This window comes from Dysidea avara, chromosome 15 (genome assembly GCF_963678975.1).
Source record: "Dysidea avara chromosome 15, odDysAvar1.4, whole genome shotgun sequence".
Lineage (NCBI taxonomy): Eukaryota > Metazoa > Porifera > Demospongiae > Dictyoceratida > Dysideidae > Dysidea > Dysidea avara.
The window spans coordinates 8,289,861-8,340,918 of NC_089286.1; the positions used below are offsets into that span (position 1 = coordinate 8,289,861).

At 39.3% G+C, this 51,058-nt stretch overlaps 2 protein-coding genes across 4 annotated transcripts; both read left to right on the forward strand.

Moving 5' to 3' along the window:
- Positions 1 to 1,962: 1,962 nt before the first annotated feature.
- Positions 1,963 to 6,772, forward strand: LOC136245792 (uncharacterized). Its single transcript, XM_066037269.1, has one exon. It carries the CDS (start codon positions 3,026 to 3,028, stop codon positions 6,080 to 6,082), a length of 3,057 nt encoding a protein of 1,018 aa, XP_065893341.1. The 5' UTR covers positions 1,963 to 3,025; the 3' UTR covers positions 6,083 to 6,772.
- Positions 6,773 to 7,967: 1,195 nt separating this feature from the next.
- Positions 7,968 to 22,632, forward strand: LOC136245468 (uncharacterized). Of its 3 annotated transcripts, none has more exons than XM_066037007.1 (6): positions 7,968 to 8,662; positions 13,821 to 13,974; positions 14,036 to 14,268; positions 14,427 to 14,504; positions 14,556 to 14,603; positions 19,043 to 22,632. In XM_066037007.1, exons 3-6 carry the CDS (start codon positions 14,103 to 14,105, stop codon positions 19,549 to 19,551), a joined length of 801 nt encoding a protein of 266 aa, XP_065893079.1. In that variant the 5' UTR covers positions 7,968 to 8,662; positions 13,821 to 13,974; positions 14,036 to 14,102; the 3' UTR covers positions 19,552 to 22,632. The 3 variants fall into 3 exon arrangements, with proteins under 3 accessions (XP_065893079.1, XP_065893080.1, XP_065893078.1); XM_066037008.1 differs by lacking the exon at positions 7,968 to 8,662 and adding an exon at positions 8,693 to 9,089; XM_066037006.1 differs by lacking the exon at positions 7,968 to 8,662 and adding an exon at positions 12,685 to 13,007.
- Positions 22,633 to 51,058: the final 28,426 nt, after the last annotated feature.

Below are 51,058 nucleotides of genomic sequence, written 5' to 3' on the forward strand. Positions count from 1 at the left end.
CTAGACTTTGTACACATGGACAATCACCTGTTTATTGCAGCCTATTGCAGATCACTGATCAAATATGCTACTTCAGAGTTCCACTAGTTATGAAAATTCCATCAATTGCAACATATGCATTAAATACTGTATTTACTCGATTTGCGCCCCAGGGGTACTATTATTTTTTTCCCAAAAATACGGATAAAGCCTTTCGAATAGTGCCGCACTGCGGTATTATTCGAGGGTATGCTGCTATTATTTTAAACCTACGTTATTCTACATTATAATTTTATAAAACAATCACAACACATTGCTACTTACTTCTATACAAGACCTTTCTTTCACTCAAGTCCTTGTAGCACAACCATGTCATTCCTTGTACTACGTGGTCAATTTACTAACTAATATCAGGAATTTCAAATATGGGACAGCCTTTTAAGTTTTGCTTGGACAATTCCTTCCTTACATTGAGATGGAGATTAGCACTAAAGGTATGAGAGCACTAGTAAGGAGTAATTACGAAAGTATAGTGTGGTACTATTCGAGGGTGTGCTGCAATTGAAATTTTCAGAAACAAACAAAGATCTTCAAATAGTACCACAGTGCGGTACTATTCTAGGGTGCAGCACAAATCGAGTAAATACAGTATTTAGTATATAGGATAGTGAAAACTCTTGAAGCACCAGATCTCCCTTTGATAACCTAGCTATATCATTATTCCACATACTCTACTGTGAGGAATTCTCAGAATTGAGCAGAATAACATCCAGCATTGTCACTAGGAGCTATACTAGTTAGTAATCTTCTGCCAATAATCAGGACAATTATTCACTCCATCTATCAGTTGTTCCACCACATTACACATTAGATTATAATATTACTAGAGATATTTTCCTGACTTTCCATGACTGTATGGATTATTCTGGTAAATATTTTTGCAGGACTTCCACACTGTGTACCAATAAACCCATAGTCTTTAGTCAAATTTATACTAGTCACATTAGTAACAACAACAGTTAATACTGTTACTAAATACCAACTAATAGTAAGCAAAAAGTTGTGTGTTATATTCTACTAGAATATATGTGACCGGGTTTGTGAAAAGGGGTCTTCCACACACATCCAATTTACGAACTTTGGCAAATCAACATCAATGAATAAAATTTGAGATTTGTATCTTTCTTGAACACAAATTAAAGGTATGGTATTTCAAGTTCATAGAACGGATGTGTGTGGAAAACCCTTTTTCGCAAATCTGGTCACATATTAGTCAGCATACAGCCACTACAAGAACAAAAAATGAACAAAGTTAAACAAAAACTTGAGTTCTGGGAAGTTACAGGACATGGATTGGATATGAACAAAGGCCTAGACCCTAAACTTTTATTTTTGAATTATTATGTATGTACATCCATAATTATTTATACAACCAAGTACTAAGAATAATACGAAATAATACGAAATGCGATTAAAATTACATCATAAATAATAATAATGAAACGAAATAAATAATTAATGTTTGGCAAAACTATAAAGCCCTACAAATTTGCACTAACCGGGGTTCAACTCGCCGGTGAACAAAGGCAGAAATGCATAATAATTACGCCTGTCCGTGCTGATGACTTGAACGAACATGTAATTCTATATAATGCCAAGCACCACACCCGTGATTAGCGACTACGAGCAACTGTCCCAAGGGGGTGGCACTCCAATAGTAGCTGTACTCCGAGCTGCGACCGTGGTCAAGGTGCTGGTCAAGAATCAACCTGAATAAAATGGCTCAGTCAAGAGTCATGCTGCTGTAGTACGGCGGTCAACGGTCAAGCAAAATCACACAACAAAAACCCACAATCGATATAAAAGAAGTGAAATATACGACAATTTTCGGGAAAAAGCGAAAACAGCGATAAGCGCTCTCTCAAAGTGCTCTCTCAAAGTGCTCTCTCTCCCGACCATCCCATTGACGTTATTTGTGGTTCCTTACCGGCCAAACTGCTCCCTGATAAGCTTAAGGATGGTTTCAGTCGTTGTATTTCGTTTACTGCCGGGAATGGGTCGTTTATGATCCCTTGTGAGTTTGAGCGTCGCGCTGGTCGCTCTTCATCCAAGAACTGGAAGAGAACAATTCGTTACGCAGGGAAACCCATTGGTGACTTTCTTCAGTGTGTTGTGAATCAGAATGGCAAAAAGGAAGTTAGTTTTGTCACCTCCAGCCCGCCATTGTTACGCTCGACAGTCGCTGACACAGCAAGTCTTACTTTGTCGGTATCTACGTGTTCTTCAGCTGGTCGTGGCCCAATTGTCACTTCAGCAATTCCTGATAAAGTCGTGTCCACTTCAACAAGTTCTGTTAAAGTTGTGTCCTCTCCAGCAAGTCCTGATAAATGTGTTCCTATTCCAGCAAGTCTTAAAAGTGTGTCTTTTCCAGCAAGTTCTGATAACCCTGTTACTTTTCCAGCAAGTCTTAAAGCTGTGTCCTCTTCAGCAAGTCCTGTTAATGTTATCACTATTCCAGTAAGTCCTGTTAAAGTTGTGTCCTCTCCAACAAATCCTGATAAAGTTGTTCCTTCCCCAGCAAGTCCTGATGAAGTCTTGTCCTCTTCAGCAAGCCCTGATAAAGTTGTTATTCCAGTAAATGTTGTGTCCTCTATGGCAAGTCCTGATAAAGGTGTTACTATTCCAGCAAGTCCTGATAAAGCAGTGTCCTCTCCAGCAAGTCCTGATAAAGTTGTTCTTTCTCCAGCAAGTTCTGATGTAGTTTTGTCCTCTTCAGCAAGCCCTGATAAAGTTGTTACTATTCCAGCAAGTCCTGATAAAGTTATGCCCTCTCCAGCAAGTTCAGACAGTCGTGATTTGTCTCACACTATGATGCAGTCATCTTTGCAGTCATCTTTGCAGTCCTCACCAATGATGGGGGAAATCCCAGCCAGTGCTTCCTCGGCTGATCACTTTTCTTCACTTCTATCTTGTCCTATTTGTAATAAATCCTGTTCCTCCTGTTCTCTTTTATGGCAACACATCAACTCGGTTCACATATCTAGGTATGTTTTTTCCATCTGCGACTTTCTTTGCTTGCTGTAACCGTCTTATTTGCACTGTTCCCTCCTGCCGTTGGGCTACTCATGAACGTTTTCGTAAGACAGGCTGCAGACGTTTACTTAAGCCTGGTCAGCGCTGTAATGCTCCATTAGTTTCTGCTTCTGATCTTCCTTTCTTAATTTGTGATCAGTCTGAAAGTCAGTCTCCCACTTCTCCTTCACCACTTTCCTTAGCTTTCTCCACCAGTATTCCTTCTGATCCTTTAGAGTTAGCCCTTCTGTCAGCTTCTGCATGTTCTTTTGTTGGCCCTCTTCATCTTGAGTCTGAGGCTCTTTCTGTAGTGATGAATTATGTTATGACCTGTCCTGTCTCAACTGTTGTTCACATTCCCCGTGGTGTTCGTTCTTTGCTAGCTAGAGTCTTGTCTACCGAGTTTCGAAATGCAATTTCTTCAGTCTGGGGCTTTATGCGTCTTTTTCTGTTTGCTAAACTGGCACTACGTATGCCTCCACTTCGTCAGCACCGCCGTCGTTTTATTTTAGCTTCTGTTTTGCTAGACCGCCTTCATCTTTGGTCTCAGCCCGATGGTTTGTATAATCTTTGGAAAGCTCTACAAGATGATTTACATGTCTCTCGCTCCAGTCACTGTATTCAGTCTTCAAAACACAATATTTCTCCAGCTTTGTTCTGGGCTCGGGAAGGTAGGTACAGTAATGCTGTACAGTCTCTTACTTCTACTGGTGTGGCTGATAAGAATGATGATTTGGCATTTCAAGAGTTGCTTCAGCGACATCCTGTCTCTGATCCACCTTCTTGTTCGGCCCCCAAGACTGCTTCTTTAGTTGTAGATGAATCTGCTGTATTAATATGTTTGAAGGGTTTTCCTCGTGGTACCAGTCCTGGTGCCTCTGGTTTACGGGCACAACACCTTCTTGATGCAGTCAGTGGCCACACTGCACCTTCTGCTGAACTTTGCCTTACCACCCTCACTCATCTGATGAACTTTTTGCTTTCTGGAAAAGCTTCCCCATTGCTTGCCCCTTGGTTGTGTGGTGCCCCTTTAACAGCTCTTCTGAAAAAGAACGGGGGTGTCCGCCCTATTGCAGTTGGTGAAATTCTTTGTCGCCTTGCCAGTCGTCTGTGCTGTCAGTTTGCTCGTCCCTTTCTCTCTGACTTTTTCCTACCTTATGGTCAAGTGGGTGTTGGTATCCCAGGTGGTCTTGAGGCAGCTATCCATGCTGTCCGTCATTCTCTTTCCCAATTTGGCAATGATGAATCTCTAGCTCTACTCAAAGTAGACATGAAGAATGCATTTAATGAATGTAATCGCTCAGCTTTTCTTGATGGTGTGTGTAAAGAGTTTCCAGAGATTTCCCCCTGGGTGTATTGGTGCTACAGTCAACCTGCTGAGCTGAGGTTTGGCCACAGGCGTATTCTTGCTTCCACAGGTGTCCAACAGGGAGATCCTCTTGGTCCCTTACTTTTTTCTTTGGTGTTGGTGCAATTTCTTCGTTCCATCTCTTTTAGTGAAACATATCTTCTTAACCTGTGGTATTTAGATGATGGCACATTTATAGGTACTAGATCTTGTCTTCGCACATTACTTTCACATTTTACTGAGTTGGGTCCCAGTTTTGGTCTTTACATCAATCTATCCAAGTGTGAACTATACTGGCCTTCTGGTGACAGTTCTTTTCCTAACTTTCATCCTGCCATCAAGCGTATCAACCCCAAGAACAGTGGTTTGGAGCTTCTTGGATCTCCTATTTGGGGACCTCCACAGTTTTTCGATGCCTTTTTATCTGTTCAATTTGATACAATAGTTGCAATTCAGGATAAATTGGTTGACCTCGAGGACCCTCAAGTAGAATTGCATCTGCTTAGGAGCTGTCTTAGCGTTTGCAAGGTCACTTACCTTTTACATTGTGTGCCATCTTCCTCTTTGGGTTCCTTTCCCTCACATTTTGACCTTAGGTTGAGAGAATGCCTTAGTAGAATCTTGTGTTGTGGAATTTCTGATAGTAGTTGGACACAAGCCACCTTGCCATTTAGGTTAGGAGGCTTGGGCCTACGTGAATCTGAGCGTTCTGCTGCTCCTGCATTTGTGGGGTCCTGTAATTCTTCCCGTATTTTAGTGTCGCGTTTAGTGGAAACTTTTGATGTTTTTATGCCATTTCCCGGGGAGGATTGTTCCCTCGCTTTCTTCGAAGGTATGTCTGTTTCTGTGTTGCAAAACTCCTCTCAAACTGACCTTCAAGCCATTTTAGATGATTCACTTTTTAAACAGCTTGTAAGCAGTTCCACCATTCGTGATCAAGTACGTCTGCGTGCTTTATCACATTCTTCTGGCACCAGCAGTGGTTGGCTTAAAGCACTTCCACAGCCTGCTTTGGGTCTAGCTATTTCTCCTCACGATTTTACTATAGCTTTACGTTTGTGGCTTGGCATTCCTTTGTTCCCTTCTTTACCACTCTGTACTTGTCTATCTGTCATTGACCAGTTTGGTGATCATCTGCTGGGGTGCTCTCATGGTCCCTTGAGGATCCAGTGTCATAATGCTTTAGTGTCTGTTGTACACCATGCCTTGCTCCAAGATCACCCTGGTGTTCTTAGGGAGCAAGGCATTCCATCTGACCGATCTCGTCCTGGCGACATATACCACCCTGACTTTCATCTTGGTCGACCTGCCTATTATGATCTCTCTGTCAGGAGTACCACTCAGTCTGCTGTCATATCTTCTGCTTCTTCTCAGGCTGGGGTGGCCGCTGCTGTTGGTGAGATAGCTAAGGACAACCAATACCAGGACATTGTAAATGATAATGGAGGAGATTTTATCCCTCTTGTATGTGAGACCTTTGGTGTTTGGTCACCATATGCCCTATCAATTTTAGGATCCATAGCTGACAGAACAACTGTTAGAAACGGTTTACCTAGAAAGTTTGCTAGGCGCCAACTTCTCCAGCAACTGTCTGTGACTTTGTGGAGGTACAATGCAAAAATGATACTCCGCCAGTATTCACTTACTGCTGAGGACGAATTTCCTGACTTTGACATTGGTTAAGTTAAGTACGTATAGGTAGTAATAAGTATATAGTTAGGTAATAAGTAGTAGTATGTTGTAGTTTTCAGTATGTACGTGCTTTTAATATTACATTATATGAGCCTTATCCAAAACAGCGATATAAATAGCTAGTTTGAGTATAGTGGCGTATGCAACTAGTAGCTATTATGGCAGATTCTGCTAACAATGAAGTGCTCGAGAAGGCCGTAATGGCCGATTTCGTGAAAGTGGCTGTAGCTCGCGATCGAGACGAGGGCCATGAAGTAACCAAGATATGGCGATTCAGAAAGAGCTGTCTTACAGAGTACACGCTTGCAGAAGTCGAAGATGACATAGTGGGATATTTTCCAGAAATAAGTTCCAAGAAGTTGGGAATATCGTTAAAGTACCGTACGGAGGGAAACTTTGGAGGGGGGGAAATTTGGCGAATCAAGCAAAATATCACTGTTGGCGAAATAAAATTTGGCGAATTGTTAGCAAAGCGCACGCCGTATTGAATTAATTTGATCACTGAAGCGAGAACTGGAGTGCCACGCCTCTCAGCGATTCGGCGCCTGGAGTCAGCTACCAAATAAAAGGTAATACTATATAAACAGTAGATCTACACCCTCTGGAATAGTGAATATCGTACTTAACATGGTAGGACTCGCTATACTTGTCATGCCCGTTTCAAGTTGAAGTTTGAGGATACCACGTGTACAGTAACTAGCTACCTAGTGAGCAGGGCCGCCCAGAGAAATTAAGGGGCCCAGGGCAAAGAGTTAAAGTGGGGCCCTTGACCCAAGTTGTAAGGTGAAGACCAAAAAAACAAAAAAAAAAGGTCACAACCTGCTGGCAATGACAATAACTACCCATCACCAACCATATCTCCTTATCTATAAGCTTGCTACACTGCTCCTCTGAAGAATACTGTGACTGCTCTATTAGAGTATTTAGATCTGACTGCTCTATTAGATCATATCGATCTTTTAAACAGGTATTCAGGGGGGCCCTTTCAGGCTGGGGCCCGGGGCAAAATGCCCCAGTCCCCCCCTGTGGGCGGCCCTGCTAGTGAGGTAATCGAGGCAGGCTTGGCTCTAGCTAAGGCTGCAGCACATGTTGCTGTCAGACCTTCAGTGCTGGTCACTGTAAAGTGTTAATAATAAATACTTTAGGTTTAAGGAAGAAAGTCCATCCCTCCTGGAGGAAGACTGAGTGTGGCCCCGACTAGACATTGGGTGACCTGCAGTTCGAATCCTGGGGTTGGAGGGATTTTTTTCCTTACTTTGGCCCCTTTTCTGTTACACCTTTTCTGTTGCACCTTTTCAGTCAGTCAGTAAGTTAAGTCATTAGGTCTAAGTCCCTGAAATTAGGTTAGGTAATCCTAAGGCTGCAGCACATGTTGCTGTCAGACCTTCAGTGCTGGTCACTGTAAAGTGTTAATAATAAAATAATAAAAAAAATAATAGCGTCCAAGCCTGCCTCGATTACCTCACTAGCAGGGCCGCCCACAGGGGGGGGGGGGGGGGGGGGGTTGGGGCATTTTGCCCCGGGCCCCAGCCTGAAAGGGGCCCCCTGAATACCTGCCTAAAAGATCGATATGATCTAATAGAGCAGTCAGATCTAAATACTCTAATAGAGCAGTCACAGTATTTTTCAGAGGAGCAGTGTAGCAAGCTTATAGATAAGGAGATATGGTTGGTGATGGGTAGTTATTGTCATTGCCAGCAGGTTGTGACCTTTTTTTTTGTTTTTTTGGTCTTCACCTTACAACTTGGGTCAAGGGCCCCACTTTAACTCTTTGCCCTGGGCCCCTTAATTTCTCTGGGCGGCCTTGCTCACTAGGTAGCTAGTTACTGTACACGTGGTATCCTCAAACTTCAACTCGAAACGGGCATGACAAGTATAGCGAGTCCTACCATGTTAAGTACGATATTACTGCCACCTTTAAATCTAGATCTATCTATAGCAACACTAAAGAGACAGTTAAACAACATCTTCTGGGCCATATTCACTTCAAACTTTGATGACAATAATTACTGTACTTATCATGTTGTATGTCCTTGTCATAGGTGTAGTTCCACCCCAATTACCCCTTTGTTAATTAATTAGTTTACTTGTAATTTTTAGTTGCTCCCTTGTAATCTTAACTTATAATTGGGTGCTGATAGCTCTTATCAGCACACCAGCTGCTGTATTTTATAGTCTAGTTTAGTTTTATACCAACCCCCCAGTTTGTATCCATGTCTTTCAGCAGCAAAATCACAATAATAATAATAATAATATTCACTATTCCAGAGGGTGTAGATCTACTGTTTATATAGTATTACCTTTTATTTGGTAGCGTAATGTCTGGCCCACTATCCCTTGATTGAGTAGAAAATTAATTAGTTCGAGGCTCGGTTTGCTATTTTCTTCGCCACCAAAATATTTGGATGGGGAAAATTTGGCGAATTCATGGTCAGTCGCCAAATTCGCCAAATTTTAATGGCGCCAAAGTTTCCCTCTATACGGATATGACTCATTAGTAAAGAAGAAGTTATTTATTGAGAGCGATGGAGATTTGCGAGTAAGTTTAGTTCCTGGCACAGATCACTGCATGTATGTATAATTATGTACAGTTCCATACTGATTTATTTTATAACCATCTCCCCAAAATACCAACAGACAACTCCGAATGAAAAAGGACATGGAAAACGTGATGGAGGCTCTGTCTGCAACTGATATTGACATTGAACCTAGTGATATAAAAGATTTGTATCGTCTCGGTAAGTATGACCAAAAGAGTGAGCGTCCCAGACCCCTTCTGGTGAAGTTCCTTCGTTCAAACACAGCAATTGACATCCTAAGTTCTAAGTCTAAGCTTGAAGCTCCAATCTACATAAAACCTGATCTAACTCCCCAGGAGCGTCAAAAGGAACACTTATTATTGAAGGAAAGGAGATCCCTAATTGACAATGGTACCGAACGGAGATACATCAAAATAAGAAATGATTCCTTATACCTCAACAACAAGCTTCATTGCAAAGTGAGTACAGATGGTAACAAATTAGAGTATGTAACTGTATCAGCACAGCCACTTAATAATACCTCTGCCACAAGCATGGAGTCATCCTGACTCCCTGTTTCCACTATAACTAACTCAAATCCTGACTCAAATTCACAGGTATTTAATAACTCTACTAATAACCCAAACTCAAATAATGTATTAAGTGATTTGAAACTGTCTATTGTAAATTTCTGTAGTGTTACTAACAAACGAACCCAACTTGAAGTTTTTCTGGTTACCTATGCAATTGACATCATTATAGGGACAGAATCACATTTGAATGAATCTATTCTAAACTCTGAGGTTTTCCAAAATAATTATCAAACATACAGAAAAGACAGAAACACTTCTGGTGGTGGTGTGTTTATTTCCATAAAGAGCTCTATACCATGTACACAAATTAATGACAATTCAACTATTGAAATAGTGTGGGCTCACGTTCATCTTGACAAGAACAATGACTTTATCGTTGGCTCCTTTTACTGTCCTCCTCACTCAAGTGATACAATACTTGACAACTTGCAGTCTTCCATAGACACGATTAAGCAAAAGTATCCCCACACCCAAATCATTCTTGGAGGTGACTTTAACTGTCCAGGTATTGACTGGGAAAACAGTACACTAATAAATTCCTATGTATCATGTCACTTTCGTGGAAAACTTATTGACTTATCACACAACTACCAACTGTCTCAGTTAGTCACCTTCCCTACAAGAGCTCAAAATGTTTTAGACTTATGCTTTACTACTAATCCTAATTCTGTGATATCATGTGAACCACTTCCAGGCTTGAGTGACCACGACGCTGTTTTAGAGTCCATCAAGATTCCTAAACGTGTAATCAAACAACATCCCAGAACTGTTTACCTTTACAAGCTAGCTGACTGGGAAAAAATAAGAGAGGAATTATCAGACTTGTCACATGATTACTTTGAAATAAATCAAGCATCACCCCAAAGCTTAGATGAAAATTGGTCCTTCTTCTTACAAAATTTACAAGAAATAATAAACACTCATACTCCTACCAAGAAATTAAGTACAAGAATTCACCTTCCCTGGCTGTCTTCTGCTTTAAAACGACTCATACGTAAAAAGCAAAGAGTTTATAGAAGAGCAAAGCGTTATTGTCGAGATAGTGACTGGAATGAATATAAATCATTACAAAAAGAGATAGATCATAAACTAAAGTACCAACACAAATCCTACCTGACAAACCTAACTTCATCACCAGACAGTAACAAAAAGTCTTTATGGCACTACATCAAGTCACGAAAACAAGAAAACAATGGTATTAGTACAGTCTGTCTTTACATCCGAAGATAATAGTAACATTCCTGACAAAGGTCCATCCTTATTTCCATCTTTACCTACATTTGAGATTACCGAACAAGGAGTCTACAACTTGTTAAGTACCTGTGACACATCCAAATCCCCAGGACCTGACTCCTTGCATCCGTATGTACTGAAGGCCACAGCTGCCGAATTATCTCCCATTCTAACTCATATTTTCAAACAATCACTAGAATCTGGTGAAGTCCCATTACAATGGAAGCATGCCTATGTCACCCCAATATTTAAAAAAGGTTCCAAAACTCACCCAGGCAACTACCGTCCTATCTCACTCACCTCAGTAGTTTGTAAAACAATGGAGCATATCATCGTGAGTCAAATTATGAAGCATTTGGAGGACCACAATATTCTTTCAGACAACCAGTTTGGATTTAGATCAAAACATTCCTGTGAGACTCAACTACTCATTACTGTTAATGACATTGCAAAAGATATTGACAGGAACCTGCAAGTTGATGCTGCTATATTAGACTTTTCTAAAGCGTTCGACAGAGTAGCTCATTCTAGACTTCTCTACAAATTAAATTACTATGGTATAAGAGGAACTGTCTTACAGTGGCTAGAGTCCTTCCTTCATGGTCGTACCCAACAGGTTGTAGTAGAAGGCTCTAGATCTTCTACATGTCAAGTTACATCTGGTGTTCCACAAGGTTCCGTACTTGGTCCTGTGTTGTTCCTAATTTACATTAACGATATTGTAACAAACATCAAGAGAGAAATTAGATTATTTGCTGACGACATTCTACTCTTTAAAACTATAGCTACGCCCAACGATCACAGAATACTGCAAAATGACTTAGATTCCTTAACACAATGGGCTAGCAACTGGCTGATGGAATTTAACATTCCCAAATGCAATATTTTACAATTTACAACCCACCACAGTAAAAGCACTTTTACATATAAAATGTCTAATATTCCATTGAATATTGTATCAGAGCACACCTATCTTGGTATCCGCCTCCATCATACACTATCATGGGAACCTCATGTTAACTATATTTGTGGAAAGGCAAACCGTCTTCTTGGATTTCTGAAAAGGAATTTATATAATGCCCCAATACAAATCAAAGAACACTTATACAAACAATTATTGTTACCTTCTATTGAATACTGCTCAGCCATCTGGGATCCTTATCACCAAACAACAGTTAGCAAATTAGAAATGATCCAACACCGAGCTGCAAGATTTGTTCTTAATAAACCATGGCACAGATCCAATCAACAACACAGTATTACAGATATGCTTAATTACCTTCAATGGCCAAGTTTAAAAAGTAGGAGAAGGAATGCTAGACTTATATTATTATTCAAGATTGTAAGAAACTTACTGGTGCTACCAAACCATTGTTTACCCCAGCCAACCCCTGTATCATATACTCGTGCCAATAATCCCCTCAAATTTGCACAGCTGCAATCCAGAATTGATTTATATAAGTATTCTTTTCTGCCGAGAACAATTATTGATTGGAATAACTTGAAAATTGACAACATTAACACAATTAACCTTGACACTTTTAAGAACATTATAGATAAGCTAAACAATTTGTGATTTGTAATGCACATTAGCGTGTTGCCCCTGGTGGGCTTTGCTAATTAATAATAATAAAAAAATAATAAATAAATCTAGCTAAACTGCTCTCTCGGTAGCTAGCTACTGGAATTTCTTGCTCCGCTGTAGCCTTATAGCTAGCTCTTGATATAAAAAGCTAAGAAGATTACTTAGTCGGTATTATGAAGAATACAGTACAATTCGAAGGCTTGATTCTGCAACTGCCAGCAGTGTTCACTCATAGTAAACCATGCACTGACAGATTAGGTAGCAATATAGATACTACTATGGTCTTTGCATACTAGCTACATTTGCTATCACAAATCCTCTAATTGCAGGTGTATAGCTACCACAGTAACTAGCTGCTCGTGAGTAGTATCAGCATTCATTGCTTTGTGGAAAGTTCAGCAAATTTATGTAGTGTCAGCAGAGAATTTGAAGGTTGATAGATTTGTAGCTGCATGCACTCTCATAAGATCTTTAAGAAGTGGCACTGACCATGCATGCATCTGCATGAGTAACAAATCAAATAGCTATGTACATCATGATCATGATTCTTATAAATTTAGTATCTGTATTCACTATGGATAGTCAGTTAGTATCACACTCTAGTGCAAATTAACTCAGAGGCGTGGCTAAGGGGGGGCATTTGCCCCCCCCCCCCATCACTAAATGATTTTTTTTAAAACCTCGTCACAAGTTTACCAGTATTAAACTGACACGCAAATGACTGTAAATTATGTACACTACTACGCGGTATCACTAGGGGTTGCTAGTGAATGCCCACACATAACATTCAACTCGCTCGTGAATCCATCGAACGAAAATATTAGAGACATACTTCTATGTTTAGCCTAGATTACTCGCGTGATAGAACATTTTTGAATCTAAAAAGAGTGACCCGCTTCTCCGCGGCAGGAGTCACAACTCACATGTGACAAAGGAGACCCAAGCTTGAGGAGACCAGATGACGCTACGAACCTACTGCCTACGAGGTGATAAAGTGTTAGCTAAATAGATGTACCAAGTTTATTTTATCGAGTTTTTTTTCCCGGGCTGAATGTACTGCCCTTGCCTACCACCCCCAGCACCTAGGAGCAAGTGTGCTGGACAACTGAAAGGGGGACAACTAGAAGTCCCTAGGGCCAGTAATATGGCCCATTACCGGGGAAGCATTGTTGGAAGGATGGATCGTGTTCCCGGATGCACATTGTAGCAGAACGAAGCAATGAAAATTTTATCGAGTCGATCACACTGGACCTTTGTACGTACGGCAGTGCAGTCTGTTTTTACTTTGTCAGCCAGTCAGGTGGATCAGTCAAGCTTACAGGTTCTGCTAGCAAGACAGGTGGGATTTTGTGCGATACATGGCATTTGAATTTCGCCGAGTGAAGTGAGTGAATACGTCATCCTGTCAGCAGTGTGCTAGGACTGCAGCACAGGCTGTGGCTAACGTAAAGTAACTTGTATTTGCACGAAAGTATTAGCTCTACCGGACTGTGGATGAATTTGTTGGAGTACAGTTGTGGCACGTGCGATGATGCTCGACGAATATAGCTACCTCGATTGGAAGCAGTCAGTACTGAAATAGTTATGTAGCTAGTTATTTAAGCTGTAATAATACAACACCGTATGTTGGCTAGCCCACCATTGGGTCATTAGCCTTTTTTTGCAATCATGCATGATTTTGAGTGTTTCGTGGGGGCATGCCAGCCCCTCCATCACCCTCTGGCTAGCTACGCCCCTGAATTAACTGCTCTATATATATATAGTGTGTGTTTGTTCTATCACACTGTATAGTCCAATAGGAAGCTTTGATATCATTCCTTGAAGAAAAAGATCATGTACAGATGCTTTCATGTTGAAGAAAAGCTCAAGCCACTTTGTGCTGCAGATAAGCCTGTGAAAAAGACCACTAGGTCTAAGAAGAGTCGGACGATTCCAGAAGATGATATACAAGAGGTGCATACTAAAGCTATATCATACTGCAACTTGTTTGATGTTTTTACCTATATTTATATAGTACAATGAAGAACAGATTGTTATAAAGCTGAGAGAAACATTGGAAAGAGCAGAAAAATGAAACTGGAATGGATGCTGATGACCAACCACTTTTTATAGACCAACAAGAATTTGTTATCAAGTGTCGTTGGTGTAAAAAACTTTTTCATGGAAGTCGACAACTAAGACATGTTAACCAACATGTAAGAAAGAGCATCTCACATCAGAAACATTGCAGTCGATTTCACAAGCAAGGTGGAGCTCAACACAGTCTGCATGACTTTTTAAATCATTAATTTAGGCTATATAGTGCATAGCTAGCTATCATAATTACAATTTGAATTGTCATCGTAATTATATTAATGAGTATACATTATATAGCTAGTTAGCTACATCTATAAACCTTTCTTTAGAGCTTGGTAGTGGCTGCATGACTGACGATGATGCACATATGAACAAAGAAAAATGCAGCAAACTCAAAGATTCCCCTGGTGTGTAATAATAATATCTTCATTATTGCATAAACTTTCTCTCATATATAGTGGCCTTGATAGATCTAGAAGATCCTTCCAGCAGTGATCAAACTTTTGGTGCGTTATTATTTACAAACATGCAGTTGTATGTGCAGTCATTAATAGCTATATATGCTTATTTGTTGTGCCGGTGGAAACTAGTGTACTGTGTACACTTAGCTGAATCTCTTAACTGAATGTCATGGAATCATCTGATTAATTATGTACAAGAAAATGCTGCATTTGAACTTAAATAAAACATGTATTGTACCAAATTTTACCAATGTTGCTGGTATGAAAGTTCAAGGCTGCATATTAAACAATAATATATCTACTAGCTATAGCATCTATACCTACTGAAACAATTAAACTATCCCCTTTAGTCCCTCCTTAGATTAGTGAACAGTATAATGAAATTCCCTTTAGTGTTTATAATACCCTTTGTAACTCAGTAAGCCATCCTTTGCTCCCTAAACTGGTATGCTCATGACTACTCCATTGAGCTCTAAGAATGTGTGATGGCATAGAATAAAAATGGGAGCTTATGTACACCCTGGCCAATTACTGTTTTTTTAGTACATTTAAATATTTGGCTTTAAATGAAGCAGTTCACCAATTTTGAGCATCACTGTCCCAGTTTTACCCTTAAAATACCCCAATGAGCATAAGCTATTTTGCATAGAATAAAATTGGAAGCATGACCAATGCATCATATGAAAGTACAATAATAAAAGAAAATCAATTACAACTGTTGTTTCTTGTAACATAATCAACCCATCGTTCTTCAGGGATAAAATTTCGGCACATCTGAGTTAAATGCGTCAGTTTGGTAGCAGTTATTTCACGCGTTTTCTTCAGTTGGTCATATGTATCACTTTCTAAGGGGAAAACATTAATATCTGCTGTATACCCCGAGTTCAGTGTTAAAGGTGACTTCTTAGATCTCCCGCCATAACACCCTTCACGTACTAACATAGTGGCATTTCCAGTGTTTGGAGATGTAACTATCACAAAGTCATGAAGTTCACGAATACCAGGTAACTTGCTGTATTTAGCACTAATTTTTTCTCGCCAATTGTAAATCAAGTCACCTTTCACTAGTTTAGCTGTAATATGATTAGGTTGGGACATTACATTTACAAGCTCACTGGTGTTGAATACATCAGAAGAGTTAAATGCCTTTGATGTAATTGAAAACACTCGATCTACATCAAACTTTGTATGGCCAGCCACAAGAAACGAGAAGCGCAAATAATCCAAGTATTTTTGCTGTATTGTTTCCATTCCCCATCCCATAAAATAGGCATTTTTATTTGTGCTCCCTGTATTGTCTAGAAATATATGTACCCGTTTAATCCATGATGGGAAAGCAGCATTGCTCCTGATGTAGTCCATTAAAAGCGATATAGTATGATCTGTATTTTTTGGACCAATTGTTTCGTCAAAAAAATGTATAGCATCGAGTGGTCCTCTCGATGATCCACAACCCCAAAAATATCGTGTGACAGTTTTTGTAAATAATATGTACTGCCAGGCTGTGGAGACAACCCCCAGTATGGAACAAGCTTCTGCATTTGAAAATCCACGCTAAGAACTGCTGTAAAATTATGTCGAAGATTTTCCAGTGTTTCATTTTCTTCATTGCTTTTATTCTGTTTGTTTTCTAGTGTACAAATTTCTTTCCATTCCATTTGGCATCGACTTTTTACCTCATTGTAATAATCATGTGATTGTTGCGCTTGCTGTCGATGTACTTTCACTTGTTCATTTATCTGAGCCATTTCATCCTCAATAGACTTTTGTTGATCTTCGTCAGCAGAACCTGTCTGACGAATACGATTTAAAATAGTTTGCTTGGATCGTAATAACTCTTTTTGCTTGGCACAAGTATCACAGTAATCCAGTTTATGGGGATATATGGCATGTTTTGGTTTTTCCTTTTTTAGCCAGGCACTTGCTGAATAATTTGACATGGTAGACTTGTGTTGCTCCTGTTGTGCTCGGTTAAATTCACCAACCAATGATTGCTTCACTCTTTCTTCATAGTTACTCACGCCAACCTTAGGAGTTTGCTAAATTTAGGTAAGAAATAATGGGTGGATGAGGAGCTTTCAGCACTTCGTCCATTTGGTTGAGAGTTTAAATCAACGAAGTTCAGAAATTCTTGTTTTGTATCGACGTTGGCAGCATGTGAAACACTTCCTGCTGAACCATGACGTTCATGTGGGTACCGAACCATTACAGTACTTGAATTATCAAGCTGTTTCCACCATGCCATGAAAGATATGTCACAACCCTCTGGCATTACAACACATTCTGACCTAAATTTTTTGAGATAACTTCTGATTTGGTAAATGACCGAAGCGGTTCACTGAACTGCTTCTTTTTGATTTTTCTCTGTCTAGCTAACCGTTGAAAGGAAATGCCCAAACCGTGATGAACACACCGACAGCAAAACAAATAGTTACCTGTGGCATCAAATATGTTATTCCTTATCCAATCATTTTGTTTCACCAGATCTCTGTAGTGTTCTTTATCTTGCTTTTTAGCGTGGGGATTTATCAGTTTCCTTCGTTTCAGTTCACTTCCCTGCCTTTTCATCTCTCGAAATGTAGTAGCATATTTCTCCAGTACTGGAGCACAGCTTTTACAAACGTTTTTATTCCATGTACTCTGTTCAACGTGGCATGCCATAGCCTGGCTGCTTGACGTACTGGGTTCATTATCACCGAGTGCCTTTTGCAAATCGCGTGACAATCTGTATGGATTTCTACAGTTTCCTATAACATATCGGTGCTTCTTATTGGATTTTCTACCTATCCTTGTGGAAGATGAACTGTCGGGCGTTTCACTGATAGAAGTACTAAAATCATCACTACACAAAGCATCTTCATCGTCATCTTCATCACACAAATCTTCGCTAGAACTAAAACAATCGTCTTGCTCTTCTTCTTGCAACATATCTTCTTCCTCAACACTGGCACTTCGTCTTATATGCTTTTGACAGATATCGTAATCCTCATCTTTATCAGACAATCTTCGCTAGAACTAGTGCAGTCATTTTCCTGTTCTTTTTGTAGCACAACACTTTGATGTACACGCTTTCTACCTCGCTTTCTACAAACGTCCACCATTTTACTTTAGTGTTTCCAAATAATGCCAACTTTGGGCTCGAACTAGATTAGGGTGCGCTTAATAATGGTCTAAAGTTTTGTTTTATTACCATGCTTCGTTTATGAGATATAGCGTAAGTATCCATGCTTGTTTTTCGCTACTTTTAAACGCTTTTTTCTGGATAATGTATGGTGTGCGTAAGCTCCCATTTTTATTCTATGTCATCACATGTAATGTACCATTATAATTATAGCTATAGCAACTATTATTTTTAAAATGCAATTTTTGATCCCTGCAGGCTATACTGAGTGGACAATAGTGAATACCTCAACTAATTCCTTCATTGTTTTCCCATTTATAAAATTATACTAATGATCATCCCTTTGCACTGTAAGGATATAATACCCCCTGGCAATAATATTAGCAGAACAAACATGCCATTCTTGTTCCTTCTTAGGTTAATAGTGTGAAAATACCCCAAGCACCATTTCCTTAATTGTTCCCTTTTGTTGGTTTGTGAATAATAATGTAATTACACTCATGATAATCCCCTTGCACTGTATAAAGCTATGATACCCTCCCTGGAAATTAATATTAGCAGAACAAACATGCCATTATTTATTCCTTCTTAGGTTGGTGGACAATAGTATAAAATACCCCTAGCACCAATTTCTTCATTGTTCCCTTTTGTAGGTCAGCCAGTAATAAAATTACACTCATGATCACCCCTTTGTACTGTAAGGATGTAATACCCCCTGGCAATTAGTATTGGCAGAATAAACATTCCATTCTTTATTCCTTCTTAGGTTGGTGGACAAAAGCATAAAATACCCCAAGCACCATCTCCTTTATTGTGTTCCCTTTCTAATACAATTACGCTCATGATCATCCCTTTGCACTGTAAGGATATAATAATACCCCTGGCAATTAATATTAGCAGAACAAACAAGTTACATTCCTCCCTGTATGTATTCTTAGGTTAGTGGACAATAGAATAAAATACCCCAACCAACCAATTTCTTTATTGCTTGCCCTTTCTGTACAAATATTAGGTTAGTGAATAATAAATTACACTCATTGATAATCTTGAGCTGTAAGGATTTAATATGCATCCTGGCATATAAATATTATTAGTAGAACCAAAAACCCATCCCATATTCCCTCTGTGGACAATAGTTTATGTTCCTTCAGTAACAACATAATCCATTCCCGTATATTGACTGCAGAAAGCCACTCTTTGTTCGCTCCCATAGCTATAGGTTGAGTGCACGGACAGTCTGTATAGTATGAGTATTAGGCTGCCAGTGTGGGTTAGTGCTTTCCTATAAGTTTGTTTTGTTTATTTCCATGCTTAATTGTGGTTATTATTCAAACAAATTATATTGTAATATCTCTCCATTCAGTTGAGTGTGCTGGAGTATATGATTGGAAATATGAGCAATTTTATAATGATGGAAGCAGTGGATGTACCACAGTTAAGAAACTATGGGAAATACACAGAGAGGCAACTGATCCAGATGGAATAACTGCCAACTGTAGCTGTTGTGAAGAATACAGAATTTGGAAAGAAAGTTATCCAACTGATATTCAAAAATTAAAGGAAATTTCCGATAATCCTTCTTTTTACAAGGCATTCCCATCAAAAAAAGTTACAGTTGTTGAAGATGGAAGCAATGTTGTTTACACTGGAACTATCCATGCTGTTGCTTGCACTGGCAAAGCCTTTTGTGGTGGCAGCCACCCATATCAGTGTAATGCTTGTTTTCAGTTAGTGCATGGAAAATCCTCACAATTATTAAGAAAATATAACCGTTCCAAGAAATTAAAGAATCCTCGCAATGACTCGTATAGAGCAGCAAGACCAGGTGTTACCTACAAATTCTGTTCACCAGGTGACATTGAAATGCTTTAAAGTTCAAGACTGTAAAAGCAAAGATAGAGAAAGAAAAAGTCAACCGACTCAACTGCAAAATTGAAAAGGTGTTAAAAGATGGCTGGTATCAGAATTGCTCAACCGTACCCTTTCTGAAATCGCTCCATTCATTAATTGCAAACAAACAGCTGAGTGACTTTGATTTATCTTTCCTTACAAATTGGACTGGAAAGAAAGCCAATGGCCAATATTATCGAGCAGACATGCAAGCACGTGCATTAACCATATTGTATTGTAACAAACTTGGTGAAAGAAACTACAATGAACTTTCACCATTGCTGGGTTTACCATGTTTGAGACAAGTTCAGATCAAAAGAAAGTTACTAGAAGGTGAAATTTATCTGCCAGGGATTAATGAATGGGTCCTTCAAAAGTTATGTGAACGTGACAAATGACCAATACAAAATAGCATGGATGGTACCCGTATAATACGAACTATTGAATTGTATGACAATAAGTATCTTGTGGGAGAAGAATTTCCAGCTGATGTCCGAATACATCCTACATCATCACATTTACCAACGTTTCAAAATCCTAAACAAACTGCTGAGTATATATTTATGGTTCGTTCTAAAGGTCTTTATGCAGCAGAAGCTTATACAATGGATTTTGTGGATACCACAGGTAAGTTTAGTGATTTTGTAGTTGGTTCAATTCCAGAAGCAAAGAGTGGGGTCACAGGTTTACATATATTTGCTATGATGATGACAGTTGAAAATATTGCAGCTAGTTTGCTCTATCTTTAATTGGTCATTGCACTAATTCTGCTAGCAATTCCTTGAGAGCACTTATCACACTGGCCACACCTAGTACATATGTAAAAGTAAACTCAAGTTTTAAAATTTTTAGGTTTGCCTATGAGTGGTTTTGCATATTTTGCACCTGTATTGCAAAAGGGTTATCTTTCCATTGCCTACTCCTGCTGGGATCATTGTGGCCGTACAGCTATTCGTAACTTAATGAATGAAAATATTAAAGTAGTTGCAGAGGTTATTTCTGGTGCTGATGGAAGCCTTACATATTCGCTGGCTACCATTCAAGATCTCAGAGAATTGAAAAAAAAAATTCCAAATTTGGTCATCAAACAGGCAGACATTACACCACATGTACGGCAAAATTGTGATGCTACAGTAAGAGTTATATCTCAAAAGGCTATTGAAGAAGTTAAAGAATTTACCCCCCCATCTGCCAAAGCCACGCAATTATATCTACAAACAACATTTTGGATTATTGAACCCTTTCGGAACAACAAGTTTGGGTCACCACCAAAAGTTGTCCAAAGCCTTTGGGCAGGCATTATGACTTGGAGGCAGTGGAGGAAATATGTAGAAATAACTGATAGTCTTAGTCTCACAGCAAACTGGATTAGCAGAATTCATTATCTGACATTAGAATTAATGGGACATGCTGGAATTTTGCACCAGCTGCACTGTTTCTGTCCTTTCCAGATCTTCAAGCTGAGGATTACAGTTTAAGGAGAACTGGCAATAGACAAATTGAAGCCTTTCATTCTATACTACATGGTGGAGCAGCACATCTGCCTATCACTTCTGCTAATTTGACATTTAGAGATTTCTTGTGTCAAATGAATAAGGCAATGCAAATTAAAAATGCAGAAAACACTCTCAAAAAAGTTTCTGGTAATTCCATTCAAAACAGCAAAAAAAGGAAAATCACATTTGCGCCATCATCAAATGATGCCACATTGAACACCAGACACATACCAGAAGCCCAGTAAGTATGAAGATTTAGTAGCTGAGTTAATTTCTGCATGTTAAAGTGGTGATAATGACTCCAAAAAGTTGATGCAAGAGCTAGTGCCTCACTTGGCTCACAAGCTAAGGGAGAGTAAACAGTGGGAAAAGCCAAGTCATTGTCTTTTGAATTCTATTGAATCAATAAAATTAGTTGCAAGTGAAGCAGATTTTGATGATGTGTGTACTTCTGAAAATGTATTTGATACTTTAGTTTCAGCTCACCTGGACAAAACTATGAAAGACATTAGTGAAGAATTAGAATTACTAGAAGATAATGATGAAAATGGATATGTCTTGTCAGTGCTACATCATGATCAAGCTGTGCAGGAAAACACAATAGAAGCAGTTTGCAATTTAATATCAGATGTAAACATGGACACAATTGATCAGCATTCAGCTAATGCAAGCTCACTTCTCAGAGATCTTCAGCCACACAAAGAGAAACCCTCAAAGGATAGAAGAAGACGATTCCATGGTGGTGGTTTGTATGGAGATCAAGCAACACCTGCAAACCATGGTGTCTCTTCATTTGATTTTTGGGCAATACATCCAAGTAAGAATCTCCTTCGTAAATTACGGTATTCCTTAATTGGAAAAATAATGCTTTTAATGGACCAAGATATTAGTTGTAACACTGGATCATCATCCAATCCTAACTTAACAGCAATTTTTGAAATATGATAGTGCCAAAAATGTATATATTAGCGCAGGTCATACTAAAGTTAGCAAAACATTGATCACTTGTGTAAGCAAAAGTGATGAATTTGTGAACAGTAACAGTATTGTACAACTTGATCTAGAGAAAATTCCCTAGCTAAGTGATTATCTGCCATATCATGCTGATGTTGATATTGAGAAGAGGATGGAAGAATGTGTACAAGCAGATGATGAGTAAGATGAAGGAAGCAGTGATGAAATGAGTACTGATCCATACATTGTTAATGAAATACTAGAAAAGAGGTTTCACAGCATCAGGAATCAATATGAGTTCTTAGTATCATGGATTGGATATAGTGATACAACCTGGGAAATAGCCGATAATATTCCTCAAGAAAAGATCCAAGAATTTGAAAGGAAAGCTAATAATTCTATATCTCAAAGTGGAAGAATACAAGAGCCTACTATTAAACTTGATTATATTAAAACTTTTTAAGCTCAGCTTCAAGCAATTAATTACTGTACACAATTATAATGTTAGTAGATAAATACTAAATGTACAATGAATATAAGGTAGCTTAATTACATGTCATTTGTGTAATGTTGTTATTTGAAGAACATTAAGTTGTCTTGATCAATTATAGAATGGTGCATCCTTTGGTTGGTACATCTGAAAGACAAAACCATGTATGACAGGATTGACAGCCATGCATTATATATTGCATAGCTACATGGATATACGTATGACAGATTTTAGCTTTTTACCTCATAGTCAATTCCATGGTGTTGTAAAACGCTGAAAATCTTGTTATGGTGTTAAACTTTTGCTGCTTGAATTGAAACCAGGATATCTGTGGTTCTGTATCGATATGATCTGGAGTCTATTTTCTCAATTATCTTTCCGCTTATGCACACTCTATAACATAGCTACATTTGAAATGTAAATACTTAATAATTATTAATGAACTGCATGCATGTGATATGCTGGTGTGTAGCTAGCTAGTTAATAATATTCTTTTAGCTGTAGCTGGCTATCAGCTGTAGTTTGTATGAACTAGGCAGCTGATCATTTTCATACTCATTCATGTAGCTAATCTGCAAATAGCTAGCTATTACTTATGATATAGTTGCACATAATACACCAAGGTCAGGTGTAGCTGTGCATCACAGCCATCAGAACCAACATTATACAATTATATCACATATAGTGTAACAACTTATGCAGCATAATAGTAGTTTACAATCATCATGCACTCACAAAAGGAATCGAGCATCTATTCATTCTTCTTTGTACCGAATCTCATAAACCGCTTCAGCGACATTTGCACTCAGGTGTCCCAGTACTTTGTTATTGGAGCAACGTTTTACGAAATGTGCTTTGCAGTGGTGTTCATTCTCGGTATCCCGTTCAATGTAGGCATGCACGAATTGATCTGTGCGCAAATGCTCACGGCAGTCGTAGAACATAACCCCTTTAACCTCTGCTTCGAAACTGCACACGTTTATCATATCTTCACATAGCTTTAAAATGATCAGTCCAGTTTTGCGGCACTACAAACGGCTGTAATGAATATTGCATTGATGACTGCATTGATAGTTACAATATAGCTATGTAGTGGTCAAACGGAGGAACAAATATAATTCAGTCAACGGCCAAGGACGAATATAGAGAATTGTCAAGAGTCAACATAAATAATTGGGCGGTCAAGGATTTGACCGACCTTGACCGCGGTTGCAGCTCGGAGTAAAGGTACTATTGGAGTGCCACCCCCTTGCATAGTTGCAGATCTTAAAAGAGACAACAAACAACGAAGCCATGCAAGAGTGCTGCTGTAGGTCATGGTGTTACGTCTGGAAAGTAATTCGGCTAAACGGCGATAAAAAGTGACTGCTTCCTTGCCCATACCTCCGGTTGTTGAGAAAACTAAAGGAGTGAAAGATGCCAACTCTACCTCACGGACACGATCACCATACTCCCTCTTCTTCTGTTGCTCATGACGTCTATATGCAGATGGAATAGAAGTATTGCGGTAGCTCTGTGCATTTGGACGAAACACCCTTATGTCAAAAAAAGGCACATTGCCGCCGCCCCTAAAATCCACGAGCATGAATATCGGCTCTGGCATCATCTTGTCGGTTGGCAGACTGAGGAGTAATTACTTCTCCACTGAGAGATTGAAGAGGTGGTTCGATGGCAACGTCATTACATACTTTAGACAGTAACTCAGCTGTGATGTCATGTAAATCATTATGACGCACAAATGTTAAGCCACCATGCCGACATATCATGGCATGATCAGTAGAAAAATTGGCACCACAAACACAGTGACTAGGAGTATTCAGTAAATTCCAATCATAACACAGGTGGAGTGCATCCCAGAATTCCTGTTTAGTTAGATGGAAACCTTGATCTTGTAGTGGCAGGGCTAACAACTACAAAGAGGCTCCAGGTTTGCTATTTAAATCAACAGTTCTTTGAAGTTGTGTAGAGAGACTGTTCCTAATCTCCAGGGCATGTTCCTTAGTTGCCATACGCCTGCTCTGATGGACCTGAGCCTTGATGGATCGAGTATCAGGGGGATGAGCACAAACAGACTGTTTAATGATTAGCTCTTTCAAAGGAGCAGTAATTTGTTGAGAAGCAGCAAACTGTGAATCACAAATGCTAGTGGGATTGACTACACCCAAGCCACCAAAATGACAGGGAAGAGAAAACAAGGTACGTTCAGTATTGAAACCTGCAGGACGTCCACTGAGAGAAGGAAGAAGCCGCAAACGGATAGCATCTTCCAGTGGCTGAAAAAAGGAGCTAATACCAGGAATAGTTCTCATCAAGTAGACCCAACGACCAATCAACCCATGGGTGAATGCACAATAAGCAGCATGTGACCTACTAGTAGCAATCTCTGCTAAAGCAGAAACTTCTGCAGTCCAAGACTCAACCTTAGTTGTGACATACTCTTCAGCAAACTCCCTTGAACCCAGGGAAGTACCAAGATGTCGCTGACCATGTGCAGTAATCCTTATATTTGTAATAGCGAACATGGTCTGTGCAGAAGAGAGATGTTCTAGCTTCACAATCAGAACTGTTTTGGTAGCATTCGTAAAGTAGCCATAGTCTGGTCCAACTGATAAAAGATGCTACCACCAGGTTAATAGCATCGACAGTGATCCAACTGCAGTAGCGTCATCTGCAAACCAAGCTTGAGAAGCACCAGGGACAACCATTCGGAGACGCCTAATCAAGGGAACCACTGCCAACGCGTACATAGCCATTGCAAGGGGGTCGCCCTGTGTTGTTCCCTCAGTCGAAGGAATTTCCCCCTCACCAACTACAAACAAATGGACTGGGGCACCATAAGTATTTTGCAGGATCAATGAAAAAGATGGACAGAGCATTGAAATGTTATGTAGTGCAGCTTGACGATTGATACAGTTAAAAGCATTTGAAGCATCAACAAGGATAGCAGCTTCACATTCATTATCACCAAACATCTCCTTCATGGCATGAACTGCAGCCTCCGATCCAGCAGCATGGCCTGCACAAGTCTGAAGTGGTCCAGCAGCAGAAACAACCAATTACAAACAGTATAGCCTTAGCCACAATCCGTCGAGATACATCATCAATACCGATGGGACGCACACCAGGGCACTTGTCCAGGGGCATGCACAAGCGTTATCACAAGCCAACTTTTGAGGTTTGTACACCAGCCTACTTGTGCTTTTCAGCTATGAAACATGTTGAAACTTCAGCCTTAAACACCTGTTTTCCTGCTTGGACTATATACAAACAGTATGTACATTATGTTATGACATTGTTACACTGCTTTTGGTTTGCACACTGAAAAACTCAGGACTGGTATTAGTACATCAGTACATTTTTATGCTTTGTCCAGACAAAATCCATGTTGTACTGACAGCTTGACAGTGTGCTCACAAAAAAAAATTATTGGGAGCCCTGTTATTATACTCCCGTGAAAGGAGATCAGCAATCAGTTACCATTTTTCTGGTTTACTATTATGTTATGACATTGTTGCACTGCTTTTGGTTTGCACACTGAAAAACTCAGGACTGGTACTAGACATGGTTTGCACACTGAAAAACTCAGGACTGGTACTAGACATCAGTACATTTTTGTGCTTTGTCCAGACAAAATCCATGTTGTACTGACAGCTTGACAGTGTGCTCACAAAAAAAAATTATTGGGAGCCCTGTTATTATACTCCCGTGCAAGGAGATCAGCAATCAGTTACCATTTTTCTGGTTTACTTTTTGCTTAGGTATTAGCCTCAAGGAGGCAACCCTTTGGCATTGCAACCAAAAAAACACTTCTACCTTCTTTATAGTGCCACAAGTCTTGCTAGATAGCCAATCACTTTGTTTTGATATGTTGCAGTCTATATGTGTAATAGATGACTCTTGTGAATACAAATAACTTTTAGGACTGCTGTCGGGGATATAATTAGCAACTGAGATATCCATGATCTGATAGTTCCCATATCCACTGCTCCAAACAGAGTGAGGTAGACAGCATCCCATGATATAGAGATCAGTGGCTGCAGTCCTGGTCAAGGCTATTTACTGTCTAATACTCATATGTACACATACTGGCATTCCCTCTGAGAGAACATGACATCTGAGATAAGCAGGGAGAGGCCTGATAAATTGCACACCATAAGGTGGAAAGCCAGGCTTCTCCCTAATGCCATACCCTACTAGTCCTCTACTCATCTGGTCTGGTAGCTAACAAACACCACATGGCTAATGGGATTTGAAACAACGAACAGCCAGGACCAGTTGGGTATGGCATTATCTTGGGTAATCATACAATTGAGGCATAATTCCTTGGGACCTGAGGTATCCACAGATTTGCCAAGTGTCAATGAACATAGCAACTACAGAGATGGGGACTCCTGTAATGGCTACTACTGATTGGTTGAAACTGCTATTACCGCAAAATTAAAACTTGCAACAATGGATGTTGAACGGTGATTGTTGACAACCCAAATAGGGTTAAAATGCACACATAAACAGTTCAATCAGACAAAGGGAGCTTTCCCTCACACACCGCCAGAGAGAAGTCTGTCAGATCTCTCTAGGGCTGACCAGCAGTAGAACAACTACCACCAAGACACACAATGGCTGATCACAATAAGGAAAAAAACAATCTGCAGCGAATAAAGGAGATCACAACATTATATTTCTGGCTCTGCTTTGTAGCAAGAAGTGAAGCTAGTCATTTGTATGTAATTTCTGTTGGTTTGCTCATTCCACCTAAAGCAGAAAACACAAGAGGTGTGAATGATGCCCTCTCTATTTCACGAACACGTTATTCGTAAGTCCTTCGTTTCTCTCGGTCATGTGATTGGAAACAGCTGGCAGAAGAAGTGCAACAATTTGTGGCTGCCAATCAATATCAACAGTGAGTCATGTACGTGTGCGTATTTGGTGCAACTGGCGACCATGTGTATTCAAATAGTTTGATGCAATATACACTGGTATGGAAGCCGTACTGTAGTCTATTAATACTCAGCAGTAGAACCTTGACTGATGGCCATGGTAAAATAGGATAAAAGGTAAGACAATAGCACAAGCATTGTATGTTTATCAATATACCAAAGGTTTTTTCTTAAGCGAACTAGAAATGTTTCTGTGAAAGAATTAAGGCTGTAGCCAGTTTTCCGCTACGCTTGACTGAAGGCGTCAGGCAGGCAGGCGGGCGGGCAGGCAGGCAGTAGAAAATTCCGTTGAATAAATTAAAAAAAAATTCTGTAGCAACTTGACGGAAACGTTTCAGGTCGATCTGAAGACACTTTTGGGCTTGGTTTTACCCAACCAATACTGTCATGCTGTTGTGAGGAAAAATAGTGGCAGGTTTTTGGGTTATATTATATCACAGATTGCCCCCACACCTTTGATGTCCCTACTATATATACTCCATCTATTGTTGGCATTATGAACATACGTGAAGTTGTTCATGCTTACACTACACATGCAATAATCTTAATTCATTTCAATTGTAAAGTTTAGCTACGTAGCTACAAGATACTTGAGTAGCCTGGTTTGTACTCCTTTAGCAGCATAGTCAAGCTCAAGAAAAGAATAGGGTAAATAACTAGGCATACATTACTCTAGGTAATATGGTTGTGAGGTGGAACAAACTGATCACTCCGATACAAATCCAATGTAGACATAGTTGTTTGTTAAAATGGTCATTCCAATAAATTAGACTATAATCGCCACACAAATATGTACTACCTTTTAATAATTTCAATAAAATAACTCCATCAGTAAACCAAAAAGTGAATTATAACATCTCATCACAAGCAAGTAGCTTTTATGCAAATACTACTGATTTGTAACTATATACTATTCCTGCTTCCCACACTTTTAACTCTAAATCCATGAATAAGTACAGTTGACTCAAACAGATGTACGTATGTATGCACATGACATATAGCAACACTGACTTATGCTTTGTAAAAAATTTACTTCAAGTATTGCATTTGTAATCACAAACGTTTTAGCTGATAGTAGGGATACACACATTTGTAAGTATGAAAGTACATTCAAACTTTCCTTGGATATTATTCTATGTAAATTGCTACTATAGTCCTTGATCTGCTTACATACTACATAGGGTGATATCAATACAAATTTGATGCAATAAAGTACATCGCCCAAAATTATTAAATATCTTACTTCTAAATCAAACTACTAAGTCAGCTAACAAGTCATCACATTGCAAAACCTATAGCTGCTGCACAAACAGTTTGATTTCCTTCACCAGCACACCTTCATTCAAAAATGACTCATCACAACAAATCCTAGCTTCAATAAACTGATCACTGGTTAATGGTATTTGACGATAAAACCATGGCAGGTTGGGTTCTGAACAGCAACTGTTTTTATTGGGACGACCTTTACCATCCCACACAGGGTCCCTAGACCAATAGGACCCTTCACTTGGATTCATAGAATTTTGATCCAGACTCACAGTAGTAGTTCTCATGAACAAATGATGGTGGCAAGTGACCACGAGAGATGGTACATGGACAACAATGACATGACTCAATCTCATTAAAGCCTATTGCATAAGTCCAAATATGTTTTCTAGGAGTACCATATGTTATGGAAACTCCATCAACATAATTTTTTTATGGTCCATCAATAGAATGGGCAGTAGCCAGGAAAGCATTAGTTCTACCTTTCTGATAACCTATCGTCATTCCACATACTCTGCTGTGGAATGACGATAGGTTGGTTGAGAATTGAGCAGAAGAACATCTAGCATTATCACTAGGAGCTCTACGAGCTGCAATAGGACTAGTAATTTTCTTCCATCCATTGGGACATTTATCTCCTTTAGAAACATCAACACTAGCCACTCTCATAACCTTTCTCTCCACTACATTCCATTTCCATATCAGTATACAAAGTTAAGGAGTAGTACCAACAACTATCACATAGTAGCCAGACTTGTCATGACAGTATGGATTCTTCTGGTAAATATCTCTACAGGATTCTCCAGGTAGTGTAGGAATAAAGCCATATTGTTTGTCAACTTCACCAGCTATAGCAGTAACAACAGCAGCTAACACTGCTACCAAGCACCAACTAACAGCCATTGAAAATGAGTGAATATAACAACAACATAACTCAGATGAATAAACTGGCAATATTATTGCACAGATTAACCCCCTCACCACCAAACTTGTAGAGGCTACAATCTACTGTTTCTAAACTGCTGTAACTTACACACCATACCATATACTCCTATAAAACTATATATCAAATTACTCACCATAGAACAAGGAATTCAATTATGAAGTTGTTGTATACACAAGAGCAACCACAAATCCATCATATAATGAAAATCTATCTAAGTGAACCCAACGTGAAATTCCACTACTTTACTGGCTAGCACTGTTTATAATAATACAATAAACATCACTAACCTGTTTACAGTTGAAGTGATTAATTATCTCTAAGTCAGGTTTTCCAGCATTTGAGCAAGTGCGCATGTGCATACAAGTACAAGGTCACTGTTGCAAGGTGTACAAAAGTAGCAATACGCCACTCCAACCTATATAATCTCCCTCCTTACTGTTTCTCTTTATTAGTAGTGCCATTATCACATTGAAGAATCGTCTACAATGCTTGTTATCAATGTTCCGTGCTAGTCTGGCGCGGCCGCCCCTTCGCAAACAGGAAGGGTCTGGGGACTCTAGCATTGTGTACTGGTGCGAACTTACCGAAAACTGGTGCGTCCAATCAAATCGCTTGCCTGCTCATTTAGTGACGTGGATATCCGTTTTGGCTAACTTGATAGGCAGCAAACTATGGCTTCTGTTTTGCTTGTCACGAGTGTTGTCCAAATAGAACAACTTATCATGAAGGAATAAGGATTGCATATTTAAAAAGTACAAAGAGTACGTTTAAGTAGTCTTATAAGTTAGAAGCGGTGAGTTTTTGAGCGTTCCACTGGATATGAATATTATTATTATTATTATTATTATTGGTAATACTGTGCAGACCTCTATTAGAGTATAGTGCACAGGTCACAACATACATACAAGTATACAAATTAAATAATTGCTAGTTTTTGTTTGAACTGATCAATATCATTGGAGTCAATCACATTTTGGGGTAGATCATTCCAGATTTTGATTGCCGAAGGGAAAAAGGAGTACATATAAGAATCAATCCGTGTCATTGGTTGCATAAATCTCATATTATTACCTCTGGTACTAATGTACTATGTACAGTGGATATGGGTGTCAGAAACGGATTTACTGGGATGTCAACAAGGTGGTTAATTATTTTAAACATCATTATGGCTTTCAGTTCATCTCTGCATCGCGCAAGTGTAGGCCAATTAAGGTCTGTAAGCATCTGCGTGACACTAGCGTAACGGGAATAGTTGCTGGTCACAAATCTAGCTGCTTGTCGTTGTGTTCTCTCAATCATATCAATATCCCTCTTAGTATGAGGTGCCCAGACAACAGCTGCATACTCTATAATTGGCTTAACCATTGCTTTGTACAACCTATCTTTAATTGTTGGTGTACAATTGTGGAGGTTACGCTGAAGAAAACCTTTAGTTCTGTTAGCTTTGGAAGTTATTTGTTTTATGTGTTCCGACCAGGATAGATTTTGGCTTATTGTTACACCCAAGTATTTGGCATGGTTGACTTCCTTGATTGGTTTATTATACTGAGCTAGTATTGTGTGTTTCTTGTTAGCTATCCTAAGAAATTCGCATTTTTGTGGGTTAAACACCATTTTCCAATCGTCTGCCCATTTTCCCAGTGCATCTAAATCCTTCTGCAACTGATTGTAGTCCTGTTCTGTGCGAATGGTGGCATAAAGTAACACATCGTCAGCGTATAACTTGATTTTGGATGATATGTTATTTGGTAAATCATTTATGAAACAGAGAAATAAAAGCGGAGCAAGGACAGTACCTTGAGGAACACCAGAGGTAACTGCTGTTAAGTTGCTCTGTTGATCTTCAACCACCACACACTGAGATCTCTGCAGTACAAAGTCTTTAATCCAGTCAAGTAAATTACCTCGGATACTGTAATGGTGGAGTTTATGGAACAGGTGTTGATGGGACACTTTGTCGAATGCCTTTGAAAAATCTAGTAGTACGACATCAGTTTGATCATTGTTATTTAAGCTTTTGGCAAAGTTATTGATTGTCAATAGTAGCTGAGTTTCACATGAGCGACCTTGTCTATACCCATGTTGTTGATCACACAGAAGATTATATTTAGCAAAATGGGAGTAAATGTGTGAATACACAATGTGCTCTAACAGTTTTGAACAGATACATGTTAATGAAACAGGTCTATAATTGCTAGGAAGAGAACGATCACTCTTTTTAAAGAGTGGTACAATATTTGCCCTTTTCCAACCTAAAGGTAGTGAACATTGTTGTAATGAGGCTTGAAAAATGAAGGCTAAGGAGGGAGAAATAATTTCTCTAGTTTCTTTCAGTAGACGGGCTGGTATTCCATCAGGTCCACAAGCTTTATGGATATCCAAAGATTGCAGCAGCTCAGAAACACCATTAGTGTTAACTATGATAGGCTTTATGTCCGGTGCAGATCGGACATGTAACTCTGGAGGAGTCTCTGTTGTAATTAGAGTAAATAATGATGTAAAGTACTCATTGAGTGTTTGTGCTTTAACTAAGCTATCATTGATTACAACATCATTAACCTTTAATGGTGCCATACCACAGTGGTCTTTCTTTTGACTCTTGATGTAAGTCCAAAGCTTTTTTGACACAGAACCATTTGCCCTTCAATATAATTATTGTAAGCTATACGACATTCCTGTTGAACTTTGTGTTTAAAACTATGATAAGTATCCCAGTGATGATTACAATTTGAGCGCCTGGCTAAGTTGTAAAGTCGTTGTTTTTTACGAGATAAGCGCTTAATGTGAGAGGTCACCCATGGTTGCTTTGTATTAGTGGAAGAAAGCTTAGATGGTACTTGAGCTAAGCACTTGAAGCACATTTGTTTGAATTCATTCCATAACACCTCCACTGGTGTGGACAAAGAGTATTTACTAAAAAAATCATCACTAAATTGACTTATCATTTCTTTTATAACTACCATATCTGCTCTATGCCAAAGAAATGACTTCCTTTTGGTGGGCTGCTGGTGAGTGATTGTAACAGAAGATTCAGTTAAAATAGCCTCATGGTCACTAATGCCTGCAACAGGATTGCAACTGTGTATAAGGGATGGTCTGTTGGTAATGAACACATCTAGAGTATTGTGTCTTCTGGTAGGGAAATCGACTACTTGCGAGAAGCCATATTCCTGCACAAAATTAATCATAGTGTCACATACAGCAAGGGGGTATGCAGCACCATCTGTACAACCATTAACCCAATCAATGTTTGGTAAATTGAGATCCCCAACCAGCCAGATAGGAGAGTTGGAATAAGTTGTTGTTAGGTTTAAAAAAAGGTCACATAAACTTTCAACACTACAAATATCTTTATTAGGAGGTCTGTAGAAAGAGCAGATAATCAAGTTTTGGCTGTTTAACGTAATCTCACAAATTACTGCTTCAGTGTCATGGTCAAAACTTAATTCCTGACAGGTGATTGTATTGCGACAAGCTAACAGTACTCCTCCATACCCATCAGATCTATCCTTCCTGAAAACATGATATCCTTCAGGGAAAAATTCACTGTTTAAAACATCAGGTGTCAGCCATGTCTCAGAAACTGCTACAATGTCTGGTTTATACTCATCCATAAGTGCACAGAAAGAAGCTCTCTTTGATAAAATACTTTGGCTACTACTGATTGTGCATTAATTATTTGCTCACTGTTAGTATGTAAAACTTTTGGAATCAGCACAGAAAGTAGCCGAAGCTAGTCAATTCTGGGTTTCTGAGGGCTGTGGGTGATTAGTATTGCATTGAGATTTGCTTCCTTTGTTGCTGTGATAAGGACGTTTGGTTACAATAACTCCATTCCGAATTGTTAGGTTAGGTTCATTTGCAGCTTTTCTACATTTCAATTCTTCAACTAGTTGCTTGTGCTTAGCTCTTTGGTACTTTGTCATGTCTGCTGAGATGTAAACATTGCTAAACTCTTCATGGCGCCTCAGAAAATACGATCGTGCTGTGATAAATTCTTTGTCATCAACATCTTCAAGGGAAAGGAGTAGCGGTCTATGTTTGTTTTCAATTTGTCTACCAAGCTGTCTATGTGAGACTACATCAGCATCCAGCTTAAAAACTGTACTGCAAATGTCAGTGAAGCGCTTCTTGTCATCTGATGTTTCAGGAAGATTATAAACAGTTAAATTACACTTTCTACGCTCCCTGTCAGCTAATTCATCAGCAATGTCTTGTGCAGAAGAAGCAGGTCGTGGTACAAATAATAGCTCCTTTAGTTGTCGTGGTACAAATAATAGCTCCTTTAGTTGTCAGTTACTTTTAGTTTGATGGGGACGTCACTTTATAAAGCCAAACTGTTTTTGCATGGGGTATATTGCTGTATTACAAATCAGATATCACTCTGATTTTTCTAGGCATGTGGCACACAACTGATCAATAAGACCATTCTATGGGGATACACTCTAAAACAACAAGATAGCAACATTTTAAACATTAAAGTAAAACGGTCTTTATAAAGAGGTGGTCTTTGTTAGAAAGTGGTCTTTATAAAGAGGTGAACACCAATTGAAATTACCAAAGTACCGTTCCATTCCACCATTCCATTCCAGTTCACCATTCCAGTCCATTCCACCATTCCAGTCCACCATTCCATTCCACTGAATCCAGACGCCCCTTTATAAAGACCAAATGTTGACCAAATATACTTGCAGCATAAACACTGGTCCAGTAGTCTAGTCTGGATTATTACACTTAGTAGACAAACACCCACACCACATGGAAATATTTTGTGAATAGCTGAATAACACTATATAAAACTCTTATCCTTAACAACATGTTTATGGCAAGTCTCAAGCCAGACATCTCTGTACACCTCAAAAAATTTAATTCAAAATGATGTACTAAGAAAGCATAATTCAGTATAAGCACAGCACAAATAAAGCAATATACAGTAATAGCTGCTGCCTTGTAAATACATACCATACAATAAAAGTTGATATCGGGTAGCCATTATTATTGCTAATAACAATTCACATCACTGTATCATTAACATCCAATCAACACAATTATAATATTTCAGTGCTGGATAAGAATTATCACCACAGTATTAATAAGGAATTCACTGTGAACACACAATGGTCCACACATGTTCCTTCTCCATGTTGTACAGTAAAATTTCACCTTTAACTCCAGCAATATGATACACTGTCAAATACAACAGACAGCCTGTTGATGTGTATCCTAACACTGAATGACACTGTAATTAGCAGCCATAGAATTAAAATAATTATTCAATCACCAGTACACAAAAAATTTTTGGAATATTCAACTAGAGTATAGGGACCATAGCATATCTACTGAAACAAGCTGGAGTAGTGCACGATCAAGACACACGGTAGTGTGTCGTGCGGCCCAAGAAGCCGGCGCGCAACCCCGTTTTTTTTTTTTTTTTTTTTTTTTTTAACCATCAGAATAATGATGAAATGACAAAATTACATACAGAGCCTCGGACACATGCGACTACAAAGATAAGATCCACGTAGGCATGGCAAGGATACATACAAAAATAATTAACTACAAAACTTAACTTAAAGTGTCCAGGTTGGATTACTACGTGCATAAAAGATTCTCTGAGAGGAAGTTATAGCCACAGCAGCTGCTCTATCAAGCAATGCTTTCGTCTTGGAAAAACTCAGATTTGAAACTCTTTTCATAGATGTTACTGTCTCTGTAAGGTAATGGCCAAGGCAACCAATTTCAACTGTGTGGTAATGACTAACAAAACCCAAGCGGTCAAGCTCAGCAATAATTTGCAGATATTCTGGTTTCTCCTGCTTACGTTCTCGTGCAGCAGAAAGGTCAGCACGAGAATTAAATGGGCAGGTAAGTTCCAGAAGTACAACAGATTTCATTTCTGCATTATATATAACAATGTCAGGTCGGCGAGAACACACTAGTACAGCAGGGGGAATGGTGGCAGGAGGAGAGTCAGATGCACGTTTGCCATCCAAATCAGCAAATATTTCTACATTATCCAAACAAGCTTGCAACTCAGACATCAAACATAATAAAACAGCATCATGACGAAAGGTAAACCTGCCTTGCTGCAAAGCCACAGGACACCCATTTAGCACATGGTGACAAGTTGGACGAGGTGACAAACAAAGTGAACAAGTTGCATCAGTTTGTATATGCCAGCGACGTAAATTTAACGGAGTTGGTAATGTATCTGATGAAGCTCGCAGCACAAACGAAAGCTGGCCTGGATGAAAACCCAACAGGAGTCGATTCCACAGCTTAGAGTCAGCTTCCAGAACAGCACTTGATTCAAATTTACATTGAACAGAGAGAGTGTCCAGCTTCTCTTTGCATAGTGTCAGTTCTCTAGAAATGGCAAGGTGTTTGCTAGCTGTGTAGAGCTTGCGAGCCGTAGGAATAGAGTCCAGTTGAGCTCTGGCTTCATTGAGTAACTCCTGATGAGAACTGTTAATCTGGAGGAAATTGGAGGAAAGATCCACTTGTAAGGCCAACTCCTTAATCATAGGATCTGATGAGGAGGAGATGTTGGCAAGTAAACTAAGTTTACACTGCTTTGAAATTGAACGCACACTAGGACAGCAAACACCTGGATAGTTCAAGATCACACGAGTGGCACTGCGAGGTAAACAGAGCCAACGTTTCAGGTATTTAGTAGCTAGATTTTCCATTTTATTGATAGTGGATGGTCCAACACTATCAACAGTGAGATGGAATCTGATGATTGAGAGAACATAATTCCTATAAATCCATACTTGGTACTCAGGTCTTAATGGCAAACTATCAACTTTCTGTATAAGGTCAGAGAACCTAGCAAACATAGCTTTGCCAGAAGCACTTTTGGTAGCATGAGCAGAAACTCCAATCAACTTCCCCAAAAATTTGGTCGGGCCATCTAAGATAGTTTTGGTAGTACCACCAGATAGAGTTATTCCACAAGAACAAAATTTTGTGCCATCAAACAATAAGGAAACACATTTAGATGGCTTCAGTTTTAAGCCAACATCACCAGCTTTCGAGTCTATTTCAGTTAGCACTTTAGTGTGAACTTCTTTAGATGTAGAGATTAAAGTTGCATCATCGGCATATGCCTTGGTAGAATGTTCTGAAGATGTAGCGATCTTAAGCTCTGATTTCCATCGAGGCTTCAACTGTTTAGGTCCTGTTGACAGTGAAACAAACCGAGCTGAACGCTTGTTACAGGGTAGCTATTCAACTTCTTCAAGCAAGACAATTTCAGAAACAATCACTGAAGAAGTATCATCATAGACTACTTTACATGAACCATCCAGGTTGTATTCACTAACTTGTGCCTTGTACCACCCCGGGAGTTCATCACCTGGTTCCAACCATTTAATGTAAATATATGCTCCAACTGGAGGGAGGTCGGAAGAGTTAGGGATCGACAACTGAAAAAGGAAACCATGGCCTTTGTTCAAATCTTCTGCTAACTTCAGTAGAGGATTAAACGTGAGAATAAATATTATGGGAGACATAGTGTCTCCTTGAAACACTCCACGGCGAATAGAAATTGAAGGAGTCGTCCACTGATGGCATTGAATAGTAGCAGACAAATGTGAGTAAACAGATTTAATGTATGAAACATATGGAGCTGGGACCTGAACTCCTTCCAACATGTCAAATATGTACTGGTGAGGGACAGACCCAAAAGCATTCTGAAGGTCAATAAATGTCATCATCAACGGTGATTTAGAGGAGATAGCCTTTTCTATGATGTTAGAAACAGAATAAATGTGTTCAAAAATTCCAGGAAACCTGGAGATAAAGCCCTTTTGTACAGATGTATCAATAACATTGTTAGTAATAAGATAATGCTCCAGTCGCTGACTAATGATCTTGTGGAACAATTTACCCACCACGGAGGTAAGAGCAATTGGCCTGAAGTTCTTAGGATCATCTGTAGCATTCTGCTTATACAATAACTTAATCCTAGCAGCAGACCACATAGGTGGAGAAGTTTTAGATTTTAACAGCTTATTAAATAATGTGGCTAGAAAATGGTGAGACGCTGGTAAATTCTTGAGGTGGAAATATGTGATGTTGTCAGGACCTGGAGATGACTTAGCTGAGCAGCGGCCAAGGGTTCCCTTGACAATTCCAGGAGTAATGGCAGAATCATTAAATGGCACATTGAAGGAATCTGGAAGACTCTTTAGTACCCACTCAGGGAGACCAGTGTAAGAGACACTGCCTTCAGCATAGGTTTCAGTAAAATATCCAACTGCAGTGGACATAGGAAAAGTAGGCTCACACGAGTCCTTGGATGGAAAACACTGATCATGGGCATATGCCCAAGGGTTCTGTCGAAAACGTCTCTCATTTCGAAGTACTTTCCTGTCGTTCTCAAACTTTCGAAAACAGCGGAGGCTTTTATTGTGAGCACGCATCACGGTCAAGAATGATCTAGGATTGGTGGATAACTGATGACGGTGATTACGTTTCATAGCGGCCAGTTCAGAAACGGTAGACTCAATTTTCCTTACACGATGCTTTCCATGATGGCCGTGGGAGCGTAAAACATCAAATTGTAATAAGAGCTCACTCAGTATCTCAGAAAATCTTAATGCTGCAGTTCCAGAATCACAAATCTCGTTGCTAAGGTTAAAGTGAAGATCATTCAACCTTTGGCGAAGTTGTTCATCAATAATAGTCCAGTCAGGAGAAGTGGCACATTGCCAGGGGGGAGTAGCGCTACGCGCGCGCATCACGTGATTTTAATTTCGGAGTATATTGACAGGAAGAAAGAAAACACAATTTTCGCACCTCCGTAGCTCAGTGCTGCCTTGATGAAACAAGACGAATTTTGCTGTGTACATTCCCTCCAACTTCAGCACTCCACATTCCAAATTTGAGCGAAATCGCTTCAGGCATTCCTGAGATATGCGACTTCAAAAATTGGCTTAGTTTCTTCGTTTTTTTTCTTCTTATTTTTCTTCCTCTTTTCGCACACTTACAAAAACTGCTATAAAACGCGAACGCGTTATCCGATTGCCTTGCAATTTGGCACACAGAAGGAAGGTATAAAGGCGCATCTCGGTACCAACTTTGGCTGGAATACCATAAACAGGCAAAGAGTTATGAGCGATTATGCACGAAAAATAACACCAATATGTTGTCACGCCTACAGGGTAAACCGCGTATGGGAAGAAGTTGAAAATCGGTGGGTGAATAGGTTAACTATTGAACCTCAAACCTTTTGTGGTTTGAAAGAAATCGAGCTAAAAACCAGGAAGATACAACAACAAAACCAACAGTGTGTAACAATTACGCAACCGAGATTAGCTAATAAAAAACGATTACTTGCCACGCCTACCAGATAAACCGCTTGGGGTAATGCTTTGAAATTCACTGTACAGATGGAGTAATCATCTTAGAAAGGCTCTTCAATGGTGTAGAAGAATCAGACTTAAAGCCACGGAGTTATAACACGAAATCCAACTTGGTGTAGCAAGTGCGAGATCGAGATACTCTAATAGAGCAGTCATCCTAATAGAGCAGTCACCCTGAACAGAATTCAAGAGATCAGTTAGAAATAAGTAACCTGTATAGAGATCAGCTACAAACAAATCACCCTGTAGAGAGTTCAGCTACAAACAATTCACCCTGTTCAGACATCAGTTAGAAGAAGTTTTCTTGTAGAGAGTTCAGTTACAAACAAATCACCCTGTTGAAAGATCAGCTAGAAGATGTCACCTTGTAGATAGTTCAGTTACAAAGAAACCACCATGTAGAGAATTCAGCTACAAACTAGTGACCCTGTAGATACATCAGCTAGAAGAAGTTACCTTGTAGAGGGTTCAGCTACAAAGAAACCATTCTGTAAAGAGCTCAGCTGCAAACAAATCACTTATACAGAATTCAGCTACAAACAAATCACCCTGTAGAGAGATCAACTAGAAGAAGTTACCTTGTAGATAGTTCAGCTACAAACAATTCACCCTGTACAGAGCTCAGTTAAAAGACGTTTCCTTGTAGAGAGTTCAGCTACAAACAAATCACCCTGTAGAGAGATCAGTTAGAAGAAGTTACCTTGTAGATTGTTCAGCTACAAACAATTCACCCTGTAAAGAGATCAGTTAGAAGAAGTTACCTTGTAGAGAGTTCAGCTACAAAGAAACCATCATGTAGAGAATTCAGCCACAAACAAATCACGTGTAGAGAGTTTAGCTACAAATAAATCTCCCTGTAGAGAGATCAGCTAGAAGAAGTTTCCTTGTAGAGAGTTCTGCTACAAACAAATCACCCTGTAGAAAGATCAGCTAGAAGAAATCACCTTGTAGAGAGTTCATGCAGCTTCAAAGAAACAATCATGTGAGAGTTCAGCTACAAACAAATTGTCCTGTAGAGAGATCAGCTAGAAGAAGTTACCTTGTAGAAAGTTCAGCTACAAAGAAACCATCATGTAGAGAGTTCAGCTACAAACAAATCACCCTGTAGAAAGATCAGCTATAGAAGAAATCACCTTGTAGAGAGTTCAGCTACAAAGAAACCATCATGTAGAGAGTTCAGCTACAAACAAATCACCCTGTAGAAAGATCAGCTATAGAAGAAATCACCTTGTAGAGAGTTCAACTACAAAGAAACCATCATGTAGAGAGTTCAGCTACAAACAAATCGTCCTGTAGAGAGATCAGCTAGAAGAAATTACCTTGTAGAGAGTTCAGCTACAAAGAAACCATCATGTAGAGAGTTCAGCTGCAAACAAATCATCTGTAGAGAGTTAAGCTACAAACAAATCTCCCTGTAGAGAGATCAGCTAGAAGAAGTCACCTTGCAGGGAGTTCAGTTACAAAGAAACCACCACGTAGAGAGTTCAGCTGCAAACAAATCACCTGTAGAGAGTTCAGCTAGAAACCAGTCACCCTGTAGAGAGATCAGCTAGAAACAAGTCACCTTGTAGAGAGTTCAGCTAGAAGAAGTCACATTGTAGAGAGTTCAGCTACAAAGAAACTACCATGTAGAGAGTTCAGCTGCAAACAAATCACCCTGTAGAGAACTCAACTACAAACAAATCGCCCTGTAGAAAGATTAGCTACCTTATAGGGAGTTCAGCTACGAACAGATCACCCTGTAGAGAGTTCAGCTACAAACAAATCACCCTGTAGAGAGTTCAGTTACAAAAAAACCACCATGTAGAGAGTTCAGCTGCAAACAAATCACCCTGTAGAGAATTCAGCTACAAACAAATCACCCTGTAGAAAGATCAGCTAGAAGAAATCACCTTGTAGAGAGTTCATGCAGCTTCAAAGAAACAATCATGTGAGAGTTCAGCTACAAACAAATTGTCCTGTAGAGAGATCAGCTAGAAGAAGTTACCTTGTAGAAAGTTCAGCTACAAAGAAACCATCATGTAGAGAGTTCAGCTACAAACAAATCACCCTGTAGAAAGATCAGCTATAGAAGAAATCACCTTGTAGAGAGTTCAGCTACAAAGAAACCATCATGTAGAGAGTTCAGCTACAAACAAATCACCCTGTAGAAAGATCAGCTATAGAAGAAATCACCTTGTAGAGAGTTCAACTACAAAGAAACCATCATGTAGAGAGTTCAGCTACAAACAAATCGTCCTGTAGAGAGATCAGCTAGAAGAAATTACCTTGTAGAGAGTTCAGCTACAAAGAAACCATCATGTAGAGAGTTCAGCTGCAAACAAATCATCTGTAGAGAGTTAAGCTACAAACAAATCTCCCTGTAGAGAGATCAGCTAGAAGAAGTCACCTTGCAGGGAGTTCAGTTACAAAGAAACCACCACGTAGAGAGTTCAGCTGCAAACAAATCACCTGTAGAGAGTTCAGCTAGAAACCAGTCACCCTGTAGAGAGATCAGCTAGAAACAAGTCACCTTGTAGAGAGTTCAGCTAGAAGAAGTCACATTGTAGAGAGTTCAGCTACAAAGAAACTACCATGTAGAGAGTTCAGCTGCAAACAAATCACCCTGTAGAGAACTCAACTACAAACAAATCGCCCTGTAGAAAGATTAGCTACCTTATAGGGAGTTCAGCTACGAACAGATCACCCTGTAGAGAGTTCAGCTACAAACAAATCACCCTGTAGAGAGTTCAGTTACAAAAAAACCACCATGTAGAGAGTTCAGCTGCAAACAAATCACCCTGTAGAGAATTCAGCTACAAACAAATCACCCTGTAGAAAGATCAGCTAGAAGAAGTTTTATTTAATACTTTTTAATGCAGTTCAGGACTGCATTAAAGGTCAGTGGGTAATTACCTTGTAGAGAGTTCAGCTACAAAGAAACCACCGTGTAGAGAGTTCAGCTGCAAACAAATCACCCTGTAGAAAGTTCAGCTATGAGCAGATCACCCTGTAGAGAGATCAGCTAGAAACAAGTCACCCTGTAGAGAGTTCAGCTAGAAGAAATTACCTTGTAGAGAGTTCAGCTACCAAGAAACCACCATTTAGAGAGTTCAGCTGCAAACAAATCACCCAGTAGAAAGTTCAGCTATGAACAGATCACCCTGTTGAGAGTTCAGTTAGAAACAAGGAATCCTGTTGCTAGAAGTATCACCTTGTAGAGAGTTCAGCTACAAACAAATCACCTGTAGAGAGTTCAGCTACAAACAAATCACCCTGTACAGAGATCAGCTAGAAGAAGTTACCTTGTAGGGATTTCAGCTATAAACAAATCACCCTGTAGAGAGTTCAGCTACAAAGAAATCATTCTGTAAAGAGCTCAGCTGCAAATAAATCACCTGTACAGAATTCAGCTACAAACAAATCACCCTGTAGAGAGATCAGCTAGAAGAAATTACCTTGTAGATAGTTCAGCTACAAACAAATCACCCTGTAGAAAGATCAGTTAGAAGAAGTTACCTTGGAGAGAGTTCAGCTACAAAGAAACCATTTTGTAAAGAGCTCAGCTGCAAACAAATCACCTGTAGAGAATTCAGCTACGAACAAATCACCCTGTAGAGAGATCAGCTATAAGAAGTTACCTAGTAGTTAGTTCAGCTACAAACAAATCTCCCTGTAGAGAGATCAGCTAGAAGAAATTACCTTGTAGAGAGTTCAGCTACAAAGAAACCACCATGTAGAGAGTTCAGCTGCAAAGAAATCACCCTGTAGAAAATTCTGCCAGAAACAAATTGCCCTGTAGAAAGATCAGTTAGAAGAAGTTACCTTTTAGAGAGTTCAGCTACAAAGAAACCATTCTGTAAAGAACTCAGCTGCAAACAAATCACCTGTACAGAATTCAGCTACAAACACATCACTCTGTAGAGAGATCAGCTAGAAGAAGTTACCTTGTAGATCGTTCAGCTACAAACAATTCACCCTGTAGAGAGAGCAATTAGAAGAAGTCACCTTGTAGAGTGTTCAGTTACAAAGAAACCACCATGGAGATTTCTGTAATCAATATATGTGACCGGATTTGCGAAAAGGGGTCTTCCACACACATCCAATTCCGTAAACGTTGGAGACCATAACTCAGTGTTCAAATAACATATTAACCTGAAAATTTCATCATGTATGCAGCTGTAGTGGTGCTCACCACTGTCCAAATTTCAAGGCAATAGCTCTTTCCAATCTTAAGTTATCAATTGTCAAAGTTGGCAAATTGGATGTGTGTGGAAGACCTCTTTTCGCAAATCCGGTCACATATGTATTATATATATAATTTGTACATTTACTGATAAAATATTTAAAGTACATCTATTTCATCTTTTCTTCTTCCTGTAGTAAAGAAAAAAACATAGGTTAAAAAAGTCCAAAAGCTGGCTATAGGCCGACTTTGGGGTATACAAATACAAAAAGAAATGAAATCTAATCCAAAACAGCTAAGCTGTAAAAAAAGTGTGCGGCCCTCAGAAAGGCTACGGTGAAAAAAGATGTGAAATCCAAGGTGGCGGCCAAGAAATGGCTGTGATGGTAGGTCAATGGTAAACATTTTTATAACGACAATTCAGGTGAATTTTTGTGCCATGTCACAAAATTTACCTGAATTGTCATTATTAAATTTTTTACCATTAACCTACCATCACAGCCATTTCTTGGCCGCCACCTTGGATTTCACATCTTTTTTCACCATAGCCTTTCTGAGGGCCGCACACTTTTTTTACAGCTTAGCTGTTTTGGATTAGATATTAAATTACAGTAAAACAATAGGAAGTGTTATATCCCTACTGTGCTCAAGATGCCATAATGGAAATGCATAGTAGGGATATAACATTTCTTATTGTTTTACTGTGATTTAATATCATGCATCAGGGCTGGAGGAGGGAAAATTGAGTTGGTCAGGCCATTGTATATGTTGAAGTTGCTGCTATATACATGGTGCTGCCAGTGAGAGGAGTTGCTGCACAGTGTGCGAAGCACACTCTGCGAAGTGCGAAGCACACTCTGCGAAGTGCGAAGCACACTCTGCGAAGTGCGAAGCACAAGCATTCTAGGGGGGTCTGGGGGCATGCCCCCACAGGAAATGTTTGAAAATTAGACACTCAGTTATGCAATTTTGGTGATACTTCACTGAGCTCAAGCCTATCTGTTGTTCTTCAGACTTTCTATACTATTATGTATAATAGGTAGGTAATTGTAGACCTGACATACAGGGAACACAGCATGAAACTTGCTATATGACTCATGCAATGTACAGTTAGTTATAACAATTAGAGGTTTAAGAGGGTCTGGGGGTGCAACCCCCAGGAGCTTGCAGAATTTTTGCAATTAAAGGCTTGAAAATGCCTTTAAATTGATACTAAATTTTAAAGTAAAACTAGCTAGCAACTTGCGACTTTCCCCCAAATTTCACAGGGAACCCATGCAGCATGGCCACCTTATAGAATATCCTATAATTAATGTATTTACAAGTAGGCAGCTAGCTGTATACTTGCTGGTAAGGGTCCCAAACAACAGATGCGTACTCTAAATGGGACGAACAATTGTAAAATATGCAAATTCTTTGATATAAGTTTTGCTTTAAAAGATTTAGTGTCCTGGAAGCTTTATTAACAATGCTATTTATATGAGAAGCCCATGATTGTAGTTGTGGTGCACTGTGAATTATCCTATATAGTAAACAGTAAACAGTTGTCAGCAAAGAGACGTAATGGAGATGATACTTGTTCTGAATATAAATAAGAAACATCAATGGTCCTAAAACCGTTTCCTAGCTGCGGGACACCCAACAAGACAGAAGCAGGCAGAGAATACTCACCATCCATCATTACACGTTGTGTTCTCTGAGTCAGCCGTGTTTCTATCCATTGTTATCAGTTCTATATGATGAAAGTTTTTGCATGAGTCTTTTATGAGACACTCTATCAAAAGCCTTAGCAAAATCTAATAATATTAAATCAACCTGGAGATGATTTCCTAGACTGAGCATATGTGATATCCTCAACCAGTGAAACAAGTTTCATTTGGCGTGAGTGGCTAGCGAATAGCTACACAGCTACAAAAATGCAGTATAGTACTCGACTGGTTTATATGCAATAAAGTAATGGATCATCACATAAATAAATTATACTGGTGGACAATCATGAGATCAATCACTATTCGAAAATGGCGCGATGTGGGGTAAGACTGAGAGTTTGCTCAGTATCTCGACAGTACAAGTGGGTAGTTGAAGAGGAGTGATTTCTACTCAAAATCTCATCCAGATGGCCGCCATGTAGCTAATGAATGGGTGTACAGCTTCCTGCCACGGAATGAGGAGCCTAGTTTGTCACTGCCACTTTCGTCCAATGAAAGAAGCCAAGCCAAGAACTGATTATTTTATGAAGATTGAATTGTGATATAAGTGTGCTGGTTTAGAATCAAAGAAGGCACCTGCCATACATGTGATAAATTAATGCCAACTGTCAGCACACGTCACAGTGATACTTTCTACCAAGAGTTCATAATATATAATATGTAATATATATATTATGAACTCTTGGTAGAACCCATAATCATTTCTGTTGCTGTCTTTCCTTTCCTTTGCTGCGTTCTGCTATTGCATGTATCCGTGGTGCTTAGTCATCATCCGGTCACTTTGACAGAACTCCACCTCTAGTTTGGGTGGAGTCACGTTTAATGAACTGATTTTACTTAAGGTTTTGTTTACTGTAGCTGTGTTGTTATTACAATTTTATATTAATAAGTACAATACATTTACTCAGGATCACATCAGATCCTCTACACATAATAAACTCAAACATCGTCTCCATACTACCAACTTAAATAGAAACTCTTATTTCCATCGTCTTCCTCGTTTGTGGAATGCTCTTCCTGTAATCAATACCAATTTATCAATTGCAACCATCAAGGCTAAACTAAAGAAATTTATGTGGAATCATTTTGTAACTCATTTTGACGATGACAATCACTGTACCTACCATTATCTATGTCCGTGCAGCAAATGTCACGATCTCTCGCCACCATCAAACTTTCAAACACTATAGCTAAGTTATAATTAGTTAAAGTAATTATAATGTATGTATAACTTGTGTTTTTAGGCTGCAAGCACCAGTTGCTTGCAGACCCTTGGCATACTTGCCATAAAGTAATAATAAAATAAAAATATTATACTTTCTAAAAAAAATCATTTCCGTACAAAATGATACAAATGTTATGCTGCCCTGTAAGGTAATTGGAAGTACTGTGTGTGTAGTTTTGTGCTTTAGTTAGGCTGAGAAACTATAAGTAACTACTCGTGCCATGCATTTTCAATAACATCTGAAATGTATGTGTAGATATGATTGTCATGAAAGTAATATAGTTCAAGCTGGTCAGTTAGTTGGTCCGGCTCCAGATTATTGGTCCGGTCCAGGCCTGACCAACCGGACCGTTTCCTCTGGCCTTGTGCACTACTCCAGCTTGTTTCAGTACTTTTTATCAATGTGCTATGGTCCATACAAAATTTCAATTTTTTGTGTACTTGTGTTAACAGTTTTTGTAAATAATAATTATTATGACTCATAATGATTGGTAAACCCACGCATACCACACCATGGCACCGTGCGCCCTCAGCCATATAAATTATCATCTGAAAAGTGAAGTATCCATGAATTTCGTTGTCAATGCATTACACAGCATTACGAATCAAAAACTGTTCAAAAAGCACTTCTGCAATCCACGCATACCACATCAAAAGAAAGAATGGCACCGTGCACCCCAGTTATAAATATCTTCATTGTCAGCTATGTTCAACCCATTATGAATCAAGAACTATTCGAAAAGCACCTCTGCAATCAAAGTAGCTACTATGAAAAATACGGATGATTTCGTTATGGAGGGAAGCCATCACGTACTACTGCCAAATTGACACTTTTTGCTGGAAGCAAAGATGAATGGGACACAAAGGAGGACACAGATAAGACCCTGAATAATGTATTGAACGTACTGTGGTATGCCAAAAGGCACCTCTCGGGCCGAAGTACTGTCGAGCAATGAAAAAATCAAGCTTGTAGCCTTAGTTGTTATCGAATTATGCTTGTTTGAAGGCATTAGTCAGGTAGTTAGTCAGTCACTAATTATTTTTAAAAATTTCGTAGCAACTTGTTGAAAAGCATTTTGGTTCAATCTGAAGGCTTGCTGAGCTTAGTGTTACCTAATCAATACTGCCACATCGTCATCTGGGATGGTTTTTGGTTAATATTTTTCATGGTCCATGCCCACTTCTTTATGGTCCCTACGATACAGTATTATCGTACCGAATGATTATATTATTCTTCTTCAACTCACTTCTTCTACTTCTCCCCTGTCTGTGTTGAGACCCTAGGTATTTGGAGATCTTGTGCATGCTTTTTGTAGGTTCCTCAGTCATGGAGTAGACTGGAGACAATACTCTCTAATTCAGAAAATTGCATTGATGTTCAACACAGAAATGCTGCATCCATGATAGTGACCACATGCATTCCATCATTGCAGGTTTATAGGCATAGTTTGCTGTTATCTTCCCACAGAATGTTGGACGGTATGGATTTGCAAGTGATGCAGTTTAACCATTTAGATTGTTAATGATCTGATATGATCCATAAAAAGAAAAAAAAAGTTCAAAACTGCAAGATTAGTTACTTGCTAATGGGAAGCAGTAAAACAAGGAATACAGAATAACGGAGTACGTAGTGAAAATTACTCTCTTAACATTTTACTATTATTCACACCCTCTACAGCATTTATACAATACTCACCTCATAGCAATTCCACCAAGAATGTAATCACAATGGCAGACAACACTATATGCAGACCTCTCAACTTGGAACTAGAGTTAACCTTGAGACACCCCAAGTGCATGGCCTCATGCAACAGTGGGGTTCACGCGCACACACATTTTATTAATAAAGAATGTCAACAAGCATGAACTAGCTATACTGCATGTATACTGCTGTTATTTGCGGCTTATTTCTATGCTCTATGGTGTTAAACTACACATAGAATCTAAACAACCTGGAATTCCAAGTATAGTGTAGTATCATGTGAATCATAAATCTGCTTATTCAGCTTTATGCCTATCTTTGTGATAACTGTAGGTCAACGTTGAAACCGGGTCACTACTGCTGACCCAAATGACCCGGATAGCAATCAGGGTCACACCCGGATTTGACCTGAATGTGACCCGGATTAATTAAAGCCGAGATGTGTTTCGGCTTAGTCTCGCGGCGCCCGACCCTAAAAGTGGGTCTGGTGAAACTGTGTACAAAAAGTTTGGCGCTGCCGGAATGTTGGAAGCTCCAATCAGATCGCTCCATTTCAAATTGATTATGTAATGCGTACATTTCAAAAGATTCGCGGCTTACGGTTAATTACATCCGGTGACTCTGCCGCTTAAACTCATTGAGAAACAGTCAAACAATTCTGTTGGGTTCGTTTTAATGTTGAATAGATAAAGTAGCTAGCGCTATTAGTTTGGTGATGCTGTAAGCGGATCTGGTTGAATGGATGTCGTGACGTAAACAGTGCACTTACGTAACACCAAGAGTTCATAATATATATACTAAGGAGAGTATCCTACTCTCATATACCCCTGTAGAAAGGCGTATCGTGAAGTTATGACGTAACGACAAAATGTTGTGGTTTGTGACGTACAGGATGCCGTAAAAGTGCAAGAATCGTTAGCACCGTTTCACACTTGCGACGCTCAGGATAGCCGTATTCGCGAATGGCCTAGTAAGAAACGCCTACGAAGCGGTCTTAACCCATGAAGGAACGATTGTAGTTGGGTGAGAAACGCTTAGAGCTGGAGTTAATTTGGTTGCTAGCGACGTTGGTAGGCACGCGTTCAATCGATACCATGTTCAACTAATGACATCATTAATTATACAAAGAAAAACGGGCGAACTCAGAAGTGTTACGTCATAACTTCACGATACGCCTTTCTACAGGGGTATATGAGAGTAGGATACTCTCCTTAGTATATATATTATGAACTCTTGGTAACACGTAAAACGTCATCCAATAAACATTCCAGAGCTCAAACTTTTTGTACACAGTTTCACCAGACCCACTTTTTAGGGTCGGGCGCCGCGAGGCTAGTTTCGGCTAGTCTCGAGCGAGCGAACGAGTCTACATTTTGAGCGTTCGATTCGTGTTGAGTAAATATTGCAACTTCAGCCTAGCTGTAGGTTGAAGACCAAACAAAAAAGGTCTTCACCTACTGACAATAGCTACCCCTCACCATAGATACCCTCAGTTTCGTGCTACATACTGCACTTACTAACAGATGGGCGTGGCTGAGCATATGTTGGTAATGCGATAAGTGGGCGTGGCTCACGAAAGAGCTACGCGATAGCGTTTATAAGTTTCCACGTCGTCAAACGAACAATTTCGTTTCTCACGTGATCCAATCCGGGTCAGACCCGGATGACCCGGAGAAAATGTGACCCAGATGACCCGACCCTGTTTCAACGCTGTTGTAGGTATCACTAATCCTTTCACTAGGTCCGAATCTGGCCTCTGCTCTGACACGTGATATATTTCCCACCATCTATCTTAGTAACCAAGTCTATTCAAAAGTTGATTAATGCTAGAAAAACTTACTTACTACTAAACAAAATGAGAAATCACCTTACCATGCTGTAATACAGCCTTGGGTTACAGGTTGGTTCCAATCTTTTATAGATTTGAGCGCCATAAATTTTAAATATTTATCCCATGAGTACCATTTCTTATATTGAGTTGATGAAAAGTTTTCGATTGTGGGTTTGAAGTTTTCGATTGTGGGTTTGAATTTTATTTATAGGCGAAAACCTTGAGAATTCTTGAGATCTGGAGCGTGACCTTGAGAATTTAGCATCTAACCATGAGACCTAGAAAAGAGGCCCAAAAACTTGAGTCTCACGGTGAAACCGTGAGAGTTGAGAGGTCTGATACTATATGGTGGTCCTCAGGGCAATCTTTAATTAGAATGAGCACAAACCTAACCACTCTAGAATAACCCAACTAAGCTAAACTACTTTATAATACACTTTACCGCACAATCACTACAAAACTATAAGTTCTTTCTGCTATACTTGCTTATACCAGCCATCACACACGAGTAACTGCTTGAATTTATTAGAGTGAGTCACACTGTAAGCTTTGTACATGAAACCCCAGTGACATCACATAACTAGGTGGTGTGCCAGATGTTTAAGAGGAGATATTTTGGCTCAACCCGAGAACAGGTAGCATTAAGGCTGAATAGCACCAATTAACAGCCATAGAAATGGGGAGAAAGTTATTTTGATGACCAAACCATATTCATTAACAGTACACTAATAAAAATAACATGTTTACTCAACAAATATTTATTTCAATTAACACAATTATTATTATCAGTGTGTGCTTTGCAAAATCAATGTTTACTGTTGTGATATATGATACTTCTAGGTGTCTACAGTTTTCTTTAAAATAGCATTGTGGTTGGGTTATCTGTCGTTTGATATATAGTACATGCTGCATTCTTATTTGTAATACAATTATTGATGCATTCTTTCTTAATACAATTTTGTATGTACTTTATTGAATCTATAAACAATCCTCCTGTATGTAGTTGCCACAGTCAGCACAGTTTAAATTCTTTCTTCTGTGTAAATCTGATCATTACAAATCTAAGCTTCACGGATCTTGCCACTGGTTAGTGATAAACCATGGTAGGTTGGCCTCTGAAAAGCAACTAGTTTTGTCATGACAACCCTCACCATCCCACACAGGGTGAATGGTCAGTAAAACACTCCAACTCGAAGGAATGTTGTATGATCCTGACTCACAACAGTAATGCTTATGAACAAACAGGTATGCACATGGACAAATATTAGAAGGGCCAACCTCATTAACACCTATTCCATAAGTTTTTCTAGGAATACTATAAGTTTTGGAAACTCCATCGACATAATAAAAAATATGGAAAAGTGAGGTAGCTTCAGTGCTACCTTCTGGTAACCTATCAC

Bases quoted from the DNA above. Each gene is read 5' to 3' on its own strand.
- LOC136245792 (XM_066037269.1), top strand. From the start codon at position 3,026: ATGTTTTTTCCATCTGCGACTTTCTTTGCTTGCTGTAACCGTCTTATT.
- LOC136245468 (XM_066037007.1), top strand. From the start codon at position 14,103: ATGGATGCTGATGACCAACCACTTTTTATAGACCAACAAGAATTTGTT. The intron at 14,505-14,555 runs GTGTGTAATAAT...TCTCATATATAG, and splicing joins CAAACTCAAAGATTCCCCTG to TGGCCTTGATAGATCTAGAA. The intron at 14,604-19,042 runs GTGCGTTATTAT...CTCTCCATTCAG, and splicing joins CAGCAGTGATCAAACTTTTG to TTGAGTGTGCTGGAGTATAT.